Here is a 72,089-nt window from a genome sequence, read left to right as displayed (position 1 = left end):
AAAGGTGTGTGCTCCACATCAGTCAGGACTTACATTGATATATTTTTCTCAGGATTGGTGTGTTGAAGGATGCTACTTCTTGGGGGGAGTAGCATAGTAGAACATAGATGCCTATGCCTTCACTTTGGCATTGTTGTCAAAGGGGGAGAAGATGTGAAGCAGAGAAGATATCTACAGTATTGGGGGAGAAGATGTGAAGCTCAGAGATATCTTTGTATATTGCCATCAATGCCAATGGGGGAGATTGTTGGTATAAGTGCAGAGTATGTTGACATGATGATATTGTATGTTGTCATTGATGTCAATATGATGAAGAGTGAACCGGTATATTGAAGTAAGCACTTGCAAGAGAACTGGTATATGTGAAAAAGTGAAGCAGTATGTTTGTCCAAGTGAACCGATATATGGAATGTTTTGTATCAAGGTTTCATATGGTATGACTACCAGTTTGTAGTCTTAGCTTTAGGGTTTTTGGTTGAAGTGTTCTATGCCTATGTGATTCAACCAATGACATTGTGTGATGTGTTAACATTGTAATGAAGAATAGATTGTGTTGCCATGTTAGCCTTGTGTGCATGAAGGATCTTGCATGAAGGAGATTGATCCTATCTACCTCAGGAATCTATGAAGTCTCTGTAAACAGTGGAGAATGCGTGATGGGTTATCAGCCTCCAAGAAGCGGTGAAGAACAAACGATGGAGAATGTCTTGAGAAATGTTTAAGGCTGTTGTAATCAATGCAATATGATCAACAGTAAGGATTGAACCGACTAAATTTCTTAACCTAAATGTTTAGGGTTTAGGGTTTATGCTACCGACCTATCTGTTTCCTATAAGGTCGATGTTGTTTTTCATGTTGAGGTTGTTGGTAAATGTTGTGTGTGTATCTAAGTGCAAAGATACGTGATTCTTGCTAGACTGGATAAGAGAATAGATACCTGTAGAGTGTGAGTGTAGAAGGAAGGAACTAAAGCGTATCTGCATTGGCATTGAGCTCTATTGCCAGATCATTGTAACCCTGTTGACCTCTAACCACTTCAACAGTTGGAAAATCCCTTAACAAGGTAGGTTTAACCGGCTTGCTGTAAAATCTTTTAACAGGGTGACTCAAAATCATTGAGTTCTAAAAATCCTCTAACAAGGTAACCTTTAACAGGGTTTAACCCTTAACCGGGTGATCCCTAGCAGGATCGGTTTCTAACAGAACCTATTGTAAAGTCTTTAACCAGACTAGGTTCCTAATAGAGCGGACTTCAAAAGGGTTCAAAGAACAGCTTGTGGGTATTCATCCCCACCGTGGTTTTTCCCAGTTGGGTTTCCACATGAAAAATATGTGTGTTATGTGTGATGCTTTTCATGTGATGCTTTGTTATTCTCTGTTAAGCGGTAAAGCATGTTGAACCATTAAGTGTTTACATTTCAGTTGAAGTATTACTAGTGTATGCGTATGGGTGAAGTGGAAATAAGATGTTAGATAGTGTGGAAAGTTGAGTTACCGGTTTATGTCTTTCACTATGCTTAACCGATAGTAATCTGTTTTAGACCGGTGTTATTGCTTGCCAGTCAAAGTGTAGGGTTCTCAGTCAAACCGGTTCAAGGAAAAGTGTTTTTATCAGTATTGATTCACCCCCCCTCTCAGTACCGGTTTGGTACTAATTGTTCATCATTGATTCATAAGCTTGTAGATATCTTTACCAAACCTCTACCTAAGACCACTTTTGAGTATCTTAGAAGTCAAATAGGGGTTGTCCTTCATCTTGAAGTCATTTGAGCATGATGCTAATAGCATCAATCCCTGCATTCCTTGTAGAATCTTATATGGACTGATGAAGGAGTGGATGTATTCCACAGGGGGAGCATCAACATCATAGTGAGAGCAACATTACATGTTTTACTTTCACTTTGGCATTGTTGTCAAAGGGGGAGAATAATTATGTGTCTAGTTAGGTGAACCAGCGGCAGGCTGAAGACAGGACAGAACGAGGTGAATACTTGGTAATGTAAACCAAGATTCCTATTCACCAATCTCAGCAGCAATCAGAGGCGTTTATATTTGTATTGCCATCAATGCCAAAGGGGGAGATTGTTGGCATTTTGAGTTTATTGGTATTTTGCATCAAGATTGCATTAATGATAAGTTGGCATTGATGTCAATTCAACCGGTAATGGTATTCATGTTATTGTTGATATTGTTGTTTTTGATATTGGCTAGTAATCGGTAAGGAGAGCTTTGTGGAAGATGTTGTAAACCGGTATGTTAAGTTTGTGAGATGAACCAGTGAACAAGTGTAAAAGGTTAAACCTTTCTATGTGATGAATACTAAGAGTGGGGAGGGGGGGTGAATTAGTATACAAAAAATTACTATACTCAAACACTTTATCAGTCTAGCGGTAAACCGGTATAACAGTTTAATTAACAAACCAGTTAACACAAATGCAAACCAAACAATAAGTAAGGTATTCACCCACAAAAGCACAATCACCATAACACAAGAGATTTTGACGTAGAAACCCAAATGGGAAAAACCACGGTGAGATGAAACTCACAAGTAACTATCTACAAAATAGTAACCAGGCCGGTTAAGGTCATACAATGTTCTTTACCAGAACAGATCATGTTAGGAATCTCAATCTCTATTAGGAGATAAGTCTGATTAAAGACTACCTTGTGAGAGGATTTTAGATCCACAAATGTGAATCACCTTGCTAGAGGATTTACAAAGGCTTTTCTGGGCCTACCCGGTTAAGGGTTTCTAACTTGTCAAAGATGTGAGTAATCAACAAGTGAATGATCTAGCAAATAACACAGTCTACTTGGTTAGATCCATGATAGCTTATTGCTAATGCATTTCAGCATTACTTCAGTCTTCAGTAAATCCACACTCTGTTACAGTACACAAACTTGATCTTTTCTGTTAAGATCGCATATTCAAGAACTCATCAACCACTTCAAACCCTAAAAGTTACACACACATTAAAACCCTAGACATGATGTCCTTAAAAGGAATCTGATTTCATGTCGGTCCAATAGGATTACATTGCAAGTTCCTAGGTTCATTGTATCTAGACACATTTGGTAACATGACACAAAATCACCGTCAAAGTGTCGGTGGATGGTAACTCATCACAAAGATATACCGGTTAGTAACTCATCACAAAGATATACCGATTGGTAACTCATCACAGAGTATTACCAGTTTATAAAACTTTACCGATTGCCGGTTGGTAACTCAGATTAATACTGGTTTAATAGATTACCGGTTGACAGAAATGAAGACTGGGAAAATGATAACTTTCGCTTCTAGTTCCTTTGCTCTATTTCACTTGAGATCCTCGAACTGCTTGAGGTCCTAATGCCGCTTGAGATCGGTAGACACTTTCTGTAAGACACCGATAGTCTAAAGACTATAACATAATACTAGTTTGAAACAAATACCGGTTGAGCATAACTCATACATACAAAAAGTGATCTCATAGCAAGTGTGTGTCCATCAATGATAATCACAACACAATCATCAAAAATGCCAACACTATGTAATGTAACTAGTAAACCCTATTAGTTGTTAAACCCTAACCGATCAAGTTTCATGGTTTATTATCTGATAAGCGATAATGATGGAGACATGTGTGATCATTGAATGAGGATATGTTCAAATTATTTTGGCACATTTTTTTTTGTCTAGGGAAGGAGCAAAGTGGATTTCATCTAATGCACAATGCGTGATGAGTTACAAAGTCCGAAGAAGTGGTGATCATGGAGCAGTTGGAATTTTCTTGAAGAATGTGAAGAGATTGTCATGATTTCTAATAGTCAAGATTGTACCAACTTGTTTGTAATCTCGATGATGAGAATTAGGTTTTTGTTGTGTTATCAACCTACTTGATTTCTATTTAGGGTCGATGAAGTTGTTTGTTAAGGTTGTTGGCAAGATTGATGAAAATCTGTTGAGTGTGTAGTTTCCTAACCTGTGAATGGATCTACACTTTGAGTGAAGCCAGATTGAAGCTTAGAAGGATCTGATCAAGCAAATGTAGTGCTACTAAGATAGATCAAGAAAACCTGTTGTTTTCTAACAATTACAACAGAAATTAAATCCCTTAACCGGGTAATCTCTAACAAGCTTGGTTACTCATTAAATCCTCTAACAAGGTGGTCCATTAGCTTGGATTCTTAAATCCTCCAGCGAGGTTAATCCTAATAGTGTATTGTGCTTATGACAAGGCATATTTGTAAAATCCATTAATTGGGTGATTCCTAACCGGAATTAGTTCTTAACAAGACTTATTATAAAGCTCTAACAGGCTTTGGCTCCTAATAGGGCGAACTTGAGAAGAGTTAAAATAGCCATCCTTGTGAGTCTCATCTCACTGTGGTTTTTACCTATTTAGGTTTTCCACATATAAACATTTGTGTCAAGTGTTGAATGCCTTTGTGGTTGTGACTTTATTTGTTGATGTGGTTAATTTCTGATAAGGCATGTTATGTAGAAGTGTTGAGAGATGAATATGTTGATTTATGATTGAGCATTGTTGATTTACATAAAATGTTGAAGTTGTTTACTATTAAAGTTGTCATAACAGTTAAACCAGTTGATGTCATGTATTCTTATGAATATTGATCTTGATTGAGATATGTTTACTTTGTTTGACTGAGTTTGAGTTTGGAAACTGTGTATCAGTTTTTTAATATACTGATTCACCCCCCCCCTCTTAGTATTCTACCGAATACTTATTCTTTCATCATACCATCAAGGTGATCACCATAAATCTCGAAGTGGTGATCGGTTATTCAGTTGTGGTGGAAAAAGATGAGTTGGTGAGATTGTGTCTATGCCAAATCACATGTTGGTAAGGTCAACTTCAGTTATCATGCAGTCAAGCATGATTACCTCTAGATTTTCTGGTTTGCACTTAATTGACTGAACACGGCCCAAAAGTTACTATCTTTAGGAGATGCGGTGGCAGAATTTGTTGAACACTTGGCAGAATTGTTATAAGGCGCACAGAGAATGAGGGACATTTTGAATTTGAAATATTCCAAAATCCTTGATTGCTTTGATTGAGGGAATGCCTAAAAGTGTCGACAAAAAATATATAAAGTCTTTTTGAGTTCATTCAGAAAGTTTTCATCATGAAATTTGCAACAAGCAGATCTTGTTGAAGATGATCCAAAGTGAAGAGCAGAGAGAGAGGAAGTGCTAAGATTTTTTAGCAGAGTCAAGTGTGTTTGAGGTAGATCGACTAAGTGCAGAGTCGAGAGATAGATAACCGACAGAGTGTAGAGCCAAAGGACAGAGAGCTAGTAGAGTGTAGAGCCGAAGGTCAGAGGATTAACGGAGTGCAGTGTTGAGGGTTAGGTGACCAACTGAGTGAAGAGCCAAAGGTGTAAGAAGAAAACCAATGTTGTGCAGAGAATACACAACCAGTATGGATTGAGTGTGATGCACATTGAGATCTGATCAAGCTATTAGTAGCTAATTCAACAAATCATCCATCTGTTTCTTTCTAACCACTGCAACATAAATCCCTTAACTGGGTGGACTTTAATAGGTCCCTTTTGTAAAATCCCTTAATCGAGTGACATTTTAATTGATTCTCTTAAGTCCTTTATCCAGGCTACCTTTAACAGGGTAAAGGAACTAACCAGCCTTGAACAAAATCCCTTAACCGGGTGGCACCTAATAGTGTCTTTGTAATCTCCTAACAAGGATGGCTCCTCACCAGGCGTACTTCAAAAGAAGAAAAATTTTGTGAGTTCCTACTCACACCGTGGTTTTCTCCCATTTGAGTTTCCACGAGATAACTTCTTGGTGTCATTGTCATCTTTTTATGCTTGCATATTTTACTTCAGTGATTAAGTATATTATTGGATATTAGATGAATGCAGATTTAAGTTAAAAGTTTAATTTGAAAATTTGATCAATTATTGATTCACCCCTCCCCTCTCAGCACCGGTTGGGACTAACTTACCTTACTAGGCTAGTAGTCATGATTCTCTCTCTCTCTTTTATCTGATGTCCCTTTTATCTTGATATTGAATTAGTAAGATCCTAAAGTCCCTAGGGGGCTTGGTACGTCTTGTCTCTTTGATGTCTTGATGAAATTTTTCAATGCAAACCTTTGTACTTTATTGTGAGTATGCTTCATCTCATACTCCCAGTAAAGTGGGGGCTAAATTTAGCATCCTAAATTGTACTCGTGTACAATTTCTTCCTCGCTTAGGCCTCACTTTGGTGTTCTTCCTTTAAGGCCTAATTGAAGCTCTGATTCTACTCATGCCAGTCATCAAACTCAAATTTTCACTATCTACATTTTCCTCCCCTTGATCGTAGGACCCTGATGTAAAAGACCAAGGTGTGGGGTGTTTTGGTCCTTAAGGACCAAGGCATCCAGTTCCATATTCCTCTCAAAAAGGGCCCATTTGGAGGTCTCATAAAAGTCACTTAGTTTGAGCGGGAACCTAGATCTTGTGTCAGCCTGTGTCAGAAATATAATTTGTTTTTCGACCAAGAAGTATAAAATGAGGTCTACCCCTCGCATTCTGATATAGGATATTCATAATTCAATTTCATCATAAAGAAAAATTGTGATATACATTCAAGTGAGTCATCAGTCTTCTATCAAGCATTGGAGAAGAAGTAAAGTCAAGATTCAAGCATTGAAGATGACATTCATGTTCTATGTTTTATGAAGATTATCTATATGAAACCCTAATTCCTTGTGGAGACAAACAAAACTTCATTAAAAGGTATAATTTTAGTGTTTCAGACATTTTTAGTCTTTCCCTCAAAAGGAAAGCATTTCATTACACTACTTCATTTATATTTCAATTATATTTCATGGTTAATTGCAAAATTGGGGTTTGACCTAAGGAAAACCCCTATTCCCAACCATTTTCTCCTTTTCACTGTGTGCAAGAATAGGTACAAATCTACGTTTTGGAGGATCAACAGGATTCGTAGAGATGAACAGGTTCCCCTTTGGATGGCAAAAAGTTTGGAGAACCAAGACGACGACCACCAAGATCCCAACAATTCAAGTTGAATATCGAGGAGCGAATCCAAACCTTCACCTACTACTCAGATCAAGGTTTGTGGCTTTGTTTGATGGTTGTAGCTCACTATTTATGCATAATTTCCTCAATAATCTACCATTGTTCCCTAATCTTTAGTTAATTCAAATTCAATTCAATTCCAAGGGAAAGACGAGTCTCACTTAGGAGGCCTAGAATCAAATTAGAATCTAGGTCTTTTAAGCTTATATCCATCAAGTTCCTATCTTTCCTTGATGTAATGGTGATTAAGCAAAATTAGTGGTTTTATTACATTTAATCGTGAAACCCTAATTTTCCCACTTTACAACAGTGCAATTCTTTTAGGACTCTAAGTTATTGATACTTTTATTAATTGTCCATAAACCTCTTCCTAGATAAGAGGAATGAGTGCCAAGTAGTTATAGGATGAGCTATTAGATTGAAGACTATATATGAGTCTGAGTAGAACTTGAAACGACTAATGTTTTTTCTTTATTCAAAACACAGTTTATGCCATGAACAAATACATGTATGAATTTGAATTATATGAATATATTATCTACTGGACTAGTTTACTCTATCTCATTTTTTATCTAAGATTTTTATCCAAGGAGGCACTACTTGAATTAACACATCTCTAAGTTCTATTTATGCATATGAGTTAGCCATCTTAATTTCCTTATTTCAATTAATGTAGTTGTAGTGTAGTATTCCAATTATTGCAATTACCATCATGTAGCAGTGTTATTTTCCTTGTTAGCATACCTTAAGTGTTATTATTGAATGCTTTGATATATATATTTATTCTTTCTGTGCTATTTTATTATTGATTTTTATCTTTCAAGTTGGTTACTTTCTTCTAATTTACCTTATTGTAATGTTTTTTTTTCTCAAGTACAAAAACAACCTAGATAAAGTCATAGTGCACATATAGTGCAAACCCATTCCATGTATACGGCCATGGGTTGACAATTTAAATGTAACTTGTAGTCCACAAAGGATTGCTTAGTCTTCAATGTTTAATCCCTGAGTTATAGAAGCTATCAAGTTGGTCATGATCACAAGTGGATATAAAAAGCTCTACATTTTTTGCATCATTGTCGGGGATGGTGTCAAGCTATGAAATAATGATGTAGGACGTAGCTATAAATAATCCTATAAACACCTATAATTAGTTATGTTAGTCCTCATTCTTCTCAAAATTAATTATATTTTAATTAATTTTGTCACCTTATCCTTATAATTAATTTATCAAAATTAATTATATCCTATTCTTCTAGAGTTATTTCAATTCTCAACCTTAGCCAATATTTCTTCTAAATCCTAATTAGTTAATTAATTCCAATTAATTAACTAATGCCCCGATTCCTACAAATCACCCTCTTAATCCCCATCATTTATTCTAATTGATCCTAGCCTAATCATGATCACTATTTTCTTCAATTTTATATTCCTCCACTCATTCTCTCTCCTCATGTCCCATCCTCCTAACTTGCCCACTTGCACCCTAATCCTTCATCAACCCACCTATCACTTCCCTCAATCATTTGCACATCCCTAAGCACCTTTATTAGGGATGGGTCAACTCTTTTCCATAAATGGCTTTCCCATCTCGTCCTCTAGCTTTAAATGCCACTCGTGTTTTTCTATCCAAGGAATTTTCAATTCCTTTATCCTTTATTCTCCCCATTATTCCTCTTTCTTGGGAATTATTAATTCCCTTGTCCTCTTCCAAGGAAATTTAAATTTCTTTCCTCTCTTCCCAAGGTACTTGGCTAACTCTTCCCTATGTACTTGAGAATTGTGGAGACAATAATCACCTTTATGGAAAATCTCTTGGATTTCCCACTTGCCCTCTCAAATCCTCTCCCACTCACATTCAATCCTAGCCCTCCATTTCTCTTCACTCATGGTCATCCATTTCTAAATCTCTTGTTAATGTGCTTTTGTTCTTTTAATTTTCAGAATAGTCTATACTTTCTTGTGGTGTCTTATCCCCCATGCTTTAATTCAATTTCTCCTCCATGCATGAGAAAAAAATTCCCTCTCTTTTTTCCCCTTTCTTCGTGCATGGCTATGACAATTTTTCTTCCTTATGCATCTTATCCTCTATTCCCTCTTTCCTTTAATTTGAGAACTCTTCAATTTACAAAATTGTTTGTATTTTCCTTCATTATGAGGAGAAAATTGAATCGTGTCCCATTCTTTATAGTTGTACAGTGTTGTATCCTTCTCCGTTTACACCTTGTGTCAATTATTCACAACTCATCAGTCTCTTATCTTTACCATGTGCACCCACACAATTTATCTCTTCTTTTTTGGTTTCTCCTTCACATGGTCTTCATTCATCCATGCACATTTTCTCTTAATTTAAATCATGTTTCCATTTAAACATGTAAAGGTTTTCAAATATTTGGGTCTTCATTCTAGCTTCACCCTTGTATCTCTTTTACACTAGTGTCCTAGTGCTCTATTCCTTTGTTCCTTGTCCCTTCCCTCAATTTTTTAGCGCTCTCTTCCCCCTATGTTGATTGTATTTTTTTATTAAATGAATGGGAAAGAGGTGACTATACTTTAAATTCCTCTTCCTATTCCATCCTCCACACTGACAAATGTGAGAATTTATTTTTAATTATGTCTCTGGAACAAGTTCAAGTTTATTTCAATGACAATTAGAACTTGAACTGATAAATTACATAAAACATTGAGAATGAAAGAAAAACTGAAAATAATACAAACTCAAACATTCTTTTGGGTAATGTAGATCACCATTTTCTCAAGATTCCCCTACATCAAACACATTGACTAGAAGTTTGTGTGTATAGTTTCCTAAAACAAAGCTATGTAGTAGAACTACTCTTCCAAGTTGTAAAGAACTTGCAACATGCTCCCATGCTAAAACTGGTACTTATTAATTATTTATTTTTCCTCCCTTTTCAGAAACTTGTTGGAATGTTTTTCATATTCCTCTTCCAAATCTAGTCTTCTCTCATTCTGCATCTTGTGGGATTCAACCCATCACAAATCATCCACCTCCACCTAATGCTTCCTTCTTTATCTCTACTTGTGGTTCCTTCCCACCATAGTCTAACCACCTCCACCAAATTCTATTTTCATCTTCCTTCTTTGTGGGAATTAACCCATCACAATCCATCCTCCTCCTCCTCCTCCAAGAACACTTTATCCAATGTTCGTCCACTACACCTATTCCTATAGTGATACCCAACTTATGAAAATTAAAGATTTGCATCACTCTATTTTTTGTATGTATGTCTACTTCTTCTCATCTTGTCATACCAACATAATTAATATTTTCAAGCTACACCTCAACCCTCAACACCTCTATGCTTTCTAATTTTTCTAACTCATATGAATGTAAATCAGCATACACCTCATTATTATAAAAATTCAAAGTTACCTTTGCTATGGTAATTTTTCTTATTTAATGTTTAGTTGTAGAAATTCCATCTTCATCACACATTATCATTGCCATCTTCATGTCCTTCAAAATACTCATTGTTGTTGCAACTCGTTCCTTTTCTTCAAGGTCTACACCTTCATTCAATTTATCAGTCACTTTTGCAAATTTTATTTTGCTTCCCTCTTTCATATCTCCAACAAGGCATGCTCTTTCCACCTCACTCTTCTCTTCATCACCCTTTTGTACAAGGATATTTTTAAGCTTTATTTATACAATTTGAACCATTTATTTCAACATAACTAACATCCATATACATGTCCTCCAATGGAAAAATTATTTTTACACTCATTTTCCTTTCTGTCACAATTGCAAACTCCAATCTTCTCTTTGTCATGCCCTCTCAAAGAGATGCTTCAATGACAAACTATTTCATGTATTCTCTTTTATGCTCTTTCATGAGGATCTCTTCTTCAATGCCATATGATTGACACCTTGTTGCAAATTTTCTCGTGCATGGAAACAACTCACTATAAAATAAATTATTAAAGTCAATTGTCACCAATAGCCCTTCATCTTCTTTTCTTTGTGCAACCAATTTCTTCTTCTCCATCAACCTTTCAACTTCAAGATCCATTAAATTTTGGATTCTCAGACTCATCTATTCCTTCAACAAGGTTTCATCCTTGTCTTCCTCAACTTCATTATATGGAAGATGGAGGTAACTAGTAGACTATTAATCGGTTGAACAAGGCTAACCAAGGTATTTTGGTAATGTGTTGATCTGAAATCATCTCCAGTGTTTGTGGTGATTATTTTTGTGATCTTCATGTTTAGTAGGACCCTTAGGAAATGTGTCATTGTAATATTTTAGTCTGGTGCTATGGTGTGTTCAAGATTGGAGCCAACTTCATCTACACATTACATCTACGAGATTATTTTTTGTGATGAGCCCAGATATATAAGATCATTTTAGCAGTTGATTTTCAGTATGTTATGATGTGTTGAGTGTTTGGTGATCAGTTTTGGTGTGATTGAGCGTAGTTTCACATGCACATTTTTCTTTTAGATCAACCGCTAGTTGATTGAGACCGGAATAGGGTAATCAGCATAGCAGAGAGAGTCAGTGATACAGAGCCTAACCGGAAATTTTTTTTGCATTGTCAAATGCTTTCTAAGATTTCATCTCATTGTGCATTCTCATTGTAATCAGATTGTAAGGCAGTGCCCCTTCCCTGAAGGTTGTAGCCTTTTGGGCAATTGTAATTGAGCAATGAGCCTGAACATAAGTGCATTCCCCATCTATGTAATATTTTTGTACTCCTGGCCATACTATATGAATATTGTGGGTTCCACCCACACTATGGTTTTTCCCTTTTCGAATTTCCAGGTAAAAAATTTGGTGTTGTGGATTTGTGCTTTTATTGTTGCATGTTTATGTCCATATTTGTTATGCGTTGTTAACCAGTGGATAAAGAATAAGTTTACAATTATAATTTCTGGTAGATCACTGATTCACTCCCCTCTCTCAGTGATCCCCAATTCCAACAATTGGTATCATATCCTATTACCTCTGAGGAAGCTTAACCGCTTGAGGAAGATCTGGGAGATTGATTCAGTGGATTCTGATTTTCAGAGACAACTCAATGTGGCACTTGAAGATCTTGATGTTGCTAGAAGCAAGGTCTATACCTTGAAGAAGAATCTAAATAGAGTTGATGAATTCATTAGCGAGCTAAAGAATCAAGCAAGTATCTGTAGAGAAAAGAGAAAGGAATTAATAGACAAGTTGAAGGAAAAAGAAGATCGGATCATGGAATACCATAAAGCTGATGAGGTTGATAAACTTGAGAGAGAAAATGTTACTTTGAAGAATGAGATCCAATCCATTGTGATGAGACTGACCAAGGAGATTGAGAACCGAAAGAAGAATGAGGAGAATCTGGCACAATCATTGAAGGAAAGAGTTGATGAATGCTTCAAACTTACCTATGAGAATCATCAGTTGAAGCTTGAGTTGACACAATCAAGGAATAATGGTCAAAAACTTGAAAGACAAGTTGCTACCTTAAGGGATGAACTTTCTACTGCCAATGAATAGAAAGACAAATTAAAAGCCAGTTCAGCAAGACTTGACGAGATGCTAGAAAGTCAAAGACATGGAAAGGATATGTGAGGTCTTGGATATGAAAAAGGTGAATCCTCTGAATATGGATAAGGCAATGCCAAATCCGATCAGAAGAAGAGTGAGAATCTGCTAGTAAGACAACCTAATGCTTATAAATTTAATGGTAGATGTTTTACTTGCAATAAATTTGGTCATATAGAAAGTCAGTGCAGAAGTAGTTTGAATAATGGAATGATGAACAACAATGTTTCTACCTTTTGTCGGTTAGTGTTTCATATGCAATAATTTTGGACACAGGTTAAATGTATATAGAATTATGATTAATAACCTTTATATCAAAAGATGCTATGCATGTGTAATGTTTGGACATATCTATAATCAGTGCAGAATGAGACAAAATCAGATAAACTTTAGACTTGTGAAGAACAATGTTGTTTGCAGGGCATCCAACAAAACCGATCACATTGCAAAGTACTGCAAAACTGAGAACAATGCTTTGGTAGACAACAATAAATCAGATGACAAGGGTAAAGAAAAAGTGGAAGAGATCAGAGAGAAGCATGAGAAGATGTGGGTGAGAAAGGATGAATCTAAGAGAGATAATGGATCTGTACATGTATCCGGTGCAGAATCTTCATTCGGTAACTAGGGCTTTTGGACTTAGGGGGAGGCAAATCAATGAAAATATTGCAAGTGCCCCTTGATGAGATCTGTGGTCTATAGATTACACATGGCAATTGATATCCAGAACTCAGATGGTTGATTGTAGCATCTGGTAGCTGAACAAGGCATCTGGTTGAGTATTTGAGGTGCATTTAAATCAAAGGGAAATTAGGGTTTGCAAAGTTAAAAGGGTTTTTAGGCGATCAAAGTTTCCAGGAGATCTAAGAGAAAACAACAATCTGGCAAAGAAATCTAGGGCATCCAATAGTTGTTCAAGGTATTTATCGAAGGGCATTAATCTAAGTATTATTTTCTAAGATTTTGTAGTGGTATTTGCATCCTCTATCTCTACTCCATTGGTGGTCAAAGTGAAGGACGGGACTCATCCTATATTCATGAAACATCCATACAACCTCATGGAGGATGACCCGATAAAATCATGGAAGATATCAGCAACCCTAACCCAAAATTTTCTCAACTGGTAAGAAAGGGTTTTACTCAATTTGTGAACTTCCCAACTTTCAATGAGAAGGAATGGGTTCTTTATGTGCTAAGTAGGGTTCATGCTAAATTAATGTGGCTGGACAAGACATACAACAACACTACGGAAGCAATCAGAGTAGTTACTTGTTTACCTCAAATTGGTGAGAAACTAGGTTTACGGAAGGTTACAAACCCTATCATAAATAAAATAAACAGTGTAGAATTTGACAGATGATCAATAAAAATCAGTACTATAAGGGAAGATGATGTTAAGTTTGTTTCTATGGTGATTGGGTACAGGGTGTATAAATTGAACTGATTGAATTAGGTCTCTGACACTGCAATTCATGTTGCTTACAAGATGGTTAAGGAAGATGGTCACTATGACCTATGCAGTGTGTTGTTGGAAGAAGTGTTGATCAATTTGAAGAAGATTAAACAAGATAAAAAGCATGTCTTCAAGTTTGGATCATTGATTATCTATCCTGCCCTATATTTCATGAATCAAATCCCCAGAGCTGATAGAGTCTAGTGGGATAATGAAAGACCAGTGGCAAATCAGATCATGCAAGGATTGGATAGTCTTGGAAATCAAGATAATTTAAGGAGAATATGAAGCAGAGAGTGTGAATCCCCAGTGAAATTATGAAGAAGTATGAGGGAACAATATGTTTTATGGTGAATAAAGATGAATGCTTGATGGAAGCGTTCCAACCCCGCACTGTTTGGATAATGCCTATAGGCTATGAGGTGGATGAAGCTACTTTGGAGGCATATGCATAGCATTTTATCAACTCTCCAGAAGACAACAAGGAGGAGAGATTCGGTACCTACAAAGAAAAGTTAAAGGAGTTACACTCCAAATTTTCAGATTTGGCATGGAAGAGGAAGGTGGCAAAGATAGTAGAGGATATTCTTATTGAGGAGGGCCATCCCTAGGAGAAGGTGAGGGCTGCTAGGGAAGCAAAGGATGTAGCAAAGAAAGAAGAAAAATAGAAATCTACATCTTCTCCAGTCAAGACAAAGGTAACACGACCCTCTGTTGCTCCAATAAAGACACCTACTACCCAAGTTGAAACCTCTGATACACCTGCAAAGGGCAAAGGTATTCTAAAGAAGAAGAAAAAAAACACAAAGGGAATATGTGGTGGTTACTCTGGTGGAATCAAAAACTAAATTTGATTCTGATGTTCACAAGGCACCAAACAAGGGTGATTTTTTTAGGGTAACCCTGAAGCCCCAATCTGGTGATGTGAAGGGTGAGAAGAAGAAGACGAAAGTAAGATTTGAACCTAAACTAGTAGGTCAATCCAAGAGAGGAAAGAAGACAAAGTCTGATCTTGATGAAGACATTGAATCTGGTAAGATGAAATCCTCAAAAATAGAGTATCACATTATTCCTCCATTATCTACTCAAGAATCGATTGATGAGATTATAAAAGATGGCAATTTAAAGAACATATATGTATACTATGTAAATATGGATGATAAATATCAAAGTTAGATAGAAGAAGTGGTAATTTTATATATGGAAGTATTTAGTAAGGCATTAATTGAGTTAGAGAAATATCTACCCAAATATTTGTACAGTCTGATTTATGCTAGAAGAAAATCAGCAAGTCGGATGGACAGGGAAATAAAGGAGAGTGAGTTGATTAATTAGTGCACCAGTATCACCATAGAAGAAATTGATAGATTGATTTCGTTAGCAAATAAAAAGGAATTTTGGAGTAAACACGGGGTTAATAGTTTAATGGTCGGAAGCATTGAAGAAATAAGGAGAGAGACCAGCAAGATTTGGAAAAAGTTTCTAACTGGGAACCAACTTGTAGATAATCACTCTCAAAATAAAGCCACTCAGTCAGATAACCCTCCAGCAGAAGTTGTAAATAAAGATAAGGATACTCAGGATATTGGTGATCAACAAGTTTTGGATTTTGTTGTTGATGAGGCTACAAATAATAATGATAAACCAGCAGAGGTCGTGGATGGTGCACCAAGTGGTGACACCGGTGCATAAGAGGCACCTAAGGCGGATAAATCCTAACATGTTGAAGCTAAGAAGAAAGATGAGGAAAAATAGGTTGAACTAGATAAGAATAAGGGCAAGGGTTTGGAAACTTTGGTATTAGTTGCAATTGACACCGATAAAACTTAGAGCCTAAGGATTTTTCCTCAGTTCAACGTCAATTTTGATAAACATTTTTCTCAAATGTCTCCAGCTAAGAGGATGATATTTATTGTTGTTAGACAGCTCAGATAACCGATGGACAACTAAGGGGGGGGGGGGTGAATCAGTTGTCAACAAATTATAGAACTTTAAGCATTAAAACCTTGTTGGTATATGATGAACCGATATGATGATATGATGATAATGTATGTTGTCATTGATGTCAATAAGTACAGGAGAACCAATATGAAGATTGGAAGAAGTTGTTATCGATGTTCAAGTAGGAGAATCGGTATGAAGGGATGAAGTGAACCGGCGTCAGGGTTTCACTAAGTGTGACTACCAGTTGGTAGTCTCAGCTCTAGGGTTTCCAGTTTGGCAATCTAACTTGTGCGATGCAACCGGTGACATTCTATGATGAGCTAGCTAAGAAATAAGGATGAGATCAAGATGCCACATTAGTTTTGTGCACGTGAAGGATTTCCTTGAGGATCTTGCATGTGAAGATCGATTGCATTAAATGTCTACCTTAGGAATGAACATTCTTCTTAGTGGTATGAGAAGAAAGCACGATGGGTTACTGATTTCCATGTGTGGTGAAGAATGGACGCTGCATAATGACTTGTGATTTGTTGAGATTGTTTTATTCTATGCAAAGTGTTTGAACGGTTGGGATTGGACCGCTTGTAATTGTAAACCTAAAATGTTTAGGGTTTAGGTTTTATGCTACCGACCTAATTGTTGTCTATAAGGTCGATGATGGTTGTTATTGTTTGTTTTGGCAAATGTTGTGTTTGTATTAGAGTGATGAGATACTTGCCAGACCAGTCAGTGGAAAACAGCAGAGTGTGATTGTAGAGTAGAGGAGCTAAAAAGGATTTGCCTTAGCATGTAGTGTTGTTATCAGATCAGAGCTTTACCTATTGTATTTTAACCATTTCAACAGTAGGAAAATCCCTTTATCGGGTAGCTTTAACAGTCTTATTGTAAATATTTTAACTAGGCGACTCAAGATCATTGAGTTCTTCAAATCCTCTAGCAAGGTAACCTTTAACATGGTATTTGTTGAAATGTGGCGACTGATCAGCAAAGTACAATACACTCAACAAGTATGCTTGCTAGGGTCCGGGGCCAGGCCAGGCCCCGGGCAAGGGTTTGGGGGCTGCAGCCCCCAAAGCAGGCGAAGCCCGCTATGGGGGTTCGAGGGCGGTAGCCCCCGAGAAAAAATATTTTGCCATTTTTTTTTTGATGAAAACTTACATTGTAATAAAACCCTAAAAAGGCCAACTTTGTTTGTTGCCTCTAAAAATGCATGTTATAAGTGGTTGGGATGCTTAAGGCATTGTAATGTTGATGTACTATTTTTTGGTGGATAATAAGAAAGATTGGACGGCTGTGTATGGTGGACGTAACCTATTTTGGGTGAACCACATTAAATCTGTGTTATCTATGTCCTATTTTATTTCTTTATCTTTTGTATTTAAATCTGCATATAATTGTTAGTTCATATTTGCTTCGGATCTACTTGAAACCCTAACAATTGGTATCAAAGCGAGGTTTTCTGTAAATTGGCAGGACTTTCAAATTTGAGTGGGAGCAATGGAGGGTTCCAAATTCAAGGTCGAAAAGTTTAACGGCCAGAATTATCAATTATGGAAAATGCAGATGGAGGATTACCTATATCAAAAGGATTTGTGGCAGCCATTAGAAGGAAAGGCAAAGAAAGTGACCACAATGTCAGATGAAGAATGTGACATTTTAGATAGAAAGGCACTGGGATCCATTTGATTGTGCCTTGCATCATCTGTAGCTTTCAATATAACAGAAGCAAAAATGGTTGTAGATTTGATGGCAACATTGGCTAAGCTGTATGAAAAACCATCGGCTTCAAATAAGGTATTTCTTATGAAGCGTTTGTTTAATTTGAAAATGAGTGAGGGAGGATCTGTAGCAGAGCACTTAAATGAATTTAATACAATTACCAGTCAATTGTCTTCAATAAAAATTACCTTTGCAGAAGAGGTTAGGGCTCTCTTGATTTAATGTTCTTTGCCAGAAAAGTGGAATAGCTTGGTTATGGCTGTAAGTAACTTTGTCTCTAGTAAAAATACTTTGGCATTTAATGATATTGTTGGTGTTATCCTAAGCAAGGAAATGTGAAGGAAAAGCACAGGTGAGACTCCAACATCATCAGGTAGTGTTTTGAATGTGGAGAACAGAGGAAGATCAAAGGAAAGAGGAAAAGACCCTTGAAATGAGAAGTCACTAGGGAAGTCAAAGAAATGACACTCTCAATCTAGAGGAAAGAAAGATTGCTGGTACTGCGGAAAGCCTAGTCATCTAAAGAAAGACTGTTGGTCTCGAAAAAACAAAGAAGGAGACAAAAATGAAAATGACAGTAAGGAAGCTAATATTGCAAGTAATACTTTACAAGATGCTTTAATCTTATGTTTGGATAATGTTAATGATTCCTAGATAATAGATTCTAGAGCTTCATTTCATGCTACACCCCATAGAAAATATTTTCTAGATTATGTTCAAGGTGATTTTGGACAAGTATATTTGGGTGATGATGAGCCCTGCCAAATTGTTGGAAAAGGAAAGATAAAGATCAAGTTGCAGAATGGTAATGATTGGTTTCTGTAGGAGGTAAGACATGTTCCTAACTTAAGAAGAAATTTAATTTCTGCAGGACAACTAGGTAGTGAAGGTTGCATAGTTACCTTCTCAGATAGTATTTGGAAGGTCAGTAAAGGATCATTAGTAGTAGCTAAAGGTGCGAAGGTAGGCACATTATATTTGTGTACTGGTAACACTTACTCTACCTTAGCTACTACAGATAAAGTTACTATAGGGACAACAACAATAGATGTTGCAAGAGCAGATTTGATAATGTGGCACCATAGGCTTGGGCACATGAGTGAGAAAGGGATGAAAATCCTTCACTCCAAAAATCTATTGCCAGGACTAAACAAGATTGATTTAGAGTTCTATGAAAACTGTGTTTATGGCAAACAGAAAAGAGTCAGATTTCTCAAGGTTGGGAAAGAGAAGAAGAGTGAGAAGTTAGAGCTTGTGCATTCACATGTATGGGGACTGGTATCATCTCTTTGTGGCTCTTGTTATTATGTTATTTTTACTGATGACTCAACCAGAAAAACATGGGTATATTTCCTAAAGAAAAAATCAGATGTTTTTGAAACTTTTAAGAAATGGAAAGCTTTGGTTGAGAATGAAACATGAAAAAGGTTGAAGTGTCTCAGATCGGATAATGGAGGTGAGTATTGCAACAAGGCATTTGAAGATTACTGCTCCTTAAATGGGATTAGAAAGGAGAAGATAGTTCCAGGAACTCCACAGGAAAATGGTGTGTCAGAGAGAATGAATAGGACTATCATGGAATGCGCAAGGAGCATGAGATTGCATGCTGGATTGCCCTTACATTTTTGGGCAGATGCTATACATACTGTTGTCTATTTGATAAATAGAGGACCTTCAACCCCTTTGAATGGTGGTATTCCAGAGGAGGCATGGACTGGTAAAAAGGTAAATTATTCTTTTCTGAAAACCTTTGGTTGTGAAGCTTTTGTCCATGTTGATAAAGAAAACAAAACCAAGCTTGATGCTAAATCTCATAAATGTACCTTCATTGGATATGGGATAGATGAATATGGCTATTGGTTATGGGATTTTGAAAATAAGAAAATAACTAGAATTAGAGATGTTATATTCAATGAGAAGGTTATGTATAAAGAACAAATGGAGGAAAAGAAGCATGAATAGGACAAGCAAGAATATGTGGTGTTGGATGAGATTCTTGAAAATGAAATGCCACAGGTACCTGATGCTCAGCAACAACAGAATGTCCCACAAACTCCTGCAAGTGTTAGACATTCTACGAGGTCAAATAGACCCCCTGAAAGATTTTCTCCTTCTTTGTATTCTATATTATTAACTGATTCTGGTGAACCAGAAGAATATGAAGAAGCAATGCAAGTGGATGCCAAACAATAGTGGGAGCTAGGCATGAAAGAGGAGATGGACTCCTTGATGAAAAATAAGACTTGGGACTTAGTCCCTTTACCTGCAAAAAAAAGAGCCTTGCCTAACAAATGGGTTTATCGGCTGAAGGAGGAGGAAGGAGGTCAGAAAAGATATAAGGGCAGACTTGTGGTAAAAGATTTTGCACAGAAAAAGGGTATAGATTATGATGAAATATTTTTTCCAGTTGTAAAAATGACTTCAATTAGAACTCTACTTAGTCTTGTGGCTATAGATGATTTACATCTTGAACAATTAGATGTGAAAACAACTTTTCTCCATGGAGATTTGGAGGAGGAAATTTACATGTTGCAACCATAGGGATATGAGGTCAAAGGTAAGGAGAACTTGGTGTGCAGGTTGAAGAAAAGTCTGTATGGCCTAAAGCAAGCACCCTGACAATGGTATTTAAAATTTGATAGTTTCATGGCTGAACACGGTTATCATAGATGTCATTCTGATCATTGTGTATATTTTAAGAGATTTGATAATGGTAGTTATATTATCCTGTTACTTTATGTTGATGACATGCTTGTTGCTGGGTCTAACATGCAACATATAAATGATCTTAAATAGAAATTAGCCAGGTCATTTGCTATGAAGGATTTGGGTGCAGCTAAGCAAATTCTCGGTATGAGGATTACACGGGATAGGAAAAATAGAACCTTGAATTTGTCCCAAAGTGAGTATATAAAGAAGGTGTTGAAAATATTTAACATGCAGGATGCAAAAGCAGTTAGTACACCTTTGGCTATTCATTTCAAATTGACTAAGGAGATGTGCCCAAAGGCACAGGAAGAGGGTAATAAATGTCTAACATCCCGTATTCATCAGTTGTTGGCAATCTGATGTATGCAATGGTATGCACAAGGCTAGATATTGCACATGCAGTGGGAGTTGTGAGTAGGTTTATGAGTAATCCGGGTATGGAACATTGGAATGTTTTGAAATGGATTCTTCGGTATTTGAAAGGAACTACTATGAAGGCATTATGTTTCAAAGGATCTAATGCTACTCTGAGTGGATTTGTTGACTCTGATCTGGTGGGTGATATTGATTCACGGAGGACTACTACCAGGTATGTTTTTACTATAGGGGGAACTGCAGTCAGTTGGATTTATAGGTTGTAAAAGGTTGTTGCACTTTCAACCACTGAAGCTAAGTATGTTGCTGCTATAGAAGCCAGCAAGGAGATGATTTGGTTACAATATTTTCTTGAGGAATTGGGTCAAACACAGGAGGATTGCCCATTGTATATTGATAGCCAAAGTGCCATTCATCTTGCGAAGAACTCTACTTTTCATTCAAGGAAAAAGCACATTCAACTCAGGTACCACTTCATCCAGACTATTTTGGAGGAGGGTCAGTTATAGCTTGAGAAGATTCACACAAGTGAGAATCCTACCGATATGTGCATGAAGGCGGTTCCATAGGAGAAGCTAATTTCTTCATCAGTTTCTATTGGTCTTCTTGATTGATAATTATGGAATGTATACCAGTCGAGTCCTAGTGTTTTTTCCAATGGATGTTGCATGTACAGTGGTGTCATGTAGTTTCAGTCTTCAAGTGGGAGATTGTTCGGTGTGGAGCCTGATCAGTCTCCAAGTGGGAGATTGTTGAAATGTGGTGACTAATCAGCAAAGTACTGTACACTCAGCACGTATCCTTTCTAAGGTTCGGGGCTGGGCTAGGCCCCGGGTGGGGGTTTGGGGTTGGCAGCCACCAAAGCGGGTGAAGCCCGCTATGGGAGTTTGGGGGCGGTAGCCCCCGAGAAAAAAAAATTTTGCCATTTTTTTGTTGATGAAAACCAACATTGTAATAAAACCCTAAAAAGGCCAACTTTGTTTGTTGCCTCTAAAAATGCATGTTATAAGCGGTTGGGATGTTTAAGGCACTGTAATGTTGATGTACTATTTTTTGCTGGATAATAAGAAAGATTGGAGGACTGTGTATGGTGGACGTAACCCATTTTGGGTGAACCACGTTAAATCTCTGTGTTATCTGTGTCCTATTTTATTTCTTTATCTTTTGTATTTAAATCTGCATATAATTGTTAGTTCATATTTGCTTCGGATCTGCTTGAAACCCTAACAGGTATATAGCCACCCCTTAACCAAGTGATCTTTAACAGGATCAGTTCCTAACAGAACCTTATTGTAAAGTCTTTAACCGGACTAGGCTCCTAACAAAGCGAGCTTCAAAAGAGTTCAAAAACAAGCTTGTGGGTATTCATCCCCACCGTAGTTTTTCCCATTTGGGTTTCCACATGAAAAATCTATTTGTCATGAGTTTTGCATTTTTCATGTGATGATTGAGTATTCTTTGTTTAGGTGAATATGCATGCAAAGCTAATGGTTATGGTATTACTGATACAACACATGCATGAGTATATTGGTGAAGTAGTTATCAAGTGTTGAATGTTATTTGAAGTATTCAGTTTTACTGGTTTAGCTGTCTGGAGTCTTACTGTGTTTAACTAGTATTGTCATGGTTAAGTTCAGTGATGAAGACAACCGATTAGCATTGTTTTAACTTCATAAGTTTTTGAGAAGTTTTTGTTTGTACTGATTCACCCCCCCCCTCTCAGTACCAGTTAGGGTATTTGTTGTTCATCATTATTCATCAAACCTTATTACTGGAATACATAAACCAAATATCGGGATAATAGATATAGCAGTTAAGCACAAATATAAGCTACAAAACATTTACCAAGCATCCACAAAAGATAACACCAAGATTTGTACATGGAAAACCCAGTAAAGGGAAAAACTAGAGCAGGAAGCCTACCCACGGTCAGATAATACTTCTGCAGTAAGTATGTGATTATAAAAAGAGGGGCATGCACATGTAGGAAGGCCAATAGCCTAGAGCACACTGCTCATCACAAAAGGAGCCTCACTAACTACAAAATAAATCTAGACTACAATCTGGAAAGAAGAATGAACTACAAGAATAGCATCTCCTATGCCTGAGTACAGTTCTAGTTAAGCTCAGTACTACTAGAGGTCTTAAACCTCTTTCACCAACCCAATTCAATCACCTAAGATCGACCAAAACCTCTGCATATGAATACAACATTATTTTCTCATAGATAATCGCATAATCCCATAACCCATCCATGATCTATAAAGAAATCTTACATCATATATATAGCAACCCGGGACCTAAACAAATAGGTTGGCCACCTAAAAGATAATATTGTATGCCAAAAATGTGGGATCAACCTACAATAGAGAAGAACACTTCAAACATACACATGAAACATTATTTTAGAGGTTAGAAATCAAAATCCAAAAACAAGAAGCTAGCTTTGAAAAACCAAACTCTAAGCATGTTCCATGCTCCTCTATCTCTAAAGATCCTCAAGATTCAAAGTGGCCCTCACTTGGAAGAGAACTTGATCTCTTGGATGACAACCTAGAGAACAACATTTAAATGATTCTAGGATCAAAATGGATGCAACTAAGATCCTAGTGAAAGCTAAGATGATGGATAAAGATGAAATGCAAGATGCAAGACTAAATGCTCAAGATGATGAAGATATGAAACTAGGTTAATTCCAAATTGAAGATTAAATGCTACTGGATGAGTTAATTAAGCTAGAAAAGGATATGCATTTAAGCTAAATGAAACTAAAATGCTATGAGATGAATGCTTGATGCTCAAAGATAACAACGAGAGCTCCTTAACTTGTAAAAAGAGCTCCTTAACCTGTAAAATGACTATAAGTTTGATGCACAAAAGACTTGATTTTGATAATGAAGAATGAGAGCTATATTTATAGGGGAAATAGGGCAATGGAGGGTTGAGATTGAATAATCTCAACAAGGGCTAGGATTGAAAGTTATCAATCCATGTGAGGGATTCAATCCAAACCCAAGTTGACAAATGTCACCTTGAGAGGAGATCTAAGAGGCATTAAATTCCTGAGGAGACATGGAGGTTACCTTAGGAGGTAAAGTTATGGCTAGGTTAGTGGATAACCAATGGATAAATCCTTTACCCAAGGGGTAAACTCTTGTGCAAGGGTTAACAGGATAACTAGAATCAAAGCCATGAGTGCTTGATGAGACCCTTGGGTTAGCTGAGGGTTAAGTTAGAGAGAAATTCTCTAACCATGTGGGAAGGTTGAGTTAACCATTAATGGTTAATTTAGACTTTGGGGACAAATTTTTAAGAGTCCTTCCAAATTTGGGGAACTCAGCAAGTTAGCTTGTTGAAGGAAATAAAGTCTTAAATGCATTTAGAAGACTTTCATCCAAATTTGAGAAGTGGCCTCCTCAAATTTAGGGAAAGGACATTATTAGGAATTGATTAGGCTAATTAAAAGGGTTTAGAAGAATCTAGAAGGCTCTAGAAGAGGTTTAGGAGGCAAGTGGGAGATGTAAGATTTTGCAAGTGGGTGAGGGAAAAAAGAATTTAATTAAAATAAAATTTATTTATTTTAATTTTGGTTGCAACTTGCATTTGTAGGATTTTGCAAGTGGGGGGAATTTTAAATAAATTTAGATCTATTTAAATGCAAAAGGGGTTTTAATTAAATGCAGATTTAATTAAAATGGCTAGAGAGGGAATTTTAATTAAATGTAAATTTAATTAAACGGCTAGGATAGAAGAAGGGAAATATTAATCAAATATTTAATTTGATTAATAGGCTAATTTAGAGAAATAAAGATATTAATTAAATATTAATTTAATTAATGGAAGAAATAGGGATATTAATTAAATCTTAATTTAATTAATTGGAAGAAATAGGGATAATTAAATAAATGAAATTCACTTAATTTGTTGTGCAACTTTTAGGTGTCTACATTTTGCCCCTCTTTGAGTTAACATGTGACCACATGTTGATTCAAAGAAAAATGCTCAATTTGTCATCAAATTTTTTTGATATGATGTTGTTTCCAAAGTTGTTGATATGATTCCCAAGATATGAAGAATTGACTTAATATGAAAAGTTGATATGATATTGATGTCGATATGAGACTAATATGAAATTGATGTCGAGATTTGATATGATGCCCTAGATATGAAGGAATGATTTGATATGAAAAGTTGATATGAAGTTGGTGTCGATATGAGGCTAATATGAAATTGATGTCGAGATTTGATATGATGCTCCAAATATGAAGAATTGATTTGATATGAAAAGTCAATATGAAGTTGGTGTTGATATGAGACTGATATGAAATTTATGTCGAGATTCGATATGATGCCCCAGATATGAAGAATTGATTTGATATGAAAAGTTGACATGAAGTTGATGTCGATATGAGACTGATATGAAATTGATGTCGAGATCCAATATGATAATTCCCCTTGGGAGATCGTTCGTGCACTAAAGGCATGAATGATCTCTTGAAAGAAGAGGAATGTTATTTGAAAGATAGAAGAGTGGATAGTTGATGACATGCATGGGTTTCATAAGATTGATCAGATTGAGATTAAGTGTAGTTTCAAGAATGACACCTCATGTATAAGACAAAGATTATCAAAACGTCTGGTTTTAGGAATGATATATCCTGTATAAGACATGATCAAAATGTCTAGTTTTAGGAAAGATACATCATGTATAAGACATGATAGAATGGATCAGGTGAAATGGATTAATAGAATTGATAAGATTGGGATCAAGTCTGGTTTTAGGAATGACACCTCCTATATAAGATAAAGGTGATCAAAATGTCTGGTTTTAGGAACGATATATCCTGTATAAGACCTGATCAACACGTTTGGTTTCAGGAAAGATGCATCCTATATAAGACATGATAGAAGGGATCGAATGAAATGGATTGATGGAATTGATAAGATTGAGATCAAGTTTGATTTTAGGAATGACACCTCCTATATAAGACAAAGATGATCAAAACGTCTAGTTTCAGGAACGATATATCCTGTATAAGACCTGATTAAAATGTCTGGTTTCAGAAAATATACATCTTGTATAAGACATGATAGAATGGATCAGATGAAATGGATTGATAGAATTGATAAGATTGGGATCAAGTCTAGTTTTAGGAATGACACCTCCTATATAAGACAAAGATAGATGAGAGTTGGATGAATGATGAAGATATGAAAGTGAAGAAAGAATCCATGATGATGTGATAGATATGCATGTGATGGATGCAATGATGAATGTGAATAGATAATGTCGATGATGATGATGATGATGATGATATGCAACTAAATTCTATTATATGAAAATGCAACTAAATGCAGATTAAAATGATAATGTTAATGCACCTAATTCAATCTTAACATAATATGGAAATGATAATGCAACTAGTGGAAAGCTTAATATGCATTCTCAATCTCAAATATTGCCATATGTTTTGATCAAAGTGCCATTGCTTCCTTTTTTTTCATCATCGGGCCTTGATTTGTTGAAAGTTGATACAAGCATCATGGTATAATTGAACCATAATGACCTGGGTATTGTTGGAATTTTGATGATTATGTTGTGATTGTCATTAATGGACACACACTTGCTATGAGATCACTTTGAGAATGTATGAATTGTGCTCAACCTGTAATTGTTCCAAACTAGTATCATGTTGTAGTCTTTAGACTACTATTGTTATGCAGAAAGTGTTTACCAATCTCAAGCGGTATAAAGACCCAAGCATCATAGAGAGATCAAGTGGTTAAAGGATCTCAAGCAGAGCGGAGCAAAGGAGCTAGAAGCGGCAGTTATCTTTTTCCCATTCTTCAATTTTTGTAAATCGGTAATTCGTTAAACCGGTATTACTCTAAGTTACCAACCGGTAACTGAAAAGTTGGACAAACCGGTTATACTCTGTGATGAGTTACCAACCGGTATATTTGTGTGATGAGTTACCATCCACCAACACTTTGATGGTGATTTTGTGTCATCTTACCAAATGTGTCTAGATACAATGAACATAGGAACTTGCAATGTAATCCTATTGGACCGACATGAAATCAGATTCCTTTTAAGAACATCATGTCTAGGGTTTTAATATGTCTATAGCTGATAGGGTTTGTGGTGGTTGATGAGCTCTTGAATGTGCGATCTTAACTGAAAATATCAAGTCTGTGTACTATAACAGAGTGTGGATTTACTAAAGACTGAAGTAATGCTGAAATGCATTAGCAATAAGCTATCATGGATCTAACCAAGTAGACTGTGTTATTTGCTAGATCATTCACTTGTTGATTACTCACATCTTTGACAAGTTAGAAACCCTTAATCGGGTAGGCCCAGAAAAGACTTTGTAAATCCTCTAACAAGGTGGTTCACATCTATGGATCTGAAATCCTCTCACAAGGTAGTCTTTAATCGGACTTATCTCCTAACAGAGACTAAGATTCCTAATAGGATATGTTCTGGTAAAGAACATTGTATGACCTTAACCGGTCTGGTTACTATTCTGCAGATAGTTACTTGTGAGTTTCATCTCACCGTGGTTTTTCCCATTTGGGTTTCCACATCAAAATCTCTTGTGTTATGGTGATTGTGCTTTTGTGGGTTAATGCATTATTTTCTATTTGTTTTGCATGTGTGTTAACCGGTTTGTTTGCTAAATTGTTTTACCGGTTCACTTCTAGACTATTAAAGTGTTTAAGTACAGTAATTTTTGGTATACTAATTTACCCCCCCCTTAGTATTCATCAGGTATAACTTACATGGATTTTGATATTGCAAGATGACACAAGCATCGAGGTATAATTGAACCAAGATGACCTGAGTGTTGCTTGCGTAAAACAGACAAGAGTTAACCTTTTTCCTATACAAATCCAAAATGTATTTAGTGATATGTTACCCGATCACATCGTAAGACAAATTTGCATAGTAGAAGACTTAACTCCCAAATAGCAGACAAAGAAAACATCACATTCCTTCCTTCTCTAGTTGTTAGACATCCTTGAGTCGCTTAGGAGATATGATAAGCAAAAATATCAACAACCATACGTAAGCATGCATTATATCTGAAAAGTATTCTTGTCAAAATAAAACATCTTGCAAATAGATTATTTTGTTCAGTTAAATCCTTGATGGCTTGCCTTCTTGCTTTGTTGTGGTCACTTGTTGGTTGTTTTGATCCTTGTTATCTTGTTACGTGTTTGGTCTGATGTCTAAAAGCCTCAAGGAAAAATTCCCCTAGTGAGGTTAGGATTTTTCCCCTTGTTGTTGATACTACTTCGATATGGATATTTGCATTGATCACCAAGCCATGGCGGGATATGATTCAAATAAGTGATTCAGATAATCAAGGATAGTGACTACACTAAGTATGTCCAGGATAACAATACGTGTAAAAGTTTTTTGTTGTGGCTATCAGCTCAGATTGGATGGATATGATATGAGTATTGATAGATAGATGAGCTACTCTCTCACAAGTGGTTCCTGTTGCCAAGTTTTCACCACTTGTGTTTATTGCACTTTTTTATTGTTTTTCATTTTTTTGAATTTTTCTGATTTTTTTTATTTTTATTTTTTTGAAAGATGAAACATGTACTGCCATCAATTGATAAAGATAAGGCTAACTAGAAAAAAATCCAATAGCCATATTGATCTATGTCATTTGTTTGATTACTTGATGATTGATAGGAATGTCTGATTTCAAAGAGTGAGTACCCCATATAAGACCGATCTATCTGGTTTCGAGTGTACCTATACCTATATAAGACATGTTGATGTTGATAGATTTTGAGTGATGAATTGATTAATAAGACATGTGATCATTTTGATTAGAAATAAATATTGAAGAAGTGAGGAAGACTAATGTGGGTATATCGTTTACATGCCCCACACGTCCACCAAGGTTGCATTGGTTTGAATCCTGGTTGTCGATACGAGTCAAGTGTCGATATGTTTCAAAGGTTGATATCAGTAAAACTGATTGTCGATATGGGTCTTGATTCCATATGAGTCCTGATTTGATATGGGTCTTGATTGTTGATATGGGTCTTGATTGCATTACGATGCTTGATTTCAATATATTTCTAGATTTCGATATATGACTCTTGATTGATTGAATGATCTTTGGTATGATACTTGTGTGATTGATATGAAACGCAATTTCATTTGGGTCATTGATTGCGATATGATACTGAACTTTGATATGTTGCTTGATTTCAATATGGAACTCCAGTTGATTGATATGGTACTTGATTTTTTATATGATTCTTGATATTATGCTATTGATTGATTCTCGATATGATTCTTGGTTTCAATATGGGTCTTATTTTGGTTTGTGATATAAGGCTAATTGATTGAGTCTCGATATGAAGCTTGGTTTTGATATGGGTCTTGTTTTGGTTTGTGATATAGGACTGATTTATTGAGCCTCGATATGAAGCTTGGTTTTGATATGGTTCATGTTGTTGTTTTGATGGAAGGGCCATGCGTTCATGCTTTGATTTTCAATTTTGTTCTTGATTTTTATTTTTTGGAGATTTTGATTTTTGGAGTTTTTTGGATTAGAAGAAAGATGTATTTGGTTACCCCAATGTATAGAAAGACAAAGAACATTATGAATGGATGACTGAACCATTGAGGTAGAAATGGATAGGAGAAAGACGAAGGTACCTTATGAGGAGACACGTCAAGATCTTTTTTGAAATCATGTTTTTGTCCTTAGTTTTGATCAAGATCAAGGATGGAAAAGGGGATATGGATAGAAAGAGGATATGGATAGGAGAAACAAGATCATAGATAGTGAGGGATGATGGAAGAAATAAATAGGTAGGATAGATGGTATGCATAAAGTGAAGCAAGATAGTAGATGGCACTGGATGAATTTAGATAGGGTAATAGATATTGGAGGAAGAATAATGGGAGATATGGTAGGAAGAATAGGGTGGATGAACTTTGCCCCCAAGCATAGAGGTTTCCATTTGCAAAAAGTCAATATGTAAGATTGTCACAACATCTAGCACCACCCAAATAAGTGTTCCTGAACTTTTCAAAGATAGAGACCCAACCCACACTTAGAACCTCTGAAAAAATTCAACCAAACATATCTAGAAACTAGGAAGCATACTAAAAAGGGAAGAAGAATCCCAAATTGGATCAAGGTATTTATTCTTTGATTACCCATGTGTGTGCAAGTGGGTTCATTTAGGCTCATATGATCATTGTAATCTTTAGAATCCAACGTGGCTAGCTACATGAGTTACCCTGACTTCAAAAGCATCCTGGATAGAGCCTCACTACCAGTGAGCATCCATATCTCCGATGAGGTCATCGCTGTAATCTTAAAAATATTGCTCCATTGCTAGCCAGGTGTTTGTAGCCCTGATGGAGTTATTTGCATGTTCCCATAGCCAAGCATTTTGATATTGTATTTCATTGCATTTTTCTTTTCTTGATATTTATTTTCTTGCTCATGCTTTTGATCTTTTGATATTGTCTTTTTGCTCTTTATTTTTCTTGCATTGGCTTGTAAGTGATGAAACTTACATGGGTCTGATAATTATAGTGGCACTGAAGCAAGATTTTAGATTTTTCACTAGTCATGTCTTTGACTAAGAGATCACAATGATTTAGAGCAATTGATTAACTGTATGAGATATAGTAATCAAAAGATGTTGGTACCAAGATACGCTAAATGGTTCTTTTTAGGATTGAGTGTTAAAGTTGAACAACCTCAGATTCTGAAGCATTTCATGAATAGATATCTAGGAAAAGGACTGAACATGAGATTCGAGTATGGGAAAGCATATGACAAAATAACACAAATGCCTATTTTACAGATGATGAATCTATGCAAAGGATTGAATGATTTGGATGGAATGATAGAAAAGAAGTGTTGGATAATAGATAGAATGTTTGAATATTTGTGCAAGGATAGATGGAAATGTATTCAAGATGAGTGTTGGTACACAAATCAAGAAGTGATGAAGAGATGGAGGAAAACTAAATTTTAGGAAATAAGGACCCAAAATAGATGAAGGAAATGATGGAAGAATAGTTTTGGAAAGATGTTTAGATAGATGGTTGAAAGAAGTTCAAAGATGGTACCTTTGTTGAACTTTCTTATAGATCATTTGAGGTGATGGATTGGTGGATGGAAGGGATGGAGAGTTTGAATTTGGAATTAAAGGACCTAAAATGGATTTGGATGATGAAAGGACTCCTTGATCTTGATCTTGACTTGGAGTAGGATCATTTGAGTTTGTGCTTTTCTCTTGATTTGTAATTATATTAGCAAAGGAGATGGAAGGGATATGATGCTCTTGCTTAGGAGGTGGATGTTGAATGGGACTCTGCTCTTGAGATAAAAGGGGATCATCGTGGATGGAATACCAAAATATTAGGGTACCATCATAAGATTCTTGATAGGTGGTATCTTGATAAAAAATGGGATTAGATTGGAGAGCCATGATATCTTGATCTTGATTTAGGATAGGACTCATTTCCTTTGATTAAGCTTCTTATTTTCAAGTGAATAGGGATGGTCACATGAGTGATCAAATTTTTAGTTTGGATAGGTTGATGTTGTTGACTTGATGGATAATTTTTTTTGGATACTCAAGCTTACTAAGTCAAATAGAGGGTTTTTTCGATAGGCCCCTATGACAAAGAATGTCAAATGATATGAATAAAGTCTCCCGATATGAAAACTTGATTTGACTAACTTGAATACCTATCTAGGTATTGTTGTCATTGAGATAGTTGGATGATAAACTCTTGATCACTTGGTTTGATACTCCCCTAATCTTGTTGGATGAAAATCTTGCCTAAAGATAGTTGAAATGTTGATAACCACCTCCAAAGGTGCTTTGTTGGATTTGGAAATTATTTTCTCTCTAAGGTTGCTCATTGCTCTTTGTTTTGAATTGATTGTTGTATTGGTTGATTTGCAAGACATTTCATTGTTCATAACAAGAAGACATAACACACATGAAAACAATGATCATCCCTATGCTAAACATTGAGTGTATGTTTTTGTGAGGATATTTTCAAATCACCAATGTTTTCATTGGTTTGATTTACAATAAAGGACACATAAGATAGATAATTTATTCAATGGTTATCAACAATATTACAGCCCACTAGTCTCGATACTCTATCAACTCAAACAACCTTTTCACCCCCTCGAGGGCGCCCATTTTTTTTCTTTTGCCAAAAATTAACCCAAAGTGAATTGCTTCACAATTGGGTAGTTATCTTGGGAGATATATGGTGAGTAATCTTGGGGGTGGATTCTTCCCCACCCTTGCACTATGATATTGCTAATGTTTGGCAGCTAATTGGGCTCAAAGTTTCTAATGCTAAGGTTCGTAATCAGGCTTTCATTCGGTCTTCAGTGATAAACTCCCTCGGGAGGCTTCCCAACCTTTAGAACAAAGGCTTTATGTATCTTAAAGATAATCGGGGAAGGCTAATCTCTGAGTAAAACTGTTGGAGGGTATTTTCATTATCCTCCACATTTAATTATAGTGGGTTGGAATACTTGGTGATAAAGCCATTTCCCACTTGGGTTGTACCCTTCACACTAGCCCTTTTGAGGCTTCGGGAAGGCAGGCCCTCTAAAGGTGTTAATGCTTGAAAGTAAATAAATCAATGGAAAATTGGCTTTGGATTTTTGATCACCCAATTAAGGGGAGAGCATATATCTACCACTTAAGACAAAGCAATAAAAGTTTTTTTTAACCTTTTCAAAGCAATTGTTGGCTAAGTCCTATTTGTAAATGTTGCTCCAACAAGCATGGTGTTCTTTTTATCCCACAAAGCAATTAGTTGTCTAACTAGGTAATTGAAATCCTGGTCAACGTAAAGTAAAGAATGTTTACTTGAAATGAAAATCGCTTTGCAAAAAAAATGGAAAGATTGATTGTTTAGCCTACAAAAATGCATGCATAATAGGTCAGGAGTTGAATCTCTCAAGTTGATCTTTCTGAGAGAATTCAATGAGGGTTGTTTAGATGCATTGGACCTATTGGGAGGAGGAGATATCTCCCAAGTTCCTTGGGATGATCTTTGTCAACTTGTTAGAAATTACTCTAGATCAACGATGAAGATTATCGTAGCATAAGGGCACTCACTTCAAAAACAACTACAAGAGTCTCTCGAAAAGAGATTAAAAACAAGTTGGCATACATGAAGCATTAAATCAGTAATTACATGGCCACTCAATTGGATACACTACAAGAAAGAAAGAAGTAGGAAGAAGCAAAGGTTGTCCTAACTAAATACTACCCTTATTGTTGCCATAAGAGAAAGTGTTGGCAATTGACACTCATCCAATGATTTTAGGAGACTTCTGGTGATTGATTAGTTGTTTAGGGTTGTCATTGATGTCAACTCTTCATGGTGTTTCGATCCAGAAATCATGACTTAGATTATACGGAAGATGGAGGTAACCAGTAGACTATTAACTGGTTGAACAGGGCTAAATAGGGTATTTTGGTAATGTGTTGATCTGAATTCATCTCCGGTGTTTACAGTGTTTGTGGTGATTATTTTTGTGATTTTTGTGTTTGGTAGGACCTTTAGGAAGTGTGTGGTTCTAACATTTTAGTCTGGTGCTATGGTGTGTTCAATATTGGATCCGAGTTCATCTACACATTACATCTCTTGAATCCGACTTGATCGAGATTGTTTTTTGTGATGAGACCAGATATATAAGATCATTGTAGCAGTTGGTTTTTGGTATTTTATGATGTGTTAAGTGTTTGGTGATCAGTTTTGGTGCGATGGAGCATAGTTTCACGTGCGTATTTTTCTTTTAGATCAATCGGTAGTTGACTAAGACCAGAACAAGGTAATCTGCAAAGCAAAGACAGTCAATGATATAGAGCCTAACCAAAAATCAATTTTGCATTGTCAAATTATTTCTAAGATTTCATCTCATTGTACATTCTCATTAAATCAAATTGTAAGGTAGTGAGCCTTCCCTGAAGGTTGTAACCTTCCGAGCAATTGTAATTGAGCAGTGAGCTCTAGGCAGTGAGCCTGAATGCAAGTACATTCCCCATCTATGTAATATTTATATACTACTGGCCATAGCATATGAATATTGTGGGTTCCAACCTCACCATGTTTTTTTCCTTTTTGGGTTTCCACGTAAAAATTTCAATGTTGTGGATTTGTGCTTTTATTTTTGCATGTTTATGTTCATATTTGTTATGCATTATTAATCGGTAGATAAAGAATAAGTTTGCAGTTTTAATTTTCGGTAGCTCACTAATTCACCCCCCCCCCTCTCAGTGATCCCTAATTCCAACAGTTGGTATTAGAGCCTAGTACCTCTGAGGAAGCTTAACCACTTGAGGAAGATCTAGGAGATTGATTTAATGGATTATGATTTTCAGAGACAACTCATTGTGGCACTTGAGGATCTTGATGTTGCTAGAAGCGAGGTCTATACCTTGAAGAAGAATATAAATGCAGTTGATGAATTCATTAGTGAGCTGAAGGATCAAGCAAGTATCTGTAGAGAAAAGAGAAAGGAATTAATGGACAAGTTGAAGGAGAAAGAAGATCAGATCATGGAATACCAGGATGGAGATGATGAGGTTGATAAACTTGAGAGAGAAAGATGCAATCCATTATAATGAGACTGACCAAGGAGATTGAGGACCAGAAGAAGAATGAGGATAATTTGGTACAATCATTGAAGGAAAGAGCTTATGAATGCTTCAGACTTACCTATGAGAATGATCAGTTGAAGCTTGAGTTGACACAATCAAGGAATAATAGTCAAGAACTTGAAAGACGGGTCGCTATCTTGAGGGATGAACTTGCTAATGGCATTGAATATAAAGACAAATTCAAAGCCAGTTCAGCAAGACTTGATGAGATGCTAGAAAGTCAAAGACATGGAAAGGATATGCGAGGTCTTGGATATGAAAAAGGTGAATCCTCCATATATGGATAAGGAATGTGAAATCTAATTAGAAGAAGAGAAAGAATCCTCTGGTAAGACAACCTAATACTCATAAATTTAATGGTAGATTTTTTACTTGCAATAAACTTTGTCATATGGCAAGTCAGTGCAGAAGTAGTTTGAATAATGGAATGATGAATGTTGGATTTTGCCAAGATCAAGAGCTCAATGAAATGTACAAAATAGAGACATAATATGGGACAAGAATAAACTGTATTCTCATCAATAGAAATGATCAATAACAAGATGTTCAATAGTTCAATAGTTGTTTACAATGTAGATGAGCCTGCTTATATAGGCAAGGCTAGGGATATGTATGAGCACACAAATATGACATGTGGTTCAATAAGAAACAAGGGTAGGTAGGAAATAGGTGTGGGTAGGTAGGAGAAATAATATAATATTCCACATGAGGTGGATCACCCACCGAAGGTGGAATTATCACTCCACAATAAGTGGATATGATAGTGTAATAACAAGATCAACACCATAAAAGGTGGAATTTCTCCTACACACACTATCCCAATGTGGCACAACCACCCAAGTGTCTCATATCCAAACTACTATGAAATGCATTATCCTAAGTAAACTTAAGTAAGTGTAATAATATCCATGATGAATAATTATTTACACCAACACCCCCCCTTAAGTGCAACTTAGGGGAATGCACTTAAGTCGACAATGCAACTAAGCAATGCAAGATGGGTCCCGGCTACGAGGCCATGTTAGGTACCCATGTACAAATGCAAATGCATGCAAACCAATGCAATGAAATCTCTCACAAAGTGGGGAAAGAGAGAAAAACCCAATGGGAAAAAACCCTCCCCCAAAAGAGAGATGAAAAACATACAAGAGAACTCTCATAGAAGAATGTGAGGAACAAAACCCCATGTGAGGAAAAATTCCCCCCCATATGAGAGAAGAAGAGAAGTCGAACTGTGATCCTCCCTCAATGAAGAATCTGCACCAATGATAGAGGCTCGATGTATGAAGAAACTGCTCCACGAACATCGAACAATATTCCTCCCCTTAGGAAGAAACAAAACAAAAGGTGTATCCATGAAGTCTCCCCAATCATGAAGGGAAGATGTATGAAGAAAACTCATGATGAAAGGAATCTCTGAAAACTGCTCAAGTGTCCCCATGTCGATGCTGAAAGATACCCCCTCCAAAGGTGGTAAACTGTGCCACACTGCTGAAAAAGGCACTCCAAGATCTAGTGGAGATGGATGTAGAACATGTCCCAAAGACTCACATGTCTCCTCAAAACATAAAGAGACCTCCTCCAACTGTTGTACATAAGTATCCACAATCATATCAACCTCGAAAGAATGATCATGTAGAGAATGAACAAGAGGGTTAGAGTTTGCCCTCGCAACAATCGAAGAAGGATCATCTTCATCAAAGAGAAGATGTATGTCATCAATGATGTCTCCCAAATCTGCAATGTAGGATTCCACAAACAAACCTGCAATGTCTGTCAAGTAATCATCCCATGAATCTGAAGCTGGAAGACAATGAATATCCTGCTGCACTGAATCACATGAAGGCAAAACTGTCGCACTATCTGCATCATCAGGTGCAATAGGTGATGTGATATCAATATGAGGAGATGAAATGCAAGACTCAAGAACGGGGTCACATGTGAGAATCCCCATGTTCAAGTGTCCAAAGTTCTCCTCAAAATCTGAACCATCACAATAAGTGTGATCATCATGTGTAGAATCATCAAATGTGAAATCATCATCATCAACAAAATCTGAAAAGGAGTATAACCGAGATGCATGATCAACCACCCCAGTCGCAATGATAGCTCTAGTCTCCATGTCTCTAATGAAAACTGAGTCAGGTGTGAACTCCACAACTCTCTTAGTTGTGCCATGTGTGATTTGATTGATAGAAAGGAGATTGTTTGTCAAGTGGGGTACACACAACACATCATTGAAGGAGTTATCCCCAATGTCAATAGATCCTTTCCCAATCACATCCATGTATGTATGATTGCCCATCAAAATCTGTGGCATGGTGCAAGGCTCAAATGTAGAGAACATAGATTGTGAAGATGCCATATGATGAGAAGCCATTGAATCTAGAAGCCATCTCTCTGAATCATGACTGATAGTAGCACATAGAGCTTTTCCTTTTCTTGTTCCAAAAGAGTGAGTCTTTCCACTTGTAGAAGCCATGAATGCTTGCACTTTTCCTTTTGAATGTGAGGAAGTGGAAGTTGATGAATCATCCTTCTTGTAGACTTTAGGCAAATCAATGTTATGCTTTTTGAGGATATGTGTAAGCTCATCAATCTTCTTAGAATAGCAACGATGCTCCTCATGACCAATCTTTTTACAATAAGCACAAGTAGTTCTCTCTCTCTTTGGTGAATTATTTCTCTTGGAAGAATATGAATCTCCTTGTTGTGGAGAAGATGGTGCTTTGTCTTTAGGCTTTGATTGCCATTTCTTCTTGTTTGAGTTGTCCTTTCCTTGATTTCCTTTGTTCCCTTGATTTGCCACTAATGCTTGAGACTTAGAAGCCTTAAGAATGCCCATGCTTATCAACTTAGTTTGTTCCATCATCAACATTTCATTGAAAGCATCAAATGTAGGCATTGTGCATCTTGAACCCATTGTCATCCTATGGGTTTGGAAACTAGAAACAAATGATGCATGTTCTTATGGAAGCTTGCCTATCAAGTTGAATATAAAATGAGTATCCTTTTTATCAATGCCACAATCTTTGAGTTGTGCCCTCAACTCATTTGCCTTAGAGACATAATCTTGTATAGTATCAAAGTTCTTGGGATCTAACATGGTGAGATCACTATCAATTTGATATCCCCTAATCTCATCAACTTGACCATACAAGTCTTGAAACTTTTGCCAAGCATCCTTGATTAGAGTACATTTCTCAATATGAAAAATGAGATCCTTTGATACATACTTTCTTAAGGTACCAATTGCCATGATATTTTTAGTGAGCCAATCTAAGTGACCAACTGGATCAGCCTTAGGATCAGCTGGAGCAACAATAGTTCCATCAATGTAATGAGTGAGTCCTTTTTCCATAAGTTTACTCCTTGCATCAATTTTCCAAGTAGCATAGTTATGTGGAGTTAAGAGAGGAAACTTAGAAGAACCCATAGCAGAAAAAAGGAAGGAACACAAGAGCACAAAATCACAAGAGACACCCCCCAAATTCACTCAATCAAAGTACCCCCCCCAAAGTGATGATTTTGGCACTTTATACTTAGTGCGATTACAATGAGCCACTTGCAAAACAAGGCAAAGTGGACTTATGATGCAAATTTTACAACTTCTCAAATGAGATACAAGAGACTTCAATCAATAGTGCAATGAATCTAACTGAGATTCAAACAAATATACAAGTACCACAAGAGAGCCAAAAATGGCCAAGATCTGAAAGTACAATTTCTACTTACAATGGCATCAATCTGATAGCATCATGTGAAAGTAGACAAAAAAATATGCACTTTCAAAAAAAATGGCACCTAAAAAGGAGGTCGGATGACCCCAAACAAAGCCTCTGAAGTTGCAAAAACTAGGATTACTCAGGTATAGTCACCAAAAACTGCATTTTCTGAAAAATCAATGCATCAAAATCAAAAAATTTCTTCACCACTGCGGAGAGCATGAAATTCTAGCCCATTTCAAAAAAAATTGCACCCAAAAAGGAGCAAAAATGAGCAAGTTATGGCCATTTGAAGTTGAACTGCAAAATCAAAAATGCCAATGAGAGGGGGTCCAAAAATTTTCAAACCCTGCTGATGTGGCACTGACATCAGCAAGTCACACGATTAAATTTGACGGTCGTATGACTGTCGCAAAAACTTCGCCTTCTACTGACTAGGCGTCCGTACTGTACAGACAGATGACGTGGCCAAGTATGGACGAGTTGCGTGGCGCGCTGACTGTGCAAGCCATATTGTCGATGTGGCATACGGAAAAGCTGACTGGGCAGTACGGTTTGTACTGTGGGCCAGTGGCTGCCTGCCACGTGGCAGGCACGGTCCTCCGGTCTTCGAGGTCTGGTGTCCGCATGGCGGTGCCCGGAGTCGGAGCGGCGGGAGGAGCCGCTGGTGGCGCCGGGAGGTGCATGCGGGAGCCGCCGGAGGAAGCGCGGTCTGTGGTGGGTTGCGGTCAGCGGTCTGGAGGAGCCAGCGCCGATGGTGCCGGGAGGACGCGGGCGGCCGGCGGAAGGAGTCGGCACGGAGTGGCGGGACCAGAGTCTTCGGCGGCGGGAGGCGTGATAGAGTACGGTCGGCCAGGAAAAGAATGCGATGGCGGCTGACAAGTACGATCAGGAAGCAAGTACCTGTGCTGCAGTACGGGGTCACGGGGGGGGGGGTCTGCGGACCCCCCAAAAATTTGTTGTTTTTTTTTTGTTTTTTTTTTTTGAATCGCTTTTTGACTTTTCAATTTTTTATTTTTTTATTTTTATTTTTGAAAAAAAAAATTTCAGAAAAAGGAAATTTTTTTTTTTCGAAAAATATAATAATATTCCGAAAATCCATACGATATAAGCAAAATTGGGGAAAAAAATTTTCTCACCAAAATAGGCCGAATTTATAACCAAAATTCGCCGAATTTATAACCAAAATTCATGGAAATGGCCTTCTGGACGCAATGGCGGGGTCGGATCTGGTCTAGGATGCCTCCAAAAAATGCTGCTCCTCAGATCTGCCTCTTGATGTCGCAATAATGCCTCTTCAAGACAAATCAATGAAGCCCCAGTGGCTCTGATACCATGTTGGATTTTGCCAAGATCAAGAGCTCAATGAAATGTAAAAAATAGAGACATAATATGGGACAAGAATAAACTGTATTCTCATCAATAGAAATGATCAATAACAAGATGTTCAATAGTTCAATAGTTGTTTACAATGTAGATGAGCCTGCTTATATAGGCAAGGCTAGGGATATGTATGAGCACACAAATATGACATGTGGCTCAATAAGAAACAAGGGTAGGTAGGAAATAGGTGTGGGTAGGTAGGAGAAATAATATAATATTCCACATGAGGTGGATCACCCACCGAAGGTGGAATTATCACTCCACAATAAGTGGATATGATAGTGTAATAACAAGATCAACACCATAAAAGGTGGAATTTCTCCTACACACACTATCCCAATGTGGCACAAACACCCAAGTGTCTCATATCCAAACTACTATGAAATGCATTATCCTAAGTAAACTTAAGTAAGTGTAATAATATCCATGATGAATAATTATTTACACCAACATGAACAATAACAATGTGATGAACAACAATGTTTCTACCTTTTGTCGGTCAGTGTTTTATATGCAATAATTTTGGACACAAGTCAAATATATGAAGAATTGTGATTAATAACCTTCAGATCAAAAGATTCTATGCATGTGGAATGTTTGGACATATCTCTAATCAGTGCAGAATGAGATAGAATCGAATGAACTTCAAATCTGTGAAGAATAATGTTGTTTTCAGGGCATGCAACAAAATCGATCACATTGCAAAGTAATGCAGAAGTGCAAAGAGTGCTTTGGTAGACAAGAAATAAATTAGATGAGAATGATAAATAAAAAGTGGAAGAGATCAAAGAGAAGCATGAGAAGATATGGGTGAGAAAGGATGAATCTAAGACAGATAATGGATCTGTACCTGTATCTGGTGCAGAATATTTATTCGATAACTAGGGCTTTTGGCCTTAGGGGGAGGCAAATCAATGAAACTCTTGCAAGTACCCCTTGATGAGATATGTAGTCTATGGATTATAGATGGCAGTTGATATCCACTCAGATGGTTGATTGTGGCATCTAGTAGTTGAACAGGGAATCCGATTGATTATTTGAGGTGCATTTAAATAAAAGGAAAATTAGGGTTTGTAAAGTTAAAAGGGCGAATACAAGAATCATTCTTCACCTTTCAAATAGTGTTTTCAAGCTATCAAAATTTTCAGGCGATCAAATTTTCCAGGCGATCTAAGAGAAAACGGCAATCTAGCAAAGAAATCTAGGGCATCCAATAGTTGTTCAAGGTATTTATCCAAGGGCATTAAACTAAGTCTTATTTTCTAAGATTTTGTAATGGCATCTGCATCCTCTATCTTTGCTCCATTGGTAGTTGAAGTGAAGGACATGACTCATCTTGTATTCAAGAAAGATCCATACAAGTCCATGGAGGATGACTCGATAAAATCATGGACAATATCGGCAACCCTAAGCCAGAATTTTCTCAACTGGTAAGAAAGGGTTTTACTCAATTTACGAACTTCCCAACTTTTGATGAGAAGTAATGGGCTCTTTATGTGTTGAGCGGGGTTCTTTATGAGGCTGGACAAGCCATACAAGATCACTATGGAAGCAATCAAAGCAGTTGCCTATTTACCTCAAACTGGTGAGAAGCTATGGTTACGAAAGGTTACAAACCCTACCGTAAATAAACTAACTGGTGTAGAATTCGACGGATGATCAATGAAAATCAGTACCATAAGGGAAGATTATGTTAATTTTGTTTCTATGGTGATTGGGTACAGGGTGTATCAATCGAATAGATTGAATTTGGTCTCTGGCACCACAATTCATGTTGCTTACAAGATGGTTAAGGAAGAAGGTCACTATGACTTATGCAGTGTGTTGGAAGAATTGTTGATCAATTTGATGAAGATTAAACTAGATAAAAATCATGTCTTCAAGTTTGAATCATTGATTATCTATCTTGCCCTATATTTCATGAATCAAATCCCCGGAACCGATAGAGTGCAGTGTGCTTATGAAAGACCGGTGGCACATCAGAACAAGTAAGGATTGGATAGTCTTGGAAATCAAGATAATCAGAATGCTGCTTTGTGGGCCTTCTTCAAAACATTTCAAGAGAAGATGAAGCAGAGAGTGTGAATCCCTGGGGAAATTGTGAAGAAGTATGAGGGGAAAATATGTTTTATGGTGAATAAAGATGAATACTTGATGGAAGCAGTCCAACCCTGCACTATTTGGATAATGCCTATGGGCTATGAGGTGGATGAAGGTACTTTGGAGGCATATGCATAGCGTTTACTCAACTCTCTGGAAGACAGCAAGGAGGAGAGATTCAATACCTACAAAGAAAATTCAATGGAGTTACACTCCAAATTTTCAGAACCAGCAAGGAAGAGGAAGGTGGCAAAGATAGTAGAGGATATTCTTGTTGAGGAGGGCCATCCCTAGGAGAAGTTGAGGTTTGCTAGGGAAGAAAGAGATGCATTAGAGAAAGAAGAAAAATAGAAATCTACATCTGCTCTAGTCAAGATAAAGGTAACAGGACTCTTTGTCACTCCAATGAAGACACCTACTACCCAAGTTGAAACCTCTGATACACCTACAAAGGGCAAAGGTATTTTGAATAAGAAGTAGAAAACACAGAGGGAATATGTAGTGGTTACTCTGGTGGAATCAGAAACTGAGTCTGATTTTGATGTTCACAAGGCACCAAAGAAGGGTGAATTTGCTAGGGTAACCCGCCCAATCTAGTGATGTGAAGGGTGAGAAGCAGAAGAAGAAAGTAAGATTTGAACCTGAACCTGTAGGCCAATCCAAGAGAGGAAAGAAGACAAAGCCAATGGATAAATCCATTACCCAAGGGGTAAGCTCTTGTGCGAGGGTTAATAGGATAACTAGGGTCAAAGCCATGAGTGCTTGATGAGACCCTTGGGTTAGTTGAGGGTTAAGTTAGAGAGAAAGTCTCTAACCACATGGGAAGGTTGAGTTAACCATTAATGGTTAGGAAGACTTTGGGGACAAATTAGTAAGAGTCCTTCCAAATTTGGGGAACTCAACAAGTTAGCTTGTTGAAGGAAATAAAGTCTTAAATGCATTTAGAAGACTTTCTTCCAAATTTGACAAGTGACCTCCTCAAATTTAGGGAAAGGATGTACATGATTAGGAGTTGAATAGGCTAATTAAAATGGTTTAGAAGAATCTAGAAGGCTCTAGAAGAGGTTTAGGAGGCAAGTGGGAGATGTAGGATTTTGCAACTGGATGAGGGAAAAAAGAATTTAATTAAAATAAAATTAATTTATTTTAATTTTGGTTGCAACTTGCATTTGTAGGATTTTGCAAGTGGTGGATTTTTAAATAAATTTAGATTTATTTAAATGCAAAAGGGGTTTTAATTAAATGTAGATTTAATTAAAATGGCTAGAGGGGGGATTTTAATTAAATATAAATTTAATTAAATGGCTATGAGGGAGATTTTAATTAAAATTTAATTTAATTAAATGGCTAGGATAGAAGAAGGGAAATATTAATCAAATCAAATCTTTAATTTGATTAATAGGCTAATTTAGAGAAATGGGGATATTAATTAAATCTTAATTTAATTAATTGGAAGAAATAGGGATAATTAAATGAATAAAATTTGCTTAGTTTGTTGTGCAACTTTTAAGTGTCTACAAATACAATAAATTCATAACATATACCCGCAATCCAATGATCATCCAAGGTGGCCTAAGACCAAAACAACATAAACCATTCAATAAATCCATCTAGTAACACATCGGGATCATCCACCAACACGTTACATAAACCGGTCCATAACCTAGCAGAATAAGACTGGACCCAAAATAGGTTGCCATAAACCAAATCCAACACCGCCGATCAACAGGAACATGGAAAAGATAACCAACAGCATCCCGTAGGCCATCTAGAAGCTGCACCAACACCACTTATCAAGTACATCAAAATATCTTCAACAAAGCTCTGTCGATAAAACCCTTACTGGTGACCAAAACGCTTACTAGAGAAAATGATAGCATATGAGTCATCAAATCCTGAACCAACTGATTGTGATATGAATAAGAATAGCATGAATGACAAACCCAAACCAATTCCACAAATCAAAGCAGACCAGAGCATTCCGAATCAATATCATAATCCAACCACTCTACCAAAAATTGGTAAACAACCAAAACAACTAGTGTTGACATCAATGACAAAACATTAATGCAACACATAATCAATTCCTTCAAGTTGCCAACAGTTGCTTCTCTTCAAGCGCAAGCCAGACAAGAGTTAGCCCAATCTAAGTCAAAGGAGAAGAAACTAATTGAGAAATCGGTGAAACTTTTGGGTCAGGTTATACTGGATTTACCACTTGATGCAAGAACTATCTCATCTAGTAAGCTAAACAATTTAATTGATCATATCTGCAACAAATTTGATTCTTTGTCTAAGGCATCCACCTGGCAAGCCATGGAGAAAATTAAGGACACCAAAATTCAAACATTTTTGCAAATGATAAATAATGACAAGGCCTAGTTAGATAAGGAGTTAAAACTGGTTGATGAGGCATAAGTAGAAGGTGGTAAAATATATGTCTTGTCTAATTTTAACTAATTTTACAATTGACATAGAAAAGCAAATAGCGAACTGTAAAGGATAGTTAATTCAGATCTCTCAGGCCTATGATCCCACAACAAATCTAACTGACAGTATAGAGGGACAAATTTTAAATATTACTAAGCAGATCAAAAAATTTGAGAATTAGAAGGCGAGGATAATCCGGAAAACAAGTGAGCTCTGGAACCTAATTGGTCCCCGATTGGACACCTTATTGTATCATAAAATGGATTGTATACAAAATATGTATCAGGATACTCCTATAGACATTGTTTCTATAGAATTTCATGCCTATGTTTTGAACTGTTTTGTTTCAATTTTGGAGAAGTTGCGGGCAGGTTGGAATACTTATCTAGGGTTCCTTAAGTTATCTTATGCAGATATATTGAAGCATGTATAGATTTAATCCTTTGTTGAATATGTATATATGTACAACAAATTTTGATGGACACACTATATTTGGCATTGTTGTCAAAGGGGGAGAGATATAGTGAAATATGTATAGAGGGAGAGATGAGGTGTCTGATTCTTTGTATGGAGTGTATATCCCGGTGTATTGTAGACTTATGGATTTTTTATCTTAAGGGGAGTCCTAGAATTCTTGTATTATTTTATTCTTTCATCTGGTTGTACAGATTTCACCACTTAGTTATTTTTCATAGGTATTGCCATCAATGCCAAAGGGGGAGATTGTTGGCAATTGACACTCATCCAGTGATTTCAGGAGACTTCTGATGATTGATTAGATGTTTAGGGTTGTCATTGATGTCAACTCTTCTTGGCGATTCGATCCAGCAGACGTGGCAGCTTATCTAGAAGATGGGGCTAACTGGTAGACTGTTAACTAGCTGAACAGGGCTAAATAGGGTATTTTGGTAATGTGTTGATTCGAAATCATCTCCGGTGTTTGTGGTGTTTGTGGTGATTATTTTTATGATCTTTGCATTTGGTAGGACCTTTAGGAAGTGTGTGGTTGTAATATTTTATTCTGGTGCTATGTTGTGTTCGAGATTGGAGCCGACTTCATCTACAAGTTACATCTCTTGAAGTCGACTTGATGGAGATTGTTTTTGTGATGAAACCGGATATATAAGATCATTGTAGCGGTTGATTTTTTGGTATTTTATCATGTGTTGAGTGTTTGGTGATTAATTTTGGTACAATTGAGTGCAATTTTACATACGCATTTTTATTTTAGATCAACTAGTAGTTGACTTAGACCGGAACAAGGTAATCAATAGAGAAGAGACAGTCAGTGATAGATAGCCTAACCGAAACTCAATTTTGCATTGTCAGATGCTTTCTATTATTGATGTCAACCAGTATAAGGTGGCAAATGGTATGGGAGATTGATGAGCAGTGTTGTCATTGATGCATACTGGAAATTGTGTCTTTGATGTCAACTAGAATAGAAAGTCACTGGTAAACAACATAGTATTGGCTTGTGTTGAAGACATAAGGACTAGAGACTGGTATGGTATAGCCAACGGTGAAGTGACATGTTGATGGTTGAAGAAGGAAAAAATATGACATCTATAAGAGAGCAAGATTTTGGGATGTTGATTGTCATGAAGAGAAGGAATGTTACAAAAATCACATCAACACTAGAGGGGAGGTATGTGCACCCCACCGGTATGTTGTTGGATGTCAATTTGCAGGACTCCCACTGGTAAGTGGATCTTATCCCCTAACATGCATGGAATGCATTACTTCTCTCTCGGATAGGTTGCCAAGAGTTAAAGGCAGGAGATTGAAGGCCCACACCAAATGAACCAATGAAACACTAAGTTGACTCAAGTGCATGAAATCAGAGTTGTGCACCGGATCAGAAAGGGCAGACATGATGAGTTGTCAGTATAGAGAAGGAAGAATGGGTTTTTCACCTTGACAAATTGATTGAGATGATGTTCGGGTTGATGAAGAAAAAAGGAATGGTGAACAATTGTAGATAGAGAATGTTACAGGAATGCAAATGGAGTTTGGTGCCACCAGTATGAATGGTATGTTACCTATATACATGCAGAAGATATCACCGATATAGATGTCCATCGGTAAGAGAGAAAAAGAGAAGAAGTGAAAGGATCTTGTCTGATAAATATGAGCATGTTATGCTTTGGTATGTGAAGTGACAGGTAAGGGTGTTGCACTGGAAGAGCAGCAAGTGCAAGGCATGAAGGTTAATTGGTTAGGCTATAACCGGCAGGGTATGTGAACCGGTAGATGTACCCAATTATGTGGTTGGTCAGTGATCTTGTCTGGACTGACATAGAAGACTTAGCAAAGGTGGATGCTGACAATGATGACCCGTAGGAGACAGGTGTCATGCATGTTGTGGTCGATGAAGAGTTGTTGGTGAGGTAGGTGGTGACTAGTCAATATTAATGTTGATAGCGTGTTTCATGGGCCGAGAAAAGAGGGGTGCGACTTGAGACTTATCAAAGGACAGAGATCTGATTTGATGACTTCATGATCTAGGTTGAGTGTCCAGGTGTTGATCAGGGTAGGTGAAGCTATCTACATGATCGCTTCAGAGGTGTTTGACAAGTGCAGACCAAAGAAGATGTCATGTTTGCCAAATAGGGAAACGTGTTCTAAATGCAACAGGATTGGCGAAGTCTAATTAATCCATTGCTAGTGGTCGATCTCTGGATGAAGATCTAATTGGATTTGGTCTACCTTGGGGTTGATGAAGAAAATCTAGCAAGCCAAAAGTTTGAATGTCGGTCATGGCAGGAAAACTCAAGTATAAGTATGTCGGCTCATGACTGAAGATTGTTGATGATGTTGCAGGCTAGATGATGGAAGATAGAGAGTGAAAGAGCAGCAGAGAATCCATCGACAATCACAGAGGAGATTGTGTGATTGAGAGTGAACCGGTTAGAAGAAGAGAATCGGAAAGAGTGAGGCAACTAGTAGTCTACCATTAAGTCTGACAGAGGAGTGCACCGGTGATGAGTGAACTGGCAAAGAAGAGCTAGAGTAGATTCCAAAGAGAAGAACACGATGAGAATCAGAAGAGAACCGGTAAGCTGAGAATCGACAATAATCAGATTGCAGACAATTGACTAAGTGAAGAAGACTGGTGGTGGCAAGTAGCAGTGTGATAGAGAGAAAAGAGAACTGGTAGAGAGAAGAATTGATAGAGATGAAGAAGATGTTGAACCAGTATGGTTGCAGTAGAGAGTGAGTTGCAATAGGAGATAAGGTTACATAAGAGAGAAGGTGAGTAGAGAACTGACAAAGATCTGTGTAGAGGTGAACTGGTGCAGAGACATATGTGTGAGTTACAAAGTTCTTTTGTAACAAGGATATTACTTTTGTTTCAATATATGACTTTGTAATCACTGAGTTCGAGCTCGGTGTTGGGGTTGGTTCCCTAAAGTAGGAGTGGTACTCCTTAGGTTGGTACCCTAAATGTTGTAACTGAGGTTTTAATTGTGAAGTTGGATTGGAGCAGTAGTCTCCAACAACACTTCTCATCGAGGTTTTTCCCATCTTGGGTTTTCCTCGTACATCTAGTATTATGAGATGTCACTTTTATGTGTGGTTGCATTTGTGTCATTCTCCCATCTAACCAGTATGTATGCTTTATGTTAGATCAGTTAACTAGTATACACACATAGGATAGAAAAGGGTTAAGTTTGGAAATCACTGATTCACCCCCCCCCCCCCTCTCAGTGCCATCTTGTGTTCAACAATTGGTATCAGAGCCTAGGTTACCAATTGATAAGCTTTCTCTAGCTTGGGTAGATTTTGGTATTTGAACATAATGGTTTGTTCAATGTCAATCCAAAATCTTGTATTTGATGGTTCAAATTATTCTATTTGGAGTTGTAGGATGCAATTCTACCTATCCTCCTTAGGGTTTGAGGTGTGGATGTCGGTTGTTAATGGTTGTCTTGGTAAAGTCAGTCCTCCCACCGATTTAGGTGAAGAAAGAAGACATTTATGCAATGATTTAGAAATGAAGGCTATATTTTGTGTGCTCATAGATGATTTCTCCTCATAGGTGGACATATGCAAATTGGCAAAGAGCTTATGGGAAAGATTAAAGAATCTCTATGGAAATGAGCCTACCACTGCAGAATCGGTTTGTGGAGACAAGATGAGAAATGCAACTCATGTGTCTATAGATGGTGAAGGCAGATCAGTTAGCAGCATCAACAATGATGAAGAAGGAACCCACCTCTTCATGGCTCAAGAGTCAAATGATGAGAAGCACACATCTATGACTGATCATGCAGATCATTCCTACTGGAAAGATGTGTTTGGTAGTGATAGTGAAGATGAAGAAGAAGAAGAAAAGGAAGCAGAAGTTGATCTTGAAGGAGAACTCGTAAGTGCACTCGAAGACATTAGTAGAGTGAGGAATGAATACAAGTTGTTCAAGAATGTTGCATTTGTGGAACAAGACCGGTTAATCAAATGCCTTGAAGAATTTGAGAAATGTATTTAAGAGTTGAAGACTCAACAAGAAGACACTAAGGATTGTCAGTGTAATGATCTAGCATCTGAATTAGAGGCCAAGAATAAAGAATTTCAATAGCTAGAAGGAGATATGGAGAATCTCTTAAATGTCCTTGAGAAATGTCAAGATGAGCTCAAGGTAAGAATCTGGTTTGATGGCAGTAGTGATGCCTTGGACAAAATGTTGAAGAAGAAAAAGTACTCCAAGGACACCAGAGGATTAGGAAGTGGTGTCCGTGAATTCTCCACCAGCAAGAATGTCTGCCACAACGGCATTTTGTTTGTCTCCTAAAATGGAGATAACAAGGGAAAAACCTCCAGTGTCCATAATACTCCCCAAAAGAAGGTTGATCTAACCACAACTGGTGAAGACATGGAGTCAAGGATGAAGATTGGTGCTGCAAGAAGGAGGAACAATGCAAAACCCAAAGGAAAAGGAAAGATGGGAGAAGACAACATCACCAGAAGCAAGAACAAAAGAAGACATCATAGAAGACCTCCTATCGGTAAAAGACAAGGAAATGCTACCACCCACAAGACAAAGAAAGTGTGGGAGAAGAAGGGGTCAGATGGAAGAACTACAGAGTGTGGACAATCCAATATCCATCCCTGCAGAAGCAGAAATGAAGATAATAAACTGGTAAGATCTCCTCATGCATGGAAAAAAAAAGTTGTAGGTCACAAGCCTCCTTTCTTTGGTTATTGTTTTGCATGCAAATAATATGGCCATAGGGAAGATGAATGCCGAATAAAGCCTAGGAATAGACAGTTTGCTCTTCCTAGAGACAATATTGTTGATTGTTGGAGGTGTAATGGTTTTGTCCATAAAAGTCATGATTGCATAAGGATGAATGTGCAGTCATATGGAGACCGGTATATTAGTTATGCTCAGTATGAAAATGAGTTTAGAGCATATGAGAGACAAAAAGTTGCATGGAACAAAAGGAGAAGAGTTTTTTCTCTTGCAATATCAAGTGGTCCACCGGTTCTGGTAGTTGGTTACAATAGCATGACTAGAAGAAGATGGTCTAACTGGTTTAACAGAAGGTCCTCCAATCATGCGAGTGGCATGAACATAGTTTGCTTCTACATAAATGCTTTTGGACATGATACAGAATTCGGTAGAGCAAGGACCAATCAGCAAAAGAAGGCAACACCTACTCCCAAGACTGAAAATGGGAAGAAAAATGAAATCAAGCAGGTATGGAGGAAGAAGCAAGAAGATGCAACCATGGACTGGCACTATGAATTCAATGCACAAGTGATATCTCCTAAGGCTTAAAGGAGATGTGGGACTAAGGGGAGATAAATATTGATCAGATCATTCACCCCCATGCTTGATGAAGGATAGAGGAGAAGACAGGTTGTTGTCAGTAAGAAGGAAGAAAATGAGATGACAAGTGTGTTAGTGTTTGCCTTGGCTACACACCTACAGATGAGAGATGGATCACTGTTGCATGTGTCAATGGATGGAAAATTTTCAATTAGGATCGGAAGAAAATTGACATGAGAAGACAGGAGTTAGAGGAAGGTTCTCCGGTAGAAATGATGGACCAGTGCAGAAAACCGGTATGTGCAGTATATTACCGATATGTATACTAACTAGTATTTGCAGGTTATGTAAGACAATGAAGTCTCAGATCATTTCATTAACTCTGGTAGTATGGATTGAGGTGTTTATGTCTCAGGTGGTATTGTAAAAGTCCTGAATCACATATGTTGGCCCAGTAGTTGATCTTGTATGCATGCATCCTTTGTGGGCTAACCGGTTTGACTTATGGCATGATAGTGATATAGTATACCATTGTGTGCATCTAGGATCATGTCATATGCTATGAATTGAGAGAATGAAATTGTATGATGGTCAAAAGAGGAGAAGCATATAATAGAGTAAAAGGGAGAGCCAAAAGTGTTAGTGCCTGGTAGACACAAGGAGGAGAGAAACCCTATAAGTTCCCTTTATGATTGTTGTCAAAGGGGGAGAGAGATTATGTAGTATGTCGCATACTACATGTGTGAGAATTCATGGAACACATAAAGGGGGAGAGAGAGAGAATTTGCAGTATGTCGGATACTACATGTGTTGGCATCAATGCTAAAGGGGGAGATTGTTGGCATTGTGTTGTCAATGATGTCAACCGGTTTAAGGTGGCAACCGGTATGGGAGATTGATGAGCAGTGTTGTCATTGATGCATACTGTAAATGGTGTCTTTGATATCAACTAGCATAGAAATTCATCGGTACAAAAGCTAGTATTGGCTTGTGTTGAAGACATAAGGACTAGAGACCAGTATGGTATAACCACCGATGAAGTGACATGTTGATGGTTGAAGAAGGTAAAATGATGACATCTGTAAGAGAGCAAGATGTTGGGATGTTGATTGTGATGAAGAGACAGAATGTTACCAAAATCACATCAACACTAGAGGGGAAGTATGTGCAACCCATCGATATGTTGTTGGATGTCAATCTGTAGGACTCCCACTCATAAGTGGAGCTCATCCCCTAACATGCATGGAATGCATTACATCTCTCTGGGATAGGTTGCCAAGAGTTAAATGTAGGAGATTGGAGGCCCACACAGGATGAATCGATGAAACAGTAAATTGCCTTAGGTGCATGAAATCAGAGTTGTGCACTAGATTAGAAAGGGCAGACATGATGAGTTGCCTGTATAGAGAAGGAAGAATGGGTTTGTCACCTTGACAAACTGGTAGAGATGATGTTCAGGCTGACGAAGAAAAAGGGAATGGTGAATAGCTATAGACAAATAATATTGCAGGAATGCAGATGGAGTTTGGTGCCACTGGTATGCATGGTATGTTTCCTGTATACATGCAAAAGATATCACTGATATAGATGTCCACTGGTAAGAGAGAAAAAGAGAAGAAGTGAAACGGTCTTGTCTGATAAAGATGAGCATGCTATTTTTTGGCATGTGAAGTGATAGGTAAGGGTGTTCCACTAGAAGAGCAGCAAGTGCAAGGCATGAAGGTTAACATGTTAAGGTATAACCTGTAGGGTATGTGAACTAGTAGATGTACCCAGTTGTGTGGTTGGTCAATGATCTTGTGTGGACCAACACAAAATACTTAGCAGAGGTGGATGTCAACAATGATGACACGTAGGAGACAGATTTCATGCATGTTGTGGTCGGTGAAGAGTTGTTGGTGAGGTAGGTAGTGACTGGTAGACATTAATGTTGATAGTGTGTTTCATGGGTTGAGAGCAAAGGGGTGTGGCTCAAGACTGATCAAAGGATAGAAATTTAATTGGATGAATTCATGATCGAGGCCGAGTGTCTAGGTGTTGATCGGGGTAGGTGAATCTATTTGCGTGATCACTTCATAGGTGTTTGACAAGTGCAGACCGAAGGTGTCATGTTTTCCAAATAGGGAGAACGTGTTCTAAATAGAGTAGGATTGGTGGAGTCTAATTGATCTATTGCAAGTGGTTGATATATGGATGGAGATCTAATTGGATTTGGTCTACCTGGGAGTCAATGAAGAAACTCTAGCGAACCAGAAGCTTGAATGTCGATCATGGCGGGAAAACTAAAGTATAAGTATGTTGACTCATGACTGAAGATTTTTGATGATGTTGTAGGCCGGATGATGGAAGATGGAGAGTGAAAGAGCAGCAGAGAATCCATCGACAATCACAAAGGAGATTGTGTGATTGAGAGTGAACCAGTTAGAAGAAGACAACCGGTGAGAGTGAGGCAACCGGTAGTCTACCATTAAGTCTGACAAAGGAGTGCATCAGTGATGATTGAATCGACAGAGAAGAGATGAAGTATATTCCAAAGAGAAGATCACAGTGAGAATAGACAATAATCAGATTATAGATAACTGACTAAGTGAAGAAGACTAGTGGTGGCAACCAACAGTGTGATAGAGAGAAAAGAGAACCAGCAAAGAGCAGAACCAGAAGAGATGAAGAAGATGTTGAACTGGTATGGTTTCTACAGAGAGTGAGTTGCAACAAGAGATAAGGTTGTAGCATAGATAAGGTGAGCATAGAACCGACAGATATCTGTGTAGAGGTGAACTGGTGTAGAGACATATGTGCAAGTTACAAAGTTCTTTTGTAACAAGGATATTACTTTTGTTTCAATATATATGACTTTGTAATCACTGAGTTGCAGCTCGGTGCAGGGGTTGGTGCTCCTTGGGTTGGTGCCCTAAAGCAAGAGTGGTACTCCTTGGATTGGTGCCCTAAATGTTGTAACCGAGGTTTTCATTCTGAGGTTGGATTGGAGCAGTAGTCTCCAGTAGCACTTCTTACCGAGGTTTTTCCCATCTTGGGTTTTTCTCATACATCAGGTGTTATGAGATGTCACTTTTATATGTGGTTGTGTTTGTGTCATTCTCCCATCTAACCAGTATGTCTTCTTTATGTTAGATTAGTTAATCAGTATACACACATAGGATAGAAAAGGGTTAAGTTTGGAAATCACCGATTCACCCCCCCCTCTTAGTGGCATCTTGTGTTCAACACTTTCTAAGAGTTCATCTCATTATACATTCTCATTGTAATCAAATTGTAAGGGAGTGATCCTTCTCTGAAGCTTGTAGCCTTCCGGTCAATTGTAATTGAGCAGTGAGCTCTAGGTAGTGAGCCTGAATGCAAGTGCATTCCCCATCTATGTAATATTTATGTACTCTCAGCCATAGTATATGAATATTGTGAGTTTCGTCCCTACCATGGTTTTTCCCTTTCAGGGTTTCTGCGTAAAAATTTTGGTGTTGTGGATTTGTGCTTTTATTGATGCATGTTTATGTTCATATTTGTTATACATTAATAATCGATGGATAAATAATAAGTTTGTAGTTTTAATTTCTGGTAGATCACTAATTCACCCGCCCCGCCTTCTCAGTGATCCTTGATTCCAACATAAAGGACTACAGAGGATCGCAATCCTAGAAGATAGACCTAACTTCAAGGCTCTAAAGAATGAAGATGTTTAGTTTTTCTACCTATCCCAAAGAAAGCCATGGAATCAAAGACAAGGTATGCCCTGAAATCCTTTATCTTACAATAATTTTTATCCTAATGTAATTCCATGGAAAATTCAATCTCCTCCTAGTTGGATGAATTATGGTTCTTCATCATGGAACACTCCTCATGGTGGTTGGCCTCCCTATCAAGCCAAATGTCAATATCCTAATTGACAAATGTCTTATTCAAATAGGTGACAACAACAACAATGAATGGGAAATCAGCCTAGGGGGAACCGAAATGTAGGTTACTTGTAGCAACTGCAAGCCTCACCTTCTCAACCATCCATTATGAGTAATCCTACAAATCCTGCTCCTACACCTTCAAAATCCACTCAATTAGCAATGCTAATAACACCTTACCCAGTATCCATCTTGTTCAGTAGGCCTATGCTAGTGGCACACAATAGTTCTCTACTTATGTTCTAGACAATGACAATGTGCATATTCGCTCTAGTAGAGCTATAGCTTCTCCAACATCACCACTTATTACTAGGATTCCTTTAGAATAATTATCATCTAATGTTAAACCCCCTTCAGCATCCATAGTCCTTCACATGAGTAAGATCTTGTCAAGAATTCAACTCCATTTCTAGAAAGACTACGCTTACAAAATCGTGAACCTAAACCAACCTTTGATTTCTCGGGCCAACTTAAGAATGTTAGTGTGAGGATTCCATTGTTTTAAGCAATTAAAGATGTACTCATTTATAACAAGGCAATCGAAGAACTATGTTTTTAGAAACCTAGTAGGAAGAAGAAAGATCCTCCAACTAATTATTTAGTGGGACAACTGATAGACACAATGTTAGGTATAATCATTCTTCCAAAGTATCCTAATCTTTGTATCCCTATGGTAAATTTCACTATCAATCAAATGTTGATACCGAATACATTGATTGGCCTAAGGGCAACCATTAACGTGATGACTAGATAAACATTAAAAAGCCTGCAATTATCTAACTCAAGACCCACTCCAATGGTTTTGCAACTAACTAACAACTCAACAATAAAACTAGATGGGATTGTGGAGAAACTAGTTATTACATTATACTTTTGAAGTATCATGTAGATTTTATAATCTTATAGCCTAAGGCCAACTTGGAGGGGGTTGTCCACTCATCTTAGAAAGACCTTGTCTTTCCACTACAAATGATTTCATTAGATGTATATCAGATGAAATAATCATTTTAAACGACAATGTTACAAATAAAATTATTTTATATATGCCAACCCAACCACATCATGAAGTCGATAAAAAAATATGGCCTAACCTTGGGGATATTAAGAAAATTATCTTATAAAATATCATGTTCATTGAAATAAGTCTCATGCTCCATCTGCAACTTGAAGATGCAATCTTATCTCATGAAATCCAAATGACTATAAAAGAGATACAGAAAACCCATCCTATCTAGCTTTCTCTTCTTGTCCGCTACACGCATTTGTTCTTGTAGCATCATTTGAAAACTACTCGTCTTTCTACATTTTTCACATAAATTGCTTCCTCACACTATTGATGTAGGTATTACATGTATGAATGGTTCTCCAATGAGCCTCCTCACCACTCAAGTGGAGGTCATCCTTGGAAAACATCTCAATATTAATAGCAAGCTTAAATAGCAACAACAAACAAAATGATTTTTTTTCTACAGGAACTCAAGAAAAAAAAAATTGGGATTATCAAGACATGAAGGGGCTTGACCCAATTCTTTGTATATACATAATATACATCAAGTAATATTTTAGACCAAACAATTAGCCTTAGAGGAGGATGAATCTCGCTGTAAAGAAAATAGTCAAAACTATCATATGTAAAATTCATCATGTAATCAACTAGAAATACAAGGGAAATCACGAACCCCTATCTAATCAAAGAATCCTAAAACAAACTCAATGAAATGATACAATCAAGCAAATAGGAATGTAAAATATTCAATTAAATCTCCCTATCCCATGATTGCATGTAGCTTCCATTGTTCTTTTCTTCTTTGTGGTATGGTGGCTCTCAAATATTGCACTGTCAACTTGCAAATGACACAAAGATTCGAAGTTCGTGATTGTTGAAAATGGAGATTGAATGCTCAATTTATACATTATTAGAGAGGATTGAATGAAAGGTGGAACAAAATGATCAAGAGGTGGAACTCAGGTGAGCTCACATGTTGATTGATAGTTGAATTGTTGATTTGGAGGTGGAACAAAATAGATTGAACTGATAATTAAATTAACTGATTGAGAAAAAAATTGATTGAAAGATGAAAAAGAATGATTGGAGGAAAATTGATTGATGATAAAGAAAGCTTTATTTAGAAAAAGCTAACTAGAAGATAGACAAAACAATGATTGGAGAGAATTAAAGAAATGATGTAGTTAATCAATTAATTGAAATGATCAATTAAAATAGATTGAATAGTTAAATGATTGAAAGCTTTTTGAGATCTTTTTGAAAAAAAACAAAGTGGAAGATAGAAATAGAGATTGAAAAGATAATGATGTAATTAATTAATTAATTTAGCATGTGCTTGAACTTTGACTTTGATTTTTAATTTAATATTTGCATGAGATTTAATTCAAATATTGAATTTATTTTAAATTCAATTTGATAGTTGAATATATTTAGAACTCGACTTTGGAATTCAATTTGATTTTTGAAATCATACACATGTAGAAGAAATTAGAAGAATGTGAATTTGAATCTAAATTGGGAGAATTAATGAAATTAAATGAAATTAGAAGAAATATGAATTAGAATGAAATTAGAATTTGAATTTGGAGAATATGAAATTAAATGAAATTAGAAGAATTAATTAGTTATTTAAATAATTTAAAGAAACTATTTAATTTTTTAGAAATTAAATTTAAATAAATAATAAAGATTATTCAATTAAAGGAATTAAATCGTAATTAATTAAATAATTAATATTTTAAAAAAGGTTCAATGATTAATTGAGTAGAGATAGAAATTAAAAATGAATTTATTTAAATTGAAGGATTAATCAATCACAATTAATTAAATAATAAATATTTAATTAACATTAGAAAATGGTTTAAATGATTAAATGATGATAGAATTGAAATTGGAATAATTAATAAGATGACAAAGAAATATGAATTTAGAAGAATAAGATTAATTAAATTAATTAAAGAATTAAAGAATTATTGAATCAATCAGACGAATTAGTACATGATCAATGAGACATTTTTTAGGTGTCTACATTTGCCCCTCTTTGAGACAATGTCGGAATGACATTGTTTCAAAGAAATTGATAAATTTCCTGCCCCAGTATGCCCCGGTGACGTGTTATAGTGTAAATATGCCCCCTCGAGAGATTGTTTGTGCATTGAAGGCATGAATGATCTCTCGAAAGAAGAAGAATGTTAGATGAAAGATGATTAGAGATAGAGATAAGTGATGTGAAGATGATAGAATGATTAACTGATGACATGAATGGATTTGATTGGATAGAAGAAATGGCTAGAATAATTTGTAGATTGATTGAATGATAAGATTGATAGGATTGACGGGATTGATAGGTTTGATTGGATTGATTTGATAAAGATAAAGTCTGGTTTCAGGAAGGAAACAACCTGTATAAGATAAAGATGATCAAAATGTCTAGTTTCAGAAAGGATACATGTTGTATAAGACAAATGATAGATGATTGTTGGATGAATAATAAAATATGATGAAGAGTAATTGATTGATAGATAGAATAGTTGATATGAGCAAATGATAAAATTATAGATGAAAAGATTAGAATTAATTGATGAGAGAGATCATGTTAGATGAAAGAATGATTGAAAACAATTGAAAAGGTTGATCCAAAAAAAGATGCTTTATGAGAGAATGATTTGAAGAGATAATTAGCATGATGAGATCAGAAACAATGGGTATGAATTGAAATGATATGATGATGATTTAATTGATGATGAAGATGATGGTTTTCATGAACTTTTGTGCCTTTATTCATAGCGCAATATATATTCATCACTGAGCCTTATTATGTACTAATGGAGCTTTGCACATTGGAGTATAAGGAACCAAGATGTAAAGATATCTCATTGAAGAAAAAAACACGTAGCAAACAAGGAGTGAAACCCTCCATTCTGGTAATAATGATAGGGGTCGAGGTATGTGCGATAGTCACAAGCATAACTATCCTTGACTTTTGCATAGGATATTTGCCGAATGAATGTACCAATCACAAACACCCACTGGAACTATTGTCCCAAAACTTTATTGGTCCACACCACAAACAACAAACAAAGAAAAATATCATGCCCATCATGGCTCCTCTAGTCACTTGTGGACATCCTTGAGTAGCATAAGAACATGATCTGACGTCAAATAATAAAAGATAAAGACTAACTAAGACAAAATTCAGCAGCCATACTAATCTATGTCTTCATTTTGATTGTTTGATGTGATAGTTGATAATGTCTGATCTCAGAAAGTTGTGGACCCCATTTAAGACTGACCTGCCTGATTTCAAGTGTATCCTCTTTTGTTTAAGATAAGATAATGATCACTTGATATGGATATGATACGATTGATAAGACAACTTGATCAGTTGATCGCAGATGTTTGACTGGATAGTCGTATCCTTTGGTAACTTCGTGTGAAGAGTTTGTTGGATATTTGGTAGGGTGTTTGACTCTTGTGAGATATTTTATTGCAAGTTTTTCTTATTGATTTTTCGATTGTTTTTGGGTTGATTTTTGGATGTTTTTGGTTGATTTTTTCAAGATCATATTTAAATGTTTTTCAATGTTTTTGGATTGATTTTTTTGAGGATCGTATTTGATTTTTATGATTTTTCAAGACATTATATGGATGTTTTTTGAAGTTTGTGTTTTTCAATGTTTTGGATTTGAGGAAACATGACATGTCATCAATTGATAAAGATCAGACTAACTTGGACAAAATCTAGCAGCCATATCGATCTATGTCATTGTTTTGATCGTTTGATGATTGATAGGAATGTCTGGTTTGAGAGAGTGAATACCCCGTGTAAGACCAATCTGTCTAGTTTTGAGTGTACCCTTCCCTGTATAAGACATGTTGATGTTTGATAGAGTTTGATCGATAAATTTACTAACAAGACATGTGATCAGTTTGATTGTAGACTTTGGGAGTTTGTTTGTTGTTGATTTGATTTGATGGATGGTCTATGCTTTCTTGCATTGATTTTTCAGTTTTTTTATTTTTTCGATTTTTAAGGCTTTTTTCAGGACTGTTTTATGGTTTTTTTTTTAATTTTATGTTTATCAATGTTTTTGGAATTTTTCAAGACTTTTTAGGATTTTTAGGATTTTTTCAAGACTTTTTATGGTTTTTAGGATTTTTTCAGCTATGCCCCCAATATGCAGACCTGTATGACATGATGATCTGCAAAATGCATGTGAAGACAATGAATTTTTGACATGACCTATGTTAATGCAATATGCATTTCCTATTTGAACAAGGATGATTATGTTTTTTTAGCACTTTGTAATACACCAATTGAATTGGAGGTGTTAGCACATATTTTTTACAAAATATTTTGTGCTATATGGAGGCCTTTTCTTTCATCATATGAGCATTTATTATTGGTTTGCATGTGTAGGAACCTTATTAGCAGGAGTAAAGTTCTCTAAGGATCAGTTGTTTTAGGAATGTCAAGGTATCACTTGGGCACACTAAGGGCATGCACTAAGTATAGACTGCACAAGGAACCCAGTATGGAAGCATTTAATCAGCAGAGAAGTCATTATGGTATAATCTAAGATTGTTTTCTAGTATGTATCAAACCCTGTGGGATAGTTGGGATCACTATTATTCAAGGTGGATGGCTCATTTGTTCAAAATTATAAATTTTCAATTATCGGCATAAGTAGTCCCGATGAAACAACATTGGCAAGCAAAAGAAGGATTATCGACATGACATATACCGATAAATCAGAGGGTAGATTCATTGAGGCACTTAAGTAATATTCAACACAGTGCGTGCTCTTGGAAAATCATACCATCGGGATAGCTTGTTCCAATGAGGCAAAAGGTGGGTATTTTCTATCGGCATATATCGGCTTATCGTAAATAACGAAAAAACTCTATCCTAGTACCTAATGACTGAAAGGAACTGAAGGCGGGTCCATCGAAGAAAAAGACCATATCAGGATAGTGCAAAAATAGTTAGGCCGATCCCCGATGACATGGAGAATTAGAAGGCGGAACTATTGGTATTACCTATACTGATAAAACAGAATCAAAGGTATAAAACATAAAAGTGCATCGGAGACTCATCGGGACTTTGGGAGGAATAGAAAAAGGCTATTTCGACCCCCGATGAAGATAAAAGCGCCTGCGGGGATATCAGTGTAAATTATACCGATAAAGTAAACATTAAGTGAGGACTCATCGGGACATCGAAAGAAGAAATTTTATGCTATGTCAAATCCCGATAGGACTGTTAAGGTGGATGGTGAGTTGCAAGGAGTTCTTCAGGGTGAGTTATGCCGATAACACAAGGGGTTTAGTCAGAATGCGGATCGGTATATTGAGATCATAGGGGCATCGGAGGGACATAAAATGAACTATCCCAATACCCGATGGGTTAAGTAAGAGAAAACCAAAGGTAGATGCATCAGGGAGAGTTATGTCGATGGATCGTGAAAACAAAAAGCAAAGCCGAAACTGATGGAGTGCCCATCAAGATAAAGTGAACCATCAGGATAGGAGAAAAATTGCTATCTTGAGACCCGATAAGTCGGTCGGGATAGCTTGTGTCGATCAGAAGGTAAGAAGCAGTAAAGTCACAACAAACGGCGCCAAACAATTGAATCATCGGGAAAATTCTCTTCAATTAGCCATTGAAGGTCTTGATGTGAAAAACTGACAAAATGGCTTCCATTAAATGCATCCATTGAGTAAGTTCGATGCCACATGAAGCAGATCCATCAAGATTGTAGTAATTAAGTACAAGATTGGACTCCTTGGGGATATATAGCTAGTGTTGCATAACAACATTTCGCACAAAGTTATTGCAGAAAGTTATCAGGTGTTCATTAAAGAAATATTTTGAGTTGTTGGCAGAAGAATTTGTAGAGATGGAAGGGTCAAGCTCAAAAGGGAAGCAGAAGGTCATTGAAATATCCAGTAGCTCGTCAAAAAATTGAAGGGTGAAGTCAGTGAGGCTCGAAGGAAATTAAATCAAGACATGATAGATCATATGGGCTCTCCAGGAGATAGGTCACGCAGAGCTAAGATAAATTTTCCTATTCGCGACCAGTTAGAAGACAGATATAGAGAAATTGGAGATATACTCACAACAGTTCGAGGGCACGAGCTTTTTTTTTTATTACCTTCGCAGGGATGAGCCTATGCCAATTTCAAACCCATGGAGAACCAATCTAGGTAAACTCATGGTACCTAATGTCTTTGTAAATATTGACTTATTGAAGCTCCTGGTAAGACATTATGATACAAACAAGCAATGCATTTTTTTGCTCAATGGGACTGCTTTAGTTCATTTTGCAGTAGCCACAATTCAGGAATTTTTTGTAGTAGATCTGAAGGCGAATGTGCCCTTATCTTTTGTGGGTTTGGAAGAGGAATACAGAAAAATAGATACTACATACCAGGGTTGGAACCTCGCTATCCACTAAGAAGAGAAGGGGAGGCTAACAAAGGAAGATCGTCATCCTTATGATATGACTATTTTCAAGAAATACTTACAGTATACATATATGGCATGTGGTCAGGTTGGAGGAGTCGAAGCTCCTGATGTGGCAAACATAGGACCGCTGGTTTTAGTAGCAGATATTCAGAGACATGAACCTAGAGATTTTGATTTTGTTTCATACTTGGTGGGTAGAATTCATGAAGGCTTCATGAACTTGAAAGACAATCCAGACAAGCATTTCAAGCATTATTCATTATTAATGCATATTATTTTATTTTATGGGAGATTTAGAGGGTTATGGTCAGAAGATTTGAATGTAAGTACAGTTGGGAAGAATTGACAAGATCAACCAGTGCAGTTATGGGTTTCTCTCTAGGATTGCAGACATGTAAATTCTCATTACCTCAAATTTGAATAATTCTTTGTTAAGCTGATTTTCTTGCTCTTTGGTGAGCCTCTGTAGGGATCATTTTCTGATGATGTAAAGAAGTTTCTTAGGCCTCATGAGCACAAAAATCTGAAGGTTAATCACAATTGGGGTGATTGGTACTCATGCCAAAACTTCACTTTTGTTCGGTGCTATGGATTTGAAGGTTACCCCTATGTGCTACTGAAGCCTGCACCGGACAAGATTGCTTTTTGGAAATTGTAAGGCAATTAAGTGTCTCTAATGCCAAACATTTCAGAGGTGCACACAAGCAAGCCTTCCTCCCTGGCACACTTCATTTCTTAGATTTTAAAATTGTATCTACTAGAGCATATGAGGTTATTGACATGAAGCTAGTGGATGAGTACAACCTGTTCTAGCACACATCTAGAATGCATTATGATCCTGAGGGCTACATCCACACAAGCAGGAAGAGACAAGAATTGGGAGATTACTTTCATTAGGAGGATGAGTTTGAAGACATGTGTAAAAATAAAGAAGTAGAGGAGCTTGCAAAGGTTATGGAGACCTTGGAGAAGAAACTAGAGGAGAGAAGACAGAGACTAGAAAACATGGAGGGAGACCCAACTCAAAGTGATTCAGGGGAGAATGAGGTAGTTTCCAAGCTCCGTGCACCTAAGAAAGAGAAGGAACCAAAAGCACAGGATAAGCTCCTCATTGTGCTAAATGCAGAAACAAATGAAAGGATGATAGAGCACACTTCATTTGTTTTAGATGATCAATTCATCAAGTCTAAAGAGTTTAAATCCTTCTTATACCACTTCAAAGGGAAGAAGTTGAGGGAAGCAATGCCAAATATCACACCAGAGAATGAGGAGGAAATGTTACAGAAGCTTAAAGCTGATATTGATGCAGAAATGGAGATAATGATCCCTCAGAGAGGAACGCAGTTGCTAGTGGAAGCAGGTATTATTCTTTTCCCAGGATGGGATTTGAGTGCATCATTCATTTTTGACAGTTTATTACATGCAGACAATAAGGACTTCAAGTTGAATGTCCAAGGGGTTAATGATATATTCATTGGATCGAGCTGTGATCCGGATGAACAAGCAATGTGGTTGTGGGCATTGTACCCCCCGAATAAAAGGCAAAGCTTTTGGTCACATGACCCTGAAAGTTGGAGAGGTAGATCCTATGGTCACTGTTGACATAGGTATTAATATCTCAAAATTTAATAAGGCTCAGATGAAACACGAGATAGCAGAGAAAAATAAATATAAGGCTTTATATGAGGAAAATCTTAAGAGGAGTGGCCATCTGATCCCTCAAATTACTGATTCAGGAGGCCACTGGAAGAAGAAATTTGAAAAACTAGCTTATGAGCACACTAAGTTGAAGAGGGAGATGAAGAGCATCAGGGCTGATACTGCTTGTGTATTGATGAGTAAAATATATGATAACATGCAATAGGCATTGGACAAATTCTGGGATGTATATCAGAGGAACATGGACAATATGGTTTCTAATACCAGAATTTGAGATAGACTCAATCTGTTGTTACAAGATGAATCGACTAGGGAAAAGGTAAAGAAGAAGGTTCAGGGTTTGCTTGTCACACATGATGAATTCACAAAGGAATTGAAATCTGAATTTGACGAGTGCCAGCAAATTGTTCAGCATGGGGTTCCCAGTCTAGTAGATGATGCAGGTGTAATTAAGGATAAGACTGTATGGCTTTCAGAGTGTAAGTCTTTGCTTAGTGCAGCCCAAGCCATTGCCAAGGCAGATATTCTTGATATGATTGACATGATCGATCAGTTGGAGAACTTTTAAATGATCGAGAACGCAGCCAAGGATGCAGTATTCAACACTACAACCTACAAAGACGTGGGCTATTTGCGGCACATTCAGAAGTGCGGACAGCGGCTGGATCAAAAATCTTAAGTCACTATTTAGTTTTGTGTTTATAGTGCAAATGATGTTTTAGTTAGGTTGTTTAGTTGTTGTTTAGTTAGTTATTTAGGATAATGAAAGGGTGTGTCCTTTCATTTGTATCTCTTAGCATATGTATTTATAATGAGTCATTTTGTATGTAAAGGGATCTAGAATTCAAAAAAAACATACTGCCTGGAAGGACTACAACTGATATGTATTAGGGAAGTCTATAGAACGAAGAAGTATCTTTTTTGTGCAAATAGACTGTAATGGAGTATTTTCAAGTGCAGCTTATGTATGCAATCATCTCCTAAGGATTAATATATAAAGGTTCATTGTTTCTTTTTTTAAGTATTGTGCATACTTCTGTGTTGATGAGTTATCTTTGTCCTCTTGATAAATCTATCATATGATTTGCTATGATGTACCATCACATGTTGTTACATTAAATGTGAGATTGGGTTTTTCATTGTTGTGTAACACATGCTGAAACCTTCATAGTTGATGATTAATATTGTCTTAGGATTTGATAAGACTTTTTGTCTACAAAGTGTAATAAATACCTCTAGATAGAGGCACTGGTCTGTTATTTATCTTTTAAGGTCCTAGTTGGCCATGCATTTAAGGTCCTTGATAGAGAAACATTCTTCCCAAATTCTATATGAACTGATCTTTGCATATTTCTTTTAAGTCCTGAAAGCATTCTTAGTCTCAATATACTATCATAATCATTTTAATTTCTTTTCAAAGGCATTCACTTAAAGCACATAATAAAGCATAATTGCAAAACAACAATTTGCTAGTTTTTGTAATTTGCTAAAATACTTAAATCCACTTTAAAAAATCTCTTTTGTGCTTGAGAGGAAGAGGTATACCCACCCAGGTTCAGTGGAGCCTTAAGTGCAGAGGGATTTGGTCTTTGACCATCCCTATTCGTTGGCCAAGGCTAGTTGGATTAGTTGAGGATTTGGAAAACCCTTAAGTTTTCTAATCTGTGGTTTTGGGCACCAACAGGAGGTACAAAATATTTCATAGATAAGCGGTCAATCGATCCTTAAGGTCCCTTGGAACATCCAAATTAATACACTTAGTGACTAGGATTAACAAATGGAGATGCAAAAAACTTCCCCATTGGTTCTTGAAACTTTGATCTTCTTTTGCCCATGTGTGTGCAAATGAGTCAATTCTCGCTCTTATGTTCACTAAAGATCATTAGCATCCTATATGAATACCTACATGGATTATTATAACTTCAAAAGCATCTCAAATAGAGCCTCACTCCCAGCAAGATTTTAGAACTCTGACGAGGTTATAGACTGTAATTTCTCAAATATTGCTTCATTGCCAGCAGGCGTTCATAGCCCTAATGGAGTTACTCGTGTGTTCCCATAGTCAATATTTTTGTCGCACTTTGTATGCGTGATATTTCAGTTATATATCATTGCTCTTTTGCCTTAAGATGGATATTTGACATAGCACTTTTTCTCTCCTTTTTTTTTTTGCCTTGACTTGTAAGTAATGAAACCTACTTGGGTGTGACAATTACAGCGGCGTTGAAGTAGAATTTTAGATTTTTCACTGGTCATATGATCAACTAGGTGTCTCAAATGAATTAGAGATTTTGTTAATGCGTTTGAGATATAGAAATTGATAGATTTTGGGTTAACAAGTCTCAAATAGTGAAATCACTACCCAACCATAAATAAAGCATCGTCACAGGGTAATGTTGAAAATGTATGACATTAGGACCTCATATACTTCATGTATAAATATCTAAGAAAGGAGATGACCCTTGTTTCTCTTGAATGCAAACAAATGATAAACTTGGACAATTGCCTTGTTTTATTGATGTTGCTATATGCAAATGCAGGAATTTTGTGAATGTGATGCATTTGAAAAAGAAACTATATGTGATGCAATGCTTTGAATAAAATGATATGCAATACAAAAAGTAAAACCTAAACTAACCCAGCCCTTAGATATAATATTGTTTAAGGTGCATGTTGTTCATAGGGTCGGGAAGTTATGTGTAGGTAGTTCATTGGTCTTTGTTTGAAGAGTTGGATAAACATGTCTTTTCCAATAGGATATAACGACTCAGATAAGTGTACATGTTCAACATCTCTAATATTGATGTCCTTAGTTTTTGGATTTTTTCGATCATCAGAGGGAAATTCAGCTCTGGAACCCCTGAATTCAACTATAGCGTTATCATTTTCAAAGTGATTCAACTGTGGTAGATTCTCTTGCCCCCAATCTATTAAGTGTGCATGTATGAGGCAAATAGATTTTGTTTCTGAAGTTGTGACCACATTGGCATGTGAAAATGGTGCACATATAATCATTGATAAATTATTCTTGGCAGTATGATCAGGATTGGTGATTTCAATGATGAGGAGTTCATGAAAAACTTGCGTAGAGGGATTGGGATCATGAGGGGGACTAGGAGAAATGGTAAGTTCATTTGAGAGGGAATCTTGTGAGGAACATGGACTATTATGACATGGAAATGAAGGGTGGAGGGATCTTGTTTAGGACATGAAGGTGAAGGAATACTTTGATCTTGACTCAGAAAGGGGTTATGAGGAAGGATGGAAGGGATGTCTTGATCTTGCTTATGAGGTGGATGTTGGATGGGACTTGAAAGGACACTTTGATCTTGAGACAAAAGGGTATCATTATGAATGGAATAGAAAAGAGAGAGGGGATCATCATAAGATTCTTGGTTGGTGGGATCTTGATCAAAAATTGGGTAGGATGGAAGGGTTTGTTCTTGATCTTCTAATTTTGGGTCATCCTCTTGACATGGGGAAGGAGTTTGACTATGCATGGGAGATTATTGGAATATTTCAACACATTGGCCCGATGAGAAAGGATTTTGAATGAGACTCTTTGAAGCGGGTTTTCTTGGAAATGGAATATATGATGGCATTGGATTTTGAATTTTTGAAGCATGGAAAGGACTAGCATCATGACTTGGATTAGATTGGATTTGTATTATGGATGGCCCTTGGGAGTTTGTGTTATTGGATAAAGATAGTGTGGACTACTCTTGTGTGACTTCAAGGTATGAGGAAATGGTGGAAGATGTGGATGCTACTTGAGGTGCAAAGTCTTGATGGGAAGAGTCATTGCTAGACATGGGAAGATGACCTTGTTGCATGATAGGTGACACATTGACCATATTCGATTGATGTCCAAAGGGTGACATGTTTGTAAATACACTTGCATTAGTTTGGGGAACCCTTGGTGGTGTATTTCAAGATATAGGAGGATATTCATAAACATGTGATGTGACCAAAGGCAAAATTGATTGTGTAATTGTGTGTGACTTTGGTAGTGATTGACTTGTTTGCACAATTTGAGGTGTTGAGAGTTGTGTTGTTTGTTGTATTGGTTGTTGGACTTGCATTGTTGGATGTGTTTGTTTTTTATATTGGTTTCTCATGTTTATTTGTGTGAGAATAGATGGCATGTCTGATTTCATAATAAGAGCTCACACATCAACTGGCTCTAGGTTTGTAATGGGATCTCCAAATTTTTGAAATAGTTTGAACATCTGGGATCTACTTTCTTCACCATTTTTAACATTTTGTTCCAAGATCTCTATTTCTTGAGCTAGTTTCTCTTCAAGTGATAAAGAAATAGGTATGACACTTGTTTGTTCCTGATAAGTTTGATATACGTTTTCAGACATGTATATGTTGGATTGGGATGATTGATTGTTTGGTTGCAATGACATGGTCCCACGAAAGTTGGAAGTTTGATGAGGGTAATGTTGTCTCCTAGAAGTTTGATAGCTTGTTTCAACTATTGCACTATATGCCATTTTGTTTTGATTTTTGAAGTTTAGGGATGAAATGCAATGCAACTAAGGGATGAAAGTGCAACCCCCTTTTTTTTGGATTTTGACAAAATGGATTAAGGAAAGACAAGATGAAACCCTAATTTTAAAGATAATGCAACTTTGGACTTGGACTAGGGAACACCCTAATTTTGAAGATAATGCAAAATGGAGATAATGATTTGACCATATGTCTTATGAGGATGAAGACTATGAAAGGACTAAAATTGGGATTATGAAGACTATGCAAGGACTTATGCAAAAATAATGATGACTATGCAAGGACTTATGTGAGGATTATGACAATTGTGCAAGGACTTATGCAAAGATTATGATGACTATGTAAGGACTTATGTGAGGACTATGATGACTATACAAAGATTATGATGACTATGCAACGATTTATGTGAAGATTGTGATGAATATGCAAGGAGTTGTGAATATTTATGCAAGGACTTATGTAAGGACTGATATAGATGAGGACAATAATGAGGACTATGTAAGGACTAATACAAACACTTATGCAAAGTAAGGATGTAAATGGGGAGTATAATGAGGAAAACAATGAGGACTATGCAAGGACTTATGCAAAGTAAGGACATAAATAGGGACTAAAATGAGGATGATAATGAGGACTATGCAAAGACTTGTGCAAAGTAAGGACATAAATGAGTACTATATTGAGGACGATAATGAGGACTATGCAAAGACTTATGAAAAGAATAGGAATATTAATGAGGACTATAATAAGGATGATAATGAGGACGATGCAGGGACTTATGCAAATCCTAAAGACGTAAATGAGGACTATGATGAGGACAATAATGAGGACTATGCAAGGACTAGGGACTCTAAGAACACCTATGGTCACACATATGCAAAATTTTGGACTTTATTGGATTGTCAAATGTTTCAAGGTAGACTTTGTTTCAAATAACTTTGTTTGTAGGACAAGTTTGTTGTTTTTCAAATCTAAGAACATTGTTTGAAGATAGGTATAGCTGACTGAACTGTGTTCTGACAAACTCTGAAAATTCAAAGATACGCAAGATAGGGCCTTAAATAGCCCAAATACTGATTCAATACTAGTCTCGTACAATGATACATATAAAAGCATAGAATACAATCTTAGGCTAGAAAGTGGACACCATTCAATGAGGCCCCCACAAAAAAATACTGAAACAAGATGAACAGATAGAGAGTCTTGCAGCACTGGCTCCACTCCACGACACACACTTCTCGGGCATGCCAGTCTCTCTTACCCAGAAGATCCGAAGATCTTATCACTGAGGGATTTTTGTCTCATAATGCAAGGTACATGAGAGGTATCTATGGGGTATGATCCACACTCCCGGAATCACTGAATGTGGGATTTGGGCTACTAAGTTGGTTCTTATTGTAAGTTTCAAGGGGTCCCCGCTCCAATGATGAATTCTCAAAGAAATCCACTTAAGACTTTAGTTGAGATTATCGGTGCAGAAAAGGCCCCCACATACGTCGAATTCACTCAACACTCTAGTCACCTAACCAGTATATTTATATAGCAGCTCGAAAAACCCACTCAAGAGTACGTTGGGAGAGATGATATCGCCAACGCATCCCAATTCGAAGTACCTCTGTGGGGTGATGAAATCCACAGTCAAAGATACCCCTCACTACTAAAATGAAAAAAATTGGGTGTTGTTATCACCTTCTCCCTTTCTCCCAAGACCTCGAAGGCAGGTGGAAAGGTAGTTGATGCACCAGTAGGTCCACCCCGAACATGATAAAAAGTTATTTCCCTTTAAAAAAATTTGAAATGTGAGTTATTCTATTGAGAAGCCTGATTCGCATTCATTTTAAAACCCAAACTTAGGCGTGACATACGCATGTGCATGTCAATTTTAGAACACCAAACTGAAGTGTGAAAGCATGCATGTCAATTTTAACCAGGTTTATTTTAAGCCCAAAACTGAAGTGTGATAACATTCATGTCCATTTTAACCAGGTTTATTTTAAGCCCAAAACTGAAGTGTGATAACATGAGTGTTTATGATTCAGTAATGATCTGATCTTCTCTGTAAATTCACCACATTTTGCAGACAGATAATCAGTAACCCAAAAAAATCCACAGAAAATAGAACTTAACTATAAAATATATGAATGTGTAATGATACCTAAGCGAATGCGTGATACTATATGACCGATTGCGTGATACTAACAGTACCAATGCATAATTCTGACAAATCGAATGTGTGATACTAAAAGAGCGATTGCATGAAAATAACTACGTGAATGCATAAATTAGAGATAAACCAAACAAAACAAAACAAAAATACATAAAAAGTCTAACTCTGATCCAAAACCTGTAAAATAGATTGTGATGCCCTAGCAAGATTTCTCATCATCCATTCTATATTAAGAAAATCATATTTCACTCTATATGAGAGAACTAGGCTGTTGTATCTATCAATGGCTGGTTGGTCCTCTAGATCTTGTATCTTCTTTTCTGTCTTTAGGATTTGTTGATAACATCTAGCTTGCCTCCTTTGTTCTTTTGTCCTTCTAGCATCTGAAATCATGAATGATACCTTACGTGTCATCAGATGTCATAATTAAAGCATGCAATAAGGGTAAACAATATTCAAATTTAACGAATTTAATACAGAATCAAGACAGAACATAGAACAGATAATGAGAAAAATAAGATAAATAGAATGCATAAACCAACCGATGAATGCGGAACAGGATTTGATCGATTGTGTAGCAGAATCTAGATGATTGTGTGATGGGTTCCACATGAATGTGTGACCCTGAGTTATCAATTATGTGATCATGTCTATGTGATTGCGTGATTCTGTAAATGTGATTGCGTGATTATTGAATCCACTTTGCAATCCGTACAAAACCTGCAAAAAAAATGAAAAGTATGTATGATCTACAAAAATCACACAGAAAAAGAGAAGGTTAATTAGTTGTTGATTCACGTCGGGTTCACCAAAATGGCGTATGTAAAATCCATCATGTAATCAACTAGAAATAAAAGAGAAATCATGCATCCCTATCTAATCAAAGAATCCTAAAACAAACTCAATCAAATGATACAATCAAGAAAATAGGAATGTAAAATAATCAATAAAACCTCCCTATCCCATGATTGCATGTAGCTTTCATTGTTCTTTTCTTCTTTGTGGTATGGTGGCTCTCAAATATCACGCTGGCAACCTGAAAATGACACAAAGATTCAAAGTTCATGATTGTTGAAAATGGAGATTGAATGCTCAATTTATAGATTATTAGAGAGGATTGAATGAAAGGTGGAACAAAATGATCAAGAGGTGGAACTCGGGTGAGCTCACATGTTGATTGATAGTTGAATTACTGATTTGGAGGTGGAATAGAATAGATTGAATTGGTAATTGAGTTAACTGATTGATAAAAAAGATGATTGAAAGATAAAAAAGAATGACTGGAGGAAAATTGATTGATGACATAGAAAGCTTTATTTAGAAAAAGCTAACTAGAAGATAGAAAAAAGCATGATTGGAGAGAGTTAAAGAAATGGTATAGTTAATCAATTAATTGAAATGATCAATTAAAATAGATTGAATACTTAAATGATTGAGAGCTTTTTGAGAGCTTTTTGGAAAAAAGCAAAGTGGAAGATAGAAATAGAGATTGAAAAGATAATGATGTACTTAATTAATTAATTTAGCATGTGCTTGAACTTTGACTTGGATTTTCAATTTATTCTTTGCGTGAGATTTAATTCAAATATTGAATTTATTTTATATTCAATTTGATTTTTGAATATATTTAGAACTTGAATTTGGAATTCAATTTGATTTTTCAAATCATGCACATGTAGAAGAAATTAGAAGAATGTGAATTTAAATTTGAATTTGGAGAATTAATGAAATTAAATGAAATTAGAAGAAATGTGAATTACAATGAAATTAGAATTTGAATTTGGAGAATATGAAATTAAATGAAATTTGAAGAATTAATTAGTTAATTAAATAATTTAAAGAAACTATTTAATTATTTAGAAATTAAATTTAATTAAATAATAAAGATTATTCAATTAACGGAATCAAATCACAATTAATTAAATAATAAATATTTAATTAATATTTAGAAAAAGGTTCAATGATTAATTGAGTAGAGATAGAAATTAAAAATGAATTTATTTAAATTGAAGGATTAATCAATCATAATTAATTAAATAATAAATATTTAATTAACATTAGAAAATGGTTTAAATGATTAAATGATGATAGAATTGAAATTGGAATAATTAATAAGATGACAAAGAAATATGAATTTAGAAGAATAAGATTAATTAAATTGATTAAATAATTAAAGAATTATTTAATCAATTAGACGAATAATTAGTACATGATCAATGAGACATTTTTAGGTGTCTACAAAAGAACATTTGCATAGTTTGTTGAATGTTGGATTTGTATATCGCATTTCTAATAGTCAGTAGGTCTCACCTCTTGTCATTGTTCTTTAGAAAGGAGGGAAGTAGAGAGTTTGTGTGGACTACTAAGATCTCAATTAAACAACAAAGAAGGATCACTTTCCTCTCCCTTTCATTGATCAAGTCTTAGACTCTCTAGCAAGTAAAAATTACT

This window comes from Cryptomeria japonica, chromosome 10 (assembly GCF_030272615.1).
Source record: "Cryptomeria japonica chromosome 10, Sugi_1.0, whole genome shotgun sequence".
NCBI lineage: Eukaryota > Viridiplantae > Streptophyta > Pinopsida > Cupressales > Cupressaceae > Cryptomeria > Cryptomeria japonica.
This window is presented reverse-complemented; position numbering follows the sequence as displayed.